At 36.4% G+C, this 61,361-nt stretch overlaps 1 protein-coding gene across 4 annotated transcripts; it reads right to left on the reverse strand.

The window, feature by feature from the left end:
- Positions 1 to 1,745: 1,745 nt before the first annotated feature.
- LOC148946298 (uncharacterized) lies at positions 1,746 to 44,292 on the reverse strand. 4 transcript variants are annotated; one of them, XM_089098366.1, is made up of 4 exons: positions 44,263 to 44,292; positions 16,988 to 17,160; positions 12,394 to 12,552; positions 1,746 to 6,693 (listed from the first exon to the last, which is right to left on the reverse strand). In XM_089098366.1, the coding sequence occupies exons 2-4, from the start codon at positions 17,049 to 17,051 to the stop codon at positions 5,498 to 5,500; spliced, it is 1,419 nt and encodes a 472-aa protein (XP_088954492.1). In that variant the 5' UTR covers positions 17,052 to 17,160; positions 44,263 to 44,292; the 3' UTR covers positions 1,746 to 5,497. The 4 variants fall into 4 exon arrangements, with proteins under 4 accessions (XP_088954492.1, XP_088954493.1, XP_088954495.1 ...); XM_089098367.1 differs by lacking the exon at positions 44,263 to 44,292 and adding an exon at positions 43,979 to 44,160; XM_089098369.1 differs by lacking the exon at positions 44,263 to 44,292 and adding an exon at positions 42,826 to 42,867.
- Positions 44,293 to 61,361: the final 17,069 nt, after the last annotated feature.

The following is a 61,361-nucleotide window of genomic DNA, read 5'->3' on the forward strand; positions in this document are numbered from 1 at the left end:
CTACATCGAGTTCCATGGAAGGTAGGGTCAACCTTCAAGGTCATCTTTGCTTCATACGTCCATTACGTACAAGCAAGGTACCCTTGTGCGATCGTTGTGTTTGACGGATATTAAGGTGGTCCAGCAATCAAAGATGCTACCCATTTACGTCAAGCAAGGATGGTTGGCCGTCAAGTTTTTTTCACGGAAGAGATGACCCTCTGCATGAAGAAGGAAGGGTTTCTTTCATGTAAGACAAACAAAAGTCGTTTCATGAAGCTGCTCGGCAACCATTTGGAAGCCGTAGGTTTCCGAATTTTCCATTCGGAAGGAGAACCCGACGTTCTGATTGTAGAAAAAGCCGTAGAAGCTGCTAGTCTTACAGACACAATCGTGGTTGCTGATGATACTGACATCTTGGTTCTTCTGATCAGTCGATCAGATTCGCGTTCCGGGCGTTTATATTTCTCACCTGAAGCTAAGTTTTGGGGGACTAGTACAGCTTGGGATATTAGTGAGATGAAGCAGAAGCTAGGAACAGATGTCAGCAATCTGATACCATTCTGTCATGCCGTGCTGGTTTGTGACACAACCTATCACCTTTACGGAATAGGAAAGGGCAAAGCCGTTCAGCTGCTACTTTCCAACAAGAGTTTCAGGGACAGCGCTGCTATATTTGGCGACAAGCTCGCATCGCTTGACGATATCGTGGCAGCAGGAGAGCGAGCATTGTTGATACTGTACGGTTGCCTTGATGTTTCGAATTTGAAAATTTCACGAAATCTAATCTTTCTCAAAAAATTGAGTAATACTACTACTGTTGTACTCCCAAAAGAACTGCCACTAAGTCTGGCAACATCAAAGTATCACTTGTTCTGTTTCTCTTTTCAAGTTCAACTCTGGCACGGGAACACAGTAGACCCTTTACGCCTGGAATAGAAATCGCAGGATAAAGAAGTTTTTGCGCCAATAAAAACAGATCTCCCTGCCGCTCCGTCTCAGCTGCTGAAAATTATCAAATGCTCGTGTCGTATTGACGGCTGAGATAGTGAAAAGTGTACCTGTAAGAAAAACGGACTTGAGTGTACTATAGCCTGCCGTACCTGTAAGGGAAGCTCGTGCAACAATTCGAAGTTTCAAGAAGAAGAACTTAGTGAAGAAGAATAACAGTTAACTGTGATGATGAAAAATCTAGTTCCTACATTTTGATGATGTGCAATTTCTATATATTTGAAAAATAAGATAAAAGCTTTTCTCTGAACACAGTTAGAACCTACCTTGTCTCATGGTGTTTGGCGCTGAGGTGTTTCATCATTCCTGTTTATTGTTGTTTAGTCTTTTTTTTTTCTAAGCCTTTCGTTTACACAGCCAAATAGACTACAAGAACGACAAACTTATTCCGTAGTAGACCTTGATAAACGCTGGCAAGAGTTTTTTTCCCCAAAGACACAGTTTTTTCCCCATTTTTTTTTGCTGATAAATATTTTTCTTTTGGTCAGGTAACGAAATGAGTATCAGAAATGAATTCAGAGCCAAAAGCTGATCTAAAAAGATGTGTAAAACATTATATTTTACGTTTTTAATTTTTTTTTTCCCGTTTTCTGAGAAAATAAATAAAAAAAAATTAAAAAAAACAATTTTGCATCGAGCTAGAGATTTAGATTTTTGATATGTTGTTAAGCATTTTTTTCCGGTCCAGATGGTGAAGAAACATTTCTATACCAATTTTTTCCTGGTCAAAACTTATTTTTCTCCTACTAGTAATAGAAAAACGAATTTTGGAACAGAGATTATTGGAGTAGAAATTTATAAGTTCATGTAAGCACCGAGGATAATAAATGGAAACATTTTCCCAAAGAACCGATCTTAAGTTTATTCTTATCTAAAGACCGATTTAAGTAAGATTTTGTTTTGTTTGTCCTACAGTTACGAATTTTTAAGGCATCATCGTTTTTTTTTTTTTAGTGTTGCCGCTTTGAACCGTGGAAATAAATAGGCAAATCTAATTAGCTAAATTTATATAACGCTTCCCTTTCGTAAAGTTAAAATTTTACAATCTCTTGATTTCCAAAGACAACTCTAACTTCATAGGAAAACTACACCTTCTTAAGCTGTTTGGGGCCATATGTGTTTAGCTATTTTTTTTCTGATTTTTTACTTAAGTTTCTTTTCTTTCTTTTTAATTTGGCGTACATTTCTGTCAAAAATTTCATAGCTCACAAGGAGAAATTTTTATTAAACATTGAATTTCCAATTTTTTCTGCTTCTATAAAACACGTATGGTTGTTTACACGTATAGTTGTGTATTTACTCAAGATACATTGAAGATTCACAAGAATAACGCGAAAAGGTTTTTGGAATAGAGATGGTCAGTTCAATTAGATGTTTCTCAAAAAGAAAAGCACTAATCGATTATTAGTGACTGAGTTTTATCTTTAAAATATTTCTTTTTATTTAATATACAAAATTTAACCTTCAAAATAATTTATTTTGAAGGTGATGACATTAATAAAATCAAGAAACAATGCACTTCATCTTCTTCATCTTATAAAAAAGGGGTAGGCTACCGACAGTGTTGTCAGGTAAGGTACATTTGGGTGTTTTTTTTAATGGTCGCATTTTTACTAAATAATAGCCATAAGTTTTTCGTTTCAATTTTAGAGAACTTAAATATCCCAATAAAAATCATTGAAGAAAACATCACTGAAATTAATTGATGAAAACATCAAAGAGAATGTACCAATGAAATTCAATAAAGAACATACCTCAAAATAAAGATGAAAAAATTCCTACAATTAACTAAATTTGAATTCACTTCACTAAGAGAATGACTGAATAGCACTCGGATATAGCATTGACTAAGCTAGTAAGTAATACCTTAGACCATACTGCATTTTCATTTACACATAAACGAAAAATATACATAAATGTATATATCAGGAAAAACTATTAATCAAGACAGTGAAAAATAAAGCGAGAAATATCCAAATATTTTAACATTACGTCCGAAAACTATTATAAATAGAAAAAAAGATAAAAAGACGAAGCAGGTATAAAATACGACAAAAATAATAAGCAAAAATGAAAAACGCTAATGAAAGCCAAGTATAAGGGCCAAGTATAAGCCCAAAGCCGTATTCACACTTTTTCTAAGTTGGAAGTGCTGAAGTTGGTAAAGATCTTCTTGAGTCACAAAGTACTTAGCCGTGCTACAGCATTGGCATACCAGCCTTCCTTCATGACTGAGGCTATAATGAGTAATTGAGTGAACTGACAGCTTATTTTTCTAGGAAATAAGGGAAAGAGGAAACTTGTAGCAAACATTTATGCAATATTTTTAATTGACACTTTGCTAATGTGGGCAACTAGTGATTCATGAATACGTCTTCACAAACGATACTTTGATTAAAGAATATTTGATTACGATCAGACAAAACAAAGAATAACTAAATGGGACTGAAGACATAACAATAAAAAAAATAGGGTGTGTCAATAAATACAGTCAAGCTAATGAAAAAAAGAAGATACTAAATTTACACCACAAGAACATAGATAAATTACTAAGTTAAAAAAAAAAGCTTCAAAAAAATATCAGGCAATTATTTATTTACTTATTACCCATATATGCAAAAAATTACAAACGGGGGGTGGGGGGGGGTAACAACAAGAACAAAAAAAATGTCCATTTATCCTTGAGATATCCAAATGAGACGTTGCGTGTCTCTCCGAACAATAAACGAGTCTAACTCGTTTCAAGTTTATTTGCATACAAGGCAACAGAAACTATCTAGGGAACCTGGTTATCTATAATCAAAGCCAACCTGGAGCTACCTGCGGTTTTAGAGAATTTGGCAGACGTTAGAATCAAGAAGAGATGTTCTTCATTGATACAATAGCTGCAAACTGACCCTCCTGGTGCCGAACACGTCGCCAGACCTTGAATGACCAGCCAAAGGGTTGGAACGTGAAACAAGTAAAGCAAGAAGTAGGGGCAAAGGAGTGTGGGTGACTTAAAAAAGTGGAAACAGGCAACTAATGTAAAAGTAAAAGAATCACAAACGCCATATAGCACATACCGTTTTATGGCGTTCTTTTATGTAACATCAAGTCAAATTAGTGTAATTGGCATCTAGTGTAATAATAAGTGTTTTATCACAGTTTTCGAAAAAACACAATCGCAAAGTTTGCTGAAATGCAAAGAGACGATAAACGTTAGATCACATTCGTGATTTTTTATTAACATTACCGGCAAGTATTCACTGGTTGGAAAGTTTCATTATATCTGCCGCGCCTTGTTTTCGCCATAAGTAAAAACCTGATTAGTTGTTTTATATATGAGGCAATTTACCCATTCTTAACAAAAAAACAAACGATCATAAGGGAATTTATCAGGAAAACTTATTTTCCCTATTTTATAGCAGAAATTAGGGAATGGCATTTGAACAAGGGAACATCACTAAGTGTGCAAGTTCTCAAGTGATTATTTCCTTTGGCATAGTAAAAACATTGGGACATAGCAAGACAAAGTAAATCCCCAATTTAAAGAAAAATCAACTTTTCCCAACAACAATAAAAGCAAATCAAGTCAGATGAAAAAACCTCCGAAGACTAAATTTAGCTAGTGATAAGTTTAGCTTAGTGTACTCAGTGTGATCTGTGTACTCTGAGAGTACACAATGTGATCTGTGTAGTCAATGTGATCTGAATAAGGATCTTAAAATTTCTTAGTTGGACCCAGTAAAACTAAGCATAGAACAACAGAGAAATTACTGTGAACAATTGTATGGGGGAAGTGTGCTAAGCGTGGGAGTAGTGTTCAAGCGTGGTGGCACTGTGTTCGATTCTTGGTGATTCGGATGGCAAAAAAAATCTAGTGAATCCTTTCAAGCTGATTGCAAAACCAAATTTGGGTTCATTATCCAGAGAGGAGTTGTGTCCCCATTCGGAATTTTTTATGGCTTAGGGTCTGCATAGCAAAGAAACTTATTATTATGAGTTTTGAGCTCATAACTCTTTTTCCATCGCATTTGAAGTTAGACAAATACATCTTTTGTGCACTGGGGCCTCACGGTGCAGTGCACCAATCAGACAAATCCAAAGTCTGTTTTCTGGGGAGGGTTGCCTCTAAACTACTATTTTCTGTGCACAAGAGTCCATTTCCCCAGAACTATGATGATGTAAGTTCAGATTGTAAAAAAAAAAGATTGTCGTCGTTGGGATTCTTCAGCCAATACCAATCAAACTAAGTTTTCAGTTCTATTTGGAACACCAGTTTGGTGCCACAAGGGCACGTATTTCTGGGCAAAATGATAGTTTTTTTTTTTTTTGCTTTTCTTGTAAACTTGGTCCCTCTTCTGACATATGTTACACTTAAAGGATGTTTTAACCAGTATAAACTCTTTGATACTCATTCAAACTGCCTGATACACAAAAGGATTTCTCACATGCATAACATCTAAGGTTTCTCTCCTGTATGTGCTCTTTGGTGCATATTCAAATGACTTAATCAAGAAAAGGTTTAATTAAAAGCATTACGTTTAAAGGGTCTCTCATTTGTATGCACTCTTTGATGCTTGTTCAAACTGTCGGATCGCGAAAAGCTCTTCTGACATATGCCACATTTAAATGGTTTTTCACCAGTGTGCACTCTTTGGTGCTTCTTCAAATTGCTTGATACAGAAAAGCATTTCTGACAAACATCACATTTAAACGGTCTCTCACCTGTATGCACTCTTTGATGCAAATTCAAATTGTTTGGCAGAGAAAAGCATTTATTACATACATTACATTTAAATGGTTTCTCTCCTGTATGCACCTTTTGATGCTTGCTCATATCACCCGCTCGAGCAAAGCTCTTCTGACATATGCCACATTTAAATGGTTTGTCACCAGTGTGCACTCTTTGGTGGTTCTTCAAATTACTTGACATGGAAAAGCGTTTCTTACATACATCACATTCAAATGGTCTCTCGCCTGTATGTACTCTTTGATGGATATTCAAATGATCTGATCGAGAAAAGCATTTCTCACATACCTCACATTTAAACGGTTTGTGACCTGTGTGCACCCTTTGGTGCACTTTCAAATTGCCTAATTCAGAAAAGAATTTTTTGCATACATCGCATTTATATTGTTTTCTTCGTGTATGCAATCTTTGATGTCTTTTTGATTCCAATTTTCTGGGCTTTTTCCTATGCAAAAGACTATTCAAATAAATACTCTCATTGTTTAAGGCTTTTGCATTCGATTCCGATTCAAGTGGATTTAATTGTCCAGTTGTTGATGGTTTCTGTGAAACAACTACAAATGTATTACTCTCTAAGTCCAATTCAGAAACGCTCGGTGAAAAATGGCCTTGTGAAATTAGATGTTGTCTCATATCACCAATACTTTCTTTTAAACAAATGGAACATCTTCTTGTCCCTCCCATTTGGTGTTCCATAAAATGAACAACAAAATTTCTGTAATTACGGACTACTGCAGGGCAGACAACACACTCTATTGGTGAAAGTTCTTCACATCCAGTGTCTATGTGAAGATCAAGCATCAAAAACGATTTCTCTTCTTTCCCACAGGAACCACAACGCCAGATGCCATTTAATAATTCTTCAATAACCTTCTCTGTCAGCCTTTTCACCACAATGATTGGTTTTGACCCTAAGAGTGTCGGTTGATTCGCAGCATCAGAACTGCACACAGTAGAATCGAAAATCTCTATAGTAAAAATGATTTTATTAATACTAAATTAAATAAAACAATTCCATAATTTGACACCATAGCAATTACAAAATGAAGGTGATCATTCTATAGCTATTACCTGTTTGGGATCTACTGCCTACCACTTTTAAATTAAAAAATAAAATAAAATAAAAATAAAGAAAGAAACTTAAAATTAGTTTCACTTCACAAAAGAATTAGAATTAATAATTTTCTATAATAGTTTTCTTTTTATATGCTAAAAAGCAGTTTCTAAGTAGAGCTTAATAGTACAGAAAAAAAACGAAAAATGTGCAGATTTCCTTTAGCCATTTAACTCTAGAAAAGAATATTCAGCAATTTTGCTTGCATCCCGTCTTTTATGAAAATTATATGGATACATGAGATGAAAGTGGCAGTAGAACGCATAATAAGTGACCCCATTTTGCGATGCCATATTGAGATTTATTGTAGCTCTATCAAAGACAAGTTGATAGAAAAGTGGAAAAAAAACACTCCCTTTCAAATACTCCATTCCCCTTCAAAAATATAATTTTATGACAAGCTTATATATCTTACTTGAGCTAATTGAACAAGATATATGTATCGTTGGATCTAAGCTTGGTTAAAAATTAGAAATTTTATCAATGTTCATATATTTTCAAGGGGTTGTTCACTTTGAAGATTAAAGTAAATTTCGAAAATATGTTTGGATGAATGGGTAGAACTTACTCTCAGCTATAAAATGATATCAAGATTGTCAAAATTAGCATACAAACTTGCAGGGCAAACAGAAACTTCAGGAATCTCAGTACTGGCTACGCAACCAATGCAAATAAGTGATTCTCCTGTTTCCAAGAATGAGGGGAGGGGGGGGCAAAAATGGCAATTTTAATGTGTTACTTTTCGTTTAAGTCTGACTTCATATTTAGTGGGTTTCAGCGTCTTTTCGTAAAGGTGTTTCACAACAAAACTTCAATGTTTTGTTGAACATAAATAATAATCATCCATTCGGATGGTGATTATTTACCCTGAGAAAATATTCAACAATAATCATCCATTTGGACTATACTTAACAAAACCGTCCATTTTTGGAACTAAATTCACGTAAGAGAATTCGTCCCTTCAGATGTGATGAAAAACATTTGAACATATTCCAAGGAATACAATAACTTTACACAACACAGATCAGAGCATTAGGACCGCAAGCATTATGTACCTTAAGGATATTTCAAATTATTTCCGAGAATCTTATTTATTGCCAGAGTGATGAAATGGATAGTACCCTCTGATTTGAATAATTTAGTTACTGGAGGACGTTCGATATCACGAACAATCATTACAAACTTTTAGTTTGAGTGGTCAAATAAGACCCAGGTCGGTAGAAAAACGAATAGATGGTATCTCATCCAAGGTAAATTTGGTGTAGGAAAAGAAAACAGTAATGGCTACAAACAGTTGCAGTTTTGTAGGCATAACAATCTTTTTACAGCCAATAAAGTATTTGATCACAAACGGCCCATAAGTTAACGTGCACAGGATGAAACCTAATTGATTATGTTATTGTAAACCGGAGACCGGCAAGATCAATACAAGGTATTAGAGTATATAGGAGTGTTGCTACTGATATTAAAAGCAAAGATCGCCATCTAGTAGTGTCAAGGGTTAATTTAAAGCTGAAATTTCAGAAGGGTAGCTACCTCACGGAAAGTTATTACAATGGTAGGCTCCAGAATGAGAATTTGTATTTAAACTTTCCAGGAACAAATGAATACTAAACACGAGAGTTTAAAATTTGACAATGTGGAAGATGACAGGAATAATTTTAGGAGAATGATTTGTGAAGTGGCAGATGGTGTCTTAAGGAAGAAAGTTAGGAACGCAGCTAGGAATATGAGTGAAAGAGCTGTAGGTTTAATAGAGCGGATAAAGGGCTTCTACAAGAATTATCTGAGTGATGGATCATATGGAAACAATAGGAATGTAAAGAAAGTGGAGAAAGCATGAAATATGAACTAAGGAGGTGTGACGTGGAGACCATGGATAAATATTGCCTAGGATATGGAAGATGCAGCTAGACGGCATCATAGTAAAATATTGTACTGGGATTATAGTAAATTGAGAGGGAGTAGTCAATCCGGACTTGTCCCAGTTAAATATAAGAACGGGTCCACAATTAATGATAAGGAAAGGATATAGAGAGATGGGCAGAACATTTTGAGCATGTGCTAAACTGAAATACAGTTGCAGGAAAAGATACAGAGGAAAATTAAAAAGTTTGTGATACCTTGGATGTGAAGGAGGATTTGTTTTGTGAGGAAAAATTGCCGACAGTACTAAAAGGATTCAAAATAATAAGGCCCCAGGTAATGATAGTTTGGTAAATGACTTTCTTAAATAGTGTGGTTCTGAGATTAGAAATAAGTTACTGAATAGTATGATATTTTTGAAAAAGGGGAAGTACCTAGGGGTTTTAGGAAAACCCTAATTAAACCACTGCATAAGAAAGTTGCTAAGAGTGAGTGTATTAATTATAGCAATTAAATATAGTAGTGTAATTATAGAAGCATTAGCCTGGTCCCTGTAGGTAGTAAATTAGTTGGTAATCTGATACATTTTAAACTGAGAGATCCTGTTGACAAAGTTATAACAGCAGAAGAGTGCAGTTTTAGAAAGGGTAGAGAGTGTGTCGATCAAATTTTCACTCTTAGGTTAATAACTGCGAAGTGCCTGATTTATCAAACACATTTATTCCTCAGTTTTATAGATTATGAGCAAGCTTTCGATTCTGTTGATAGAAGAGCTTTGTTGAACATCTTATCCTTGTATAGTATACCAGACAAACACATAAAAGGGATTAGTCCTATGTATGAGAATGACACTGCTGCGGTTAAGGTAAGAAATGGGGCTAACAGCTGGTTTCGTATTAAATCAGGGGTTAAGCAGAGTTGTGTTATATCCCCCTGTATATGGATGATTTTGATGGACTTTATCTTAAGGAGCAAAGGAAAGGCAATGAGAGAACACGGAATAAAATGGGGAGGAAAAAAGTTCCTAGATTTAGATTATGCTGAAGATTTAACCATCCTAGATGAAAGCGAGATAAAAAATGAATGAACTTTTACAGGTTTTGCGAGTTCAGGTTGGTAGAATAGGTTTGAAAATTAATGTCAAGAAAAGTAATTCACTAAGGCTAGGAAGAGGTGAAGATGAAAAGGTGACGTTGGGCAGCGAAAAGATTGATCAGGTGGACAGCTCCACTTACCTTAGTAGTATTAGAGGCAACGCTATAGCGTTGCCTATAGTAAAGACCATAAGGCTCCAATGTTTTGTTATTTATTATTTTTTTCCAGAGGCACTTCATATGGAAGGGGTCGTCACATAAACTTCGGAGGGGGCTAATTCAATTGGAAATTGAGAGTTCTAGTGCCCCTTATAGGAGTGAAAAGTAATCGGAGGGCAAAAAGCCCCCCCCCCTCACCACGCCCTTTTTTCCCCAAATGCGTCCGATAAAAATTTTGAGATAGCTATTTTGTTAAAAATAGTTCAAAGATTGGATAAGAAAAACTCTGGTGTTGATACAACCCCCCCCCCGGGTCTGGGGCAGGCAATCTAATTTATGCCCTGGGTCATGTATGGTTCTTATGAAAAGGGTGCTCGTAGGCGTTGTAAGTTTTGTCCTGGGGGCGTATATGGCTCTTATGAAAGGAATACTCGTATAAACTTGAGAGGGATTTTTTTATTGGAAAATAAAAGTTCTAGTTCACTTTCTCAGAGTCAAAAGAGATCGGAGGGCAATTAGCCCCTCCTCTCTCCAAGCCGTTTTTCCCCAAACCCACTCGATAAAAATTTTGAGGTGACCATTTTGTTACAAATAGTTCAATCATCAGATAATAAAACTCCGGGGTCGAGACAACCCCCCAGGACCCATTTGATTGAACATGGGAAGCTCCAGTTCACTTTTAAAGAGTCAAAACATATAGAAGCCTCTCCCCCTTTTATTCTGCAAACCCATCGAAAAAAAAAGTTTGAGATAGCAACTTTGTTAAAAATAGTTCAAAAATCAGATAATAAAAACTCCAAGATAGACACATACCCATTTTTTTACTTTGATATTGTTGCTCTGATACTAGTTTTGACACTTTGATGAATATTTTATGTTGAAAAAAAGTTGGATTTTGAAATTAAGAATTTTTAGAAGCTTGAAACTTTTTGCAATCATAAACGAACAAAAATTAATTAAAACATTTTTTTCCAAAATAGAAGTTTTTGAAAGAAAAATAAAGGCCATTCTTAACTTAGGATAAAAAGATACAAATACCTGTCAAAATTCAAACTCAAAACAACCAGGAATTACTACTAAAGAATAAATGAAACCGAAAACGAACAGAAATTAAATAAAGGATCATAGCAAAAAGACATACAACAAGTGATAATATAAATGAGTAAATCTTAAATCGAGTAATGCTTAAATTGAATATGCAAATCAAGCTTGAAACGAAACAAAATATTTTGCTATTGAATTATAAATGAAACCCAAATCGGCCAGATATTAAATAAACAATCAATGCAAACAAACCTACAATACATACTAATATAAAGGAATAAATAAATCTTAAAACGAGTGAAACTTAAATTGAATATGCAAATCAAGCTTGACATGACCAAAATCACTACAAAAAGGAGTTTGGGTATCGCTTCCTTCTCTCACAGTAAAAGTTTAAAACCCACTGTGTCATTGGCGCTTTACTGAAAACCATATGTGTCTTGAACAGTCTTGGAAAGTATAAACAAAATCAAATTGGATATTTGATATATAATGATATTAATTGTTTATAGATCAATCAGTTCAAGATTTCACTGTAATTTGTTTTCATTTTCAATGCTGTAAGAACTGGAAAAGTAAATATTTTTGATATAATTCGTTTTCAGTGAAGCGCCAATGACGCAGATTTTTCTGGGTACCCGGCTAACGGACTGTATTCAAACAGTAGGCTGTACAAAAAGCGAGGTTCAATCCCACATTCTAGGGCTATAATGAGAGAAAGTTTGAGATGGTTAGGGCACGTTCTGTGGATGAAGGATGACAGATTGCCGAAGATTGGTCTTTTCGGCCAACCGTCTAGGACTAAGCGGAAAGCATGTCGTCCACGATTGGAGGGGGAGGATGTCATAAAGAACGATTTAAGGAAAATGGGAACTTCCTGTGAGGGTGTAAAGAAGGAGGGTTTGAATATATTAGGATGAACGAGGAGCGTGTGTAGCTGGGTTGGCCTCAGGCGGCTTTGTCCTTCGGTGAGTTGTAAGTGTTTTGTTAGTAGCATAATTCGGACAATATTTGTGCTTTGCAGGAAAAAAACGGCGAAAAATTAAAAAAAATCTTCACTTTGCCAGCGCCATACTGTTTTTTTTTTTAATTTCTTGAAAAGAAAGTTTAGTTATGTTAAATGATAAGGACTCAACGAAGAACTTTTAATCTCACAATTGTTGATGCTTCACATTTGAATTATTTGGATGTATTACCATAAAATTCGAAATACAAACTTAGCATGTCACAGACTTAAGGTAACTCTTTTTATAAACTTTAAAAAAAAAAAGGAAAATACTTTTATGTTATGCAGGAGGATAGTTACTGTAATGAATTACAAGAGAAAACACTTTTGACAAAAAGATTTTCTTTATCAAACCAATTAGGAACACTATTAGTTTAAAATATACCTTCGTCGTTGCCATCCAGATCCTGGGAGTCCGAGTCAGATGACGAATTGGACGTTTTTGATGCAATACCCACAGATAGCTGTTGAATATCATCTGATAGATTAGAATTAGAAGTTTCTTTGATCGTTCGAGTATCACCTGATGCATCATCTTCAGCTTCTACAACAAAAATAAAAAGAGATGGAAAATAATATAGTACAATAAAGTATTCTCAATAATTAATAACTGCCACAACATAGACAACGACTTCGAATGAGGAAAACGATGCAAAATATGAAACCTAGGGAAATTCCAGCGTGATGATTTTATTAATAGAACCAATTTGATGAATTAGCATTTTATTAACAGATTTCACAATGAAAATAATTTATAATAAATGTTTAGAAATGTAAATAATTTGTAGCCGCATACTTATAGTCGGAGATAGTCTTTAGGGACTAGAAAGGCAAAATAGCATATTAGTCTGCGCTTTTACCTGATTTTTAACTGAAAGTATGGTAAGCGAAAGAAAGAAAGTAAGCATTAAAACTTAAAACGAACAGAAATCATTCCGTATATGAAAGGGGCTGTACCCTCCTCAACGCCTTGCTCTTTACACTAAAGTCTTTTATTATTTTAAAAAATAGAATAGTGAGAAAGAGTCAAGCTTTAGCGTAAAGACCGAGGCATTGAGTAGGAAGCCATTGAGTAGTAATTTCTGTTCGTTTGAAGTTCTGTTCGTCGACGAATGAAATTCAGCTTTATCCAAATTACATCTCTGAAATTTGCATTTTTTTTTTGAAAATACAACGAAAATACGTCAGAAACGTGCTTTACTATTTTTTAAGCACTTCAAATCATTCTCTAAGGGAAAGTCCAGGTAATATCAGAAGTGTCTCTCAGTGAATGGATGGATCTGAATTAATGAATCCAATAATACAGCGGTTCTGAAACTGTGGTACGCGTACCCCTTGGGGTTACGCAAAAACTTTTAGGGGGCACGCGGTCGGCCAAAAAAAAAAATAAAGCAGCCTTTTAAGTCTAGGACTGGCAATTTTCTTTATTTTAGCTATAGTTTACTTAGTACCGGTAGCTGAGAAGGGGTACCTAAAACGTTATTGTGGGTAAAAAGGGGAACAGTGTCTAAAGGTGTTTGAGAACCGCTGCAATAATATAAGCATCTTGTCTTTCGGTGCAAGATACAATTACCAATATAGGAATCCAAAACAACTCCAAAAATAAACAAGGTATCCATATCATGTTTTCAGCAAATTTTAGCCATATTTAAGTGGTTTCATGTCCTTCTTGAAATTCATACAAAATCGTTTTTGCTTTTGATTTTTTAATTCGCGCCGTGGTTTGCTCCATACTGAGCTGCAGAAATCACTGCAGCAATGACACTACTCTTCTTGTTATGCAGCTTAAAAAAGAATTTTAAAGGAATGCAATAAATTTCAAATGCAAACAAAAAAAAACTAAAAAACTTTGTGTTATTGATTTTCGCTAATGAAAAATACTTTTTCTTTATTTAGTCATAGTTCTTGCTTTGCACCAGTTATTTGATATTTACAAGTTATTCGATAAAAGTATTATTGCCCTTGAAATAGATTTAATTCATTTAGTATACTTTCCTTGGTCCCTTCTAAACCAAACTAAAAACCTACTTGACCTCCTCCTGTCCAGTAAGATAATTCCACAAAGTTTCAACTGAATCTCTTAAGCCATTCATATTAGTTCACAAGATATTGCTAGGCCATTTCGATAACCGGGATGTTTTTAATGTTTTGCTTTAGCTATATCCTTTCCCTCAAGCCAAAATTCAGCATCCACTTGTCCTCTCTCCCCAGATAAATATTCCTTAAAACCTTTAATTTAATACCAAAATAAATGCCTGAGAAATGTTCACTACCCATACATTGTTTTGAAAACCTGGCAGCACAAATAACCTTTGGATCGACCTCGCAACTTAACCATACATCAATTTAAGTCTTGAGTCTAAAGGACAAAAACGATATTCTTTTATGGATTGGAAAACAAAAATGCTTAGTCCTTTCTACCCCCCCCTCCCCTCAGAAAAAAAATATTTCAATTCACTAGAACAACCATCCCCCATTTTTTTTCTAACAGTGCATGAAAATTTCATATCCATCCAAAAGCTATTTGAAAGGTGTTGCAAGAATTCTATCTTAGGAACCTGTATGCAAATAATGTCTTTCAACTTACTTCCTTTCTCTAAGGTAAAAACTATTATTCTACTTGACCCTTCAATACTTGCGTAAAGTTTAGAATTGATTTCCCAAGTCATTCCCAAGATACTACTACTACTACTACCAACAACTCACCGCAGCACCAAGCCCCCTGAGGCCACAGATACGCACTCCTCCTCCATCCCAATCTATTCAAAGCCTCCATCTTTACACCTTCCCAGGAAGTTCCCATTTCCTTTAAGTCTTTCTTTATGACATCCTCCCACCCGAGACAATGATGACCTGCTTTCCGTTCAGTCCTAGACGGTTGGCCGAAAAGGACAATCTTCGGCAATCTGTCATCCTTTATCTGCAGAACGTGCCCTAGCTAGCTCAAAGTTTCTTTCATTATAGCCCTAGAAAGCGGGACTGAACTACATTTTTCGTACAGCCTAATGTTTGAAGTATGGTCAGTCAGCCGAGTACCCAGAACAATCCGTAGGCAATTTCTCTGGAAAACATCTAGTAAATCTTCATCTGCTTTTCAGAGCGGCCATGCTTCAGAGCCATATTTGATCACTGTCATCACTGTACCTTCCAATATTCTAATCTTCGTTTGTAGACTTATCTTCCAATTCTTCCAAACTTTTTTCAACTGTGAAAAAACACCCTGAGCCTTAGCTATTCTACTTTAAAATCTTCACTGCTTCCACAGTCTTTGCTAATAATATTACCAAGGTAAGTGAAGCCCACCTGATCTATCTATTCGTTACCGAAAGTCACCCTTTCATCTTCACTTATTCCTGGCCTTAGTGACTTCGCATTCTTAACATTAATTTTCAAGCCTATTCTAGCACCCTGAACTCGCAAAACCTCTAAAAGTTCATTCATTTTGTTCGCACTTTCATCTAGGATCGTGAAATCATCAGAATAATCTAAGTCCAGGAGAGTTTTTCCTCCCCATTTGATTCCAGGGTCTCCCAGTGTCTTTCCTCTGCTCCTTAAGACAAAGTCCAACAAAATGATCCATATAAAGGGGGATAGAACAGAACCCTGCTTAACTCCTGATTTAATATAAAATCAGCTGCTAACCTCATTTCCTTAATCGCAGCAGTGTTATTCTCGTACATAGCACTGATCACTTTAATGTATTTGCCTGGTATACCATACAAGGATAGATCTTCAATAAAGCTCTTCTATCAACAAAATGGAATGCTTGCTCATATTCTATAAAACTGAGGACCAATGGTGTTTGACAACTAAGGTCTAAGAGTAAAAACTTGGTCAACACATCCTCTATCTTTTCTAAAACCGCATTGTTATTCTCTTAACACTTTGACTACAGCACCCCTCAGTCTTATTACAAGTAATTTACTAAGTTACTAAATTACTAAGTAATATGCTATCTAAAGAGACCAGACTAATGCCTCAATAATTACTACGCTCATTTTTATCACCTTTCTTATACAGTGGTTTAATTAAGGTTTTCTTAAAATCGTTAGGTACTTCCCCATTTTCAAAAATCATATTCATAATCTTCAGTCACATTTCTAACCTCAGCGCCACCATATTTAAGAAACTCATTTACCTTATTATTTTTTTTTATCCTTTTAGTACTGTTGCTTATTCTTCCACAAAACAAATCTTGCTTCTCATCCAAGGTATCACAAACTTTTTCATTTACCTCAATATGTTTTCCAGCAACTCTACCTCGGTTTAGCACATTCTCAAAATGTTCAGCCCATCTCTCTTTAATTCTTTCCTTATCGCTAATTGTGGCCCTGTTCCTGTCTTAAACTGGGACAAGTCCAGATTGACTACTCCCTCTCATGTTATTAACATGCCAGTGCAATATTTTACTAAAATGCTATCTAGCTGCATCTTGGTTTAACAAACACTCCATAAGAAAACACTCAAAAAACTCATCAGCACAAATTACCATAAAATATCTTTGCTTTTTCTTTATTTATTTACAAATTATAAAAAAAGATAAAAGAAATAAACATTAAATAAGATTATGAAAAAAGATTCTAGGTAATTTGGTTTAAACCTAAAGTTAAAATAAGAGACAGAAACTAGTCCCTCAGATAAAAATTGTGGCTATCCCACAAAAAGAACTCTTGAGTAGAATTTTTTTTTATTATTATTGTTTATGCAGGCAAGCAGGAAAAAGTGGAAGAAATTTTCTCTACCAGAGAACGGGTTGTCTCCAAAACCGGCAAATTATGCCAAATATATTAGACATTTGTGTAGGAAAACAGCCCCTTAACCTCAACACTCCATGCTTTTATGCAGTTGCATGTTCTTTCTTTTTTGTTACTTTAACTGAGGAGAATTTTATAAGCAAGTAGAGAAAAAGAGAAACTCATTTACTAAAGCAAAGCAGCTTTCTTTTGTTTTGTCACAAATAATTTTAATGGATAACTTACTATTTTTATAAATCTCAGAAATGGTCATAGGTCCAGCCATATTTGGAAGTTCCGGTAACTCCATAATATTATCCCTGACACGACTTAATGCCACTCATAAGACATGTAATACTATCAACAATACTCGGAAATAGTACTCCAGATTAACACAGCAGAGTAGAGGCCCAAGTTTCCTAAAAATACATAAGTTGCAATGACTTCTTCCAAGCACTGCAAAATCAACTTTATCAAACGACAATTGAAAGTGCAGGTTCAACTCCTTCAGCAGACAAAGGCAAAAGAAGCACAATTATTTTTTTATATATTTAATCTCTTTTTATTTTAGCTTAAACAAGGAGTTTATGATCCAGTGTTACTGATCATAAACTCCGGCTGATCATGAATTCTATACTAGGAATAAAATCAGAATCAAATTCTAGACTAGGGCCCAGGAACTTGTTTTATAGCTGGTTCAGCTGCTTCACGATTGAAAATACTCAGAAATAGCGTGTTTCTTTTTCTGTTTCTAGGAGAGAAGGCCATGAAGGTTCAAATCAACAGATTATTATTTTAATTTTGAACAAGCTTCTATAGTAAAATTGCAGAATACAGACTTTTATTAACTTGAAAAAGCAACACTTTCTTGAGGAATATGTATAGCAGTTTAGCTGCAAACCTTGTCTTAGATCAAATGCTTTTAAAAGTTCTTCAATGAAAGGCTTGTTGATGGTTTTAATGATTAAAAAAAAAATATAAAACTCAATAAAGCATGGCAAATAATTTAATGCTCACTTCGAATCAAACCATAGAGCTGATAAAAAGACCATTTTGTAGACAATCTAAAGATGTAGCATATGCATATCCCTGAGTGTAGGAAAATTTATTCACCCTTGTGGCTGATATGTTGATCCTTTATTTACTATTACCAACATAGGACTAATTTTAGTAGTTAACACAAATTGATACTTTTCAAAGTCTATAATTAGCCGTTGCTGCTTGTTCCTACCTGATTTTGTGACGATTGATCCAAAAGAAGATCCAAATAAAAATGAATTGTTAACCTAATAAAAAAAGATGTAAAAAGATTAATCTTGAAAACAAAATAGTTAGCCTCTGCTATTCATATAATGTGGGGTAAATTACCACTTTCCAGGTAACAAGCTCATATTTTAAGTAAAATTTAAGTAGTCTAACAAAAAATTCAAAACTGATAAGTTCTTTCTCTGCTATCTGCCAAAAAGGGAACAACATTTTCCTTAAATAAACAAATTAAAAACAACAAATTAGCCCATTGTCTAGTTTAACAGATACTGAAAATCTAGTTTATTACCCACTTATGGCCAGACCTAAATTGCCTTCAGTTATTTCATTATCTCAAATATTAATTCACCAATATTATCACAATGTCAATTTAACCCTTTTAGTGAACCTACTTACTTGCACTTGCAGCTCACAATCTGATGTGAAACACCCCTCACCCCTCCCAAAACAAATTGTCAGGTCAATACTATTGCTATATTTAATGGCAATAAGCCGTCCTGGCTAAGTGGACGTGCGCTAGGTTGAAAATTCTTCGTCCAAGGGGTACGGGCTCGATCCCTGGCGTGGCCAGTCATTTGGTTTGGGACGCGGGTCAGTGGTGTGACTCAATAAGCTTAGCCAGAGTCGACCCAGCTCTAAATAGGTACCTGGAAAAATCTGGGAAAAGTAAGCAGGAAGGGTGTGCGAAAGCACAGGATTGCTGGCCCCCAGCCCCCCCCCCCCCCATTGCACTGCCTGGCTGACGGGCCACGAAACGAAGATCAGCACCGCTGGTTTGGACCTTAAGGGTCTAGTGCAGTCATACTTATATTTAATGGTTACTATTAATGCAATTGCAACAAACAATTGTATGAGGAAACCAGGATACAACAGCAATGGATGCAATCAAGGAAAAAATATAATAGCATGAAACATACCTAACAAGATATAAAAATTAGATATGCGTGCATTGGTGGGGTGAGGATACAGAGTTATTGCCTCCATCCAACCTTAGATTTTGAAAATTTTCTGATGGTTATTTCAATTAAATAACACCTTTACTTTGTACTTTGATTGAAAAGAACAAAATTCCATGAAGAAAACTTTTGTGAATAGATGCCCCTGATTACACATTTGGGTAGCTTCCTCAACAAACTCATCATTAACATGATGAAAAAAAAATTCAAAATTGCAAGTTTTATTATATTCATGAGAAGAATGATTTGAATCTAGCAGCAAAAACCACAAACCAGAATCAATTTCCGCCAGCATTCTGGATTTGATTCCCATGCCAATTATTGTCTTTGCAGAAATATTGATCTAGCAGCTTTTTACTACTTACAAATAATAGAAATTAAGTATAGATAACAAAGCTTTCCTTTCCAGCTAAACAAAAAAGGTCTCTAGTTTTTTCGAGGAATAGGAAATGATTTTAAAGTGAATAACAGTATTTTTTTACACCACCCCCCCCGTCCTCCTAATGTGGAAACATATACCCCAGATTACTGATATTTTTTGTATTTTTTATAGGGTTACTCTTTTCTTATTATTATTTGAAAAAAAAACAAAGAAACAAATATATATATATATATATATATATAAAAAAAATAGAAATTAAGTATAGATAACAAAGCTTTCCTTTCCAGCTCAACAAAAAAGGTCTCTAAATGAAGACGATGAAAGCAAAAGAAAAAATCCAACGAATATTTCGCCCCGTATGCAACAAGGCATTTTTAGCATAGAAAAAAAACTTGAAATTAAAAAAACATTTATATAACCAAAATAAACTAACATAAAGTATAAGATATACAATTACTTACGCATACAATAGGTAGCTTCCTTCATGAAACTACAAAAGTAACTGGATTAAAAAAATTTAAATAACAAATGAACTGGATTATATTATTGCAACATCATTTTATGCAAAGCTTTTGATACAGCCAGTCGTTTAGGTTTTTTACTTGAACTAATCCCTAGCACATTTTGCAAATGTATTTTTGAATATGGGTTCATTTTTTAAAATAATAACATAAATAGGATCAATATTCATATTCCCAATATTTCTATTAATTGCTAAACCTGCGAAAATATGTTTTTTTTTATTTCTAATGCTTCCACAATTCTGGCTAATTTCTTTTCGTATTCTATAGAAATATCCACTATTCAGTGTTTTCGTCTGTCTCTCTGTTTCTGGGGTAGGCTCATGGACGATATTTTTGGGATCTTGGATTGGAGTCCTTAAATTTGTTTCTTGACCCTTTAAACAGGTTCGACAAAAATACTAAATTTACACTAGTGCTGGAAAAAACAAAAAAGGCTACCCTTTTTAGATATTCTGTTGATAAATAGCGATAATGGTTTACTTTTTTCGATTTATTGAAAACCAGTTCCAGTTCCAAAAGTTTATATCAGGGTATATGAACTACCAATTAGTCCTTTCACCCCTTTGACTCTCCAAAAAGTATCATCTGATATTCAGAAATCCATCGTCGTCCTCTGTAATCAAGTCTTCTTATCATTAGAAAAAACCAATCATCCCAATTAAAATTCTTAATTCTATTGATGGGATGTGGGAAGTGCAGGTACTTAATAAGCCGGCCGGTAACAATACGGTTATTAACACTCACTCCCGCTCTCTTCTGCACTTTCCAAAACAATTGACGAGCAACCTCTTTCTTTTTAAAGACATCATTTTGCAATAATAAATACTAATCAATTAGACTATTTAAAATTAATCAAAAAAAAACTTTTTGCACAAAATAAGTTTTTCAAAAAAAACAAAGAACTCCATTAAACCAAAAATGAACAAAAATAGAATCAAATAATCTACAAAGCATATAGCTACCACAAATCAGTATCAATAAATAAATGAAACCCAAAACAAACAGAAATTAAAATAAGTCAAAATCAAACGAGCAGAAATTAATCTGAGCAGGGTTGTAAACCCTATGCTTTCAAAAAGCCAGAATATAATTTGTACTTTACTGAAAAAATTCAAATGAATTTACTCAAAAAAATGTGCGTTGTCAGTTTATTATACATATGCTGATATTTATTCCTTAAAATCTTAATTAAGTTTTGTTTTCTTAAAGTTATAAGTGAAAACATTTAAAAGAATTTTCTACAACAGTTTCTACAACAAGACTTTCTATAAAAAAAACCTTATATGCCCCAGGGTATAACTTACAACCCTTGCCCTAAGGGCTCTGACAGGGTTATTATTCTAAATGACCTAATTTCCAGAACTTTTAACTAAGTTGAACAAATTGAATATCTCGAAATTTTGATTGCATGTATTTTAGGAAATCGTGAGTGTCAAGAGGGGTTAGTGGCCCTACAATGACTTTCAACTAATAAAAAGGGCACTAGCCCTTCCAATTTTCAATCGAATGAACCCTTTTTGAAGTTTTACGACAACGCTTTCTATAAAAATTCTTATATACCCCCAGGGCCTAACTTGTCCTAAGGCCTCTGACGGGGCTGTCTTTGAGGATGGCATATAAGGTTTTTTATTGAAAGCAGTGTTGTAGAAACCTTGAACAAAATGGCTATCTCAAAATTTTCCAAAAAACAGACCCGTTAGAACCAGAAATACCCCACACTATTACAGTCCAAGTGAAAATAACAATAACAGGAACAGAAACCAGACAAAAAATCTCATACACAGCAAAGGGCGTCTGAACAGGCCTCCCCAAAACACTATGCTCCCAAAGACAATCAAAGTTATCACCACAGCCGCAAACCAGCCTCCAACACTTTCCTCTGAAAATTAAGTGCTGTATGACCAGGGCCGTATCCAGGGGGGGGGCTACCCTGTTTTAACCCCCCACCCCTCGAAACTTTTGACCAAGTCGAAAATTAGTCAAAGAAATACCTGTAAAGACAAAACCTTAAAAAATATACTCCCACACTAAATCCTATTGCATTTTGTGGATAAACGGTTGTGCAATTGCTTATGCAATTACTAATTGTGTTCGTAATTTAATATCCCATTAATCCTAATTTACTATGCAAGGTCAGGTGAACATGGGGTTACCTGATTGTCAATTAGGTGACCCCATGTTTACCTGACCTTGCATAGTAAATTAAGATTAATGGGCACTTGAGGTAAATGTTATAAGAGGAGGGTGCAAGATTGTCAGTTCAATTTCGGACTTAGATAAGAGAAGAGCGACTTTCAACATGAAGAGGAAGTGTGATATTACGTCGTTTTTCGCACCCAAGCGGACCAGGGATGTTTCTGACAGTGGCGTTAGCGAGACGTCTGCAGAGCATTCATCTACACCTGTAGACCTGGAGGGCATTGGAGCCATCATTGAGGCTTTTGAAGAACACACACTGGAACCAACCACGACACAACCTGCACCAACCCAGTATTTGTTGTCATTTGCGAATGACATCGGTCGTTTTGTCAACAAATCATCCAGTCTCGATGCAAATTCTGAACTGTGCTTGCTGAAGAGCCCTTGGACTCCAGGTTTCTCTACATTTTTCCAAAATCCGAAAAACGGAAGCTGAAGTTTTAGTTAACTTGGCTTGCTCGTATCAGTTGGTTGTCCTAGTCTCCATCTGAGGACACTACTTTTTGCAGATTTTGCGTTCTGTTCTCGTCAGAGACAGCTGGCAAAGGTTGCCACCAGTGCTTGGGGAATCTAGTCACCAAACCATTCAGGAACTGGAAGGATGCAATAGAGTGCTTCACAGCTCACCAACAAGCACATTTTCATAGAAACTGCACCATATCAGCTGAAAGCTTCATTTCTGTCTCAGAGAAAAGGCAGGACAATATCGTGCACCAACTAGCCGCGGCAAGGAAAGAGAAGGTTCAAGAAAATCGCCAGAAGTTGCGACCAGTAATATTGTTGAGAAGGTAATATTTTGTGGGCAGCAACAGCTTGCCCTTCGTGGTACCAACGATTCCTGTCCCATTTCGGTCTTGGATCCAGAACTTTCTCGCAATGATGGCAACTTCTGAGCACTACTGCGGCTGAGGGCAAGACACGGTGACAATGTTCTGAAGAACCATCTTCTTTCCGCAGCCGGAAATGCTACATATCTTTCTTCCATCATCCAGAATGGTATTATCGCCGCATCCAGGGAGCTTCTTCAGCAGTCTATTGTGGAAAGAGTAAACGCAAGTCCATGCTTTTGATGATGTGCTTTTGATTTTGTGCTTGCTGATGAAACGGTGGATGTTTTGAATACTGAGCAGCTGTCTGTTTGTGTCTGCTACACTTTCAAAGGGAACCTGCATGGGGACTTCCTTGGTTATACCCCCAGTTTCTGATTTGACTGGGCAAGGTCTGGTTTCATCAATCCTGCAATTTCTCGAAAGCCCTGGTCTTAATCTGAACAAGATGGTTGGTCAGGGATATGATGGTGCAGCAGTAATAAGTGGGCATCTTAGGTGTGTCCAGGCCATTATACGCGAAAAGTATCTGAAGGCACTTTATGTCTATTATAGTGTGCACAGTCTCAACTTGGTCATCTCTTCTGTATGCTCTATTCCAGCGTTTAAGCATTTCTGCAGTATCTTGTCACAAGTCTTCAGTTTTTACCATACTTCCCCACTCAGGACAAAGAATTTAAAAGAGAAGATCAATGAAATACTACCAGATTCGAGGAAACATACATTAACCAGACACTGCAAAACAAACCAAGATTCAGTTGTGCATTTCCTTGAGCTGTACTGACCAATCCTGCAATCCCTGGAAGCTCTTGAAGAGAACAAAAATGCAGAAACGTCTGCAAAAGCAGCGCAGTTGCTGGACACAATGAACCAGTGGCAATTTGTTGTGTGTCTCCATGTGGTCAAAGAGCTTTTCTGCCTTACACCTCCACTTTGCAAGACTCTTCAGTCAGTTGACTGTGATTTGGCAGCTGCATGAAGGCACGTGGAAACTGTCCTTTCAAAAACAGAGGAAATGCGAGGAAATATTGCTACTGCTTTAACGTCTATTTTCGACAAAACTCAGCGTTTTGCCAGCAACTCAAGACTGGAGATGATTCGTCCAAGGACAAGAGGTGGCCGGAGTAGGCATGCAGAAAATCCAGACCTTCTCAACCACTATAGAACCTTGCTCTTTATTCCCTTCCTGGACCACTTCACTTCCAAGCTGAAATAACAATTTGAGCTTCACCAGAAACTGCTGTCAAATCTCAGCATCCTTTCTCCTGCCAAAATTGTTTCTGTTGATCTGAAGGCATTAAAGCTGGAGTCAATGAGGTCATACAGTATGACCTCATTGCAAGAGTTGAAAATTCTGTAAGACAAACATCCTGGGAAATTTCACTGTTAAGATCTAAATTAGCCAAAAAACCAAGCTTTGAACAAATGCACCAGTATTTTGAGAGTACATTCCTGGATTTAAACTCAAAAGTAAAGAGCTTGGAAGAAAGGCATGCTCAGACAGCTCAAAATACAAATGAATTCTGAAAAGTAGTCAGAGAAGAAGCCTTTTGTCTGCAAGAAACCTAATGCAGAAAAATGAAAAATGAAATATTGTGGTGAAAAATCTGCCAGAAACTGACCCTTCAGAAGACATTAGCAAAGTTAAAGAAGTAATTCAAGACAATCTACAGCTTCCAGTGCCAACAGTTGTGAAGGCCATATGACTTGGAGAAAAAGGAAGAAATTCTGCAAACACTAATACCAGAAATTATCCACTTCTCATCCAGCTCCCTGAGTCAGATTTAGACTTGAAAAGGCAAATTGTTCAGGCCTCATATGAAAAGAGAAAATGTCTCCAAACATTCTTCCAAACTGACATCCCTAGCTTACAAAAGCCTGCTGCGGGACTTCAGACCCACTCTACCAGCACAGAAGACAGTACCACCCAAACACCTCAAACAAGGACTCTAACCCAAGACAGTAGGTAAAAAAACAAAAAAATGAACAACTGACATAACAAAGACTATGAGCAGCTGCTCTGAATATGACAATGGACTTCAAAGCCCAGCAGACAAATTTGACTCTCAAAATAAGGCTACTGACAACACCAGGAAGCATGCCTGGAAAAATAAGAGTATTAACCCAAAATTGACACTTATGTACACAAATGCTGACCAGCTACTAAAAAAACTCAGTAAAGTACAGGCATTGTCACTACAGCGCCAGCCATCAGTAATATGTATTGCAGAAGTCAAACTCAAAAGAAATATAACAATCCAGGATAGTGAGATCTTTATTCATGGCAACCAACTTGCAACAACCAACATAAAAAAACTGGTCAGGGGTGTGCAATTTATATGAAAGATGGTCTTGAATACCAGCAAACTGCAGACACATTAGACCATAATATTAAAGGACTTGGGACAATCTTTACAGAGCTCAATCTATGCACCTCAATCATAGTCATTGGATGCATATAGCCTATAGATCACCCTCTTGATCAGCAGTAGATAAGTATGAGTCACTACAGCACCTGAACAAGATACTGAATGCTGTGGCACTAACCAGAAAACATTATACCATGCTGGCGATTTTAACTTCCCTGAAATCATTTGGTAACTACAATACTCACTAACACACCTATTTATGTCACTCCTTGAAGAAAACTTTTTCTCACAACTGATCATAGAACCCACTAGATGCAGAGCCAATGAAAAAGAAAATATCCTGGACCTCACTGTCACTTGTAGCCCAGAAACTGTAGATAGTCACCATACTTCCTCCACTAGATAAAAGTGAACATGTAATACTTCCTGTTAATTTGACCCTCAACCATAGCCATCTCCACTATCATCAGAGGGAAAGAACTGAACAAACTTAATAATTCTAAACTTAAAGAAATGACCCTACAAATAGAGGAATGACCCTACTATCCTGCAAATGGGAGAAACTTGCAACACAAAATTTGAACTCTTTTGTGATATTCTAACCTGCTGTGCAGAAAAGAAAAAGCTTCCACATACAAAGACACTGCCACACATGGACTCAAAGCTTAAAACACTGAATAATATCAAAAAATGAAAATTTAACAAACTAAAGGAACTCCAAAAACATGATATGGAAATAGAATCAACTAAAAAAGAATACAACCGAGCAAGGAACAAGGTGAGAGAAGCAACTAGACAAGTCAAAAAAGAGGAAAATTGCTTGTGATGCAAAATCAGCAACTAAGAAATTCTAGAAACACAAAATACAAAGCTGACTACAAGGAGAGAAATCCCTACCCTCATAAACAAAGATGGCTCATCTGCAAGTTCTCAATCTGAAAGGGCCAATGCTTTCAATGATTTTTTAGCTGTTTTTAAGCAAAAGCAAGCAGACCCTGAACCATCCCACGAAACAAACGACTTGAAAGTCTTAATCACAAAAGGAAGAAATCAAACTACAACTTCAGGAACTTCAACCAGACAAATCCAAAGGCCCAGACAGAACGAAGGCGCTATGGCTAAAAGAGAGTGTAGAATATATTATTGAACCTTTGCTAGAAATCTTTCAAAGCTCTATAGACAAAGGTGCAAAACCATGAAGATGGTCCAAAGCAATTGTTGTTCCCATCCACAAGAAAGGTGAACAATCAAAAGCAGAAAACTACCAACCTCTGTGCCTGACATCACTAGTCAGTAAATTTTTTGAAGGGTGCATAAGAATTAGGATATTGAACCATGCATTACAGAGCAATATGATAAGTCCTCACCAATATGGGTTCCTACCAAACAAAAGTTGTACAATGCAATTATTAGAAACTTTCAACAATTGGACACAAGGCCTGGAAGAGGGTCACATCATCCTGACAGTACTATTTGATGTTGAAAAAGCTTTTGAACACATATACCATGCAAAGGGGCAGAGTGACAGAACAAGGGCACCTAACACTCCCCCGCTGCTGTTTGTCCCTGTGTCCTCCTTCCAAATCAAGAACAAATTATAAACGAATTGTTTACTAGAATCCTCAGTTCCGTCATGACTAGACCCCGAAGCCGCGCCGAAAATCGGCGGCGCGCCGCCGAAAAAAAAACGGCGGCGCGCCGCCGCGCGTGCATCCGCGCGCTGACGCCGCCGCTGATTCTCTCGGCGGCGGCCTCCCTAATACGCCGCTATTTTTTTTCTCTTCTTTGGTTATCAATATCGACCTCTGGGCTTCAACAGTCATCCTGGTTAATCTGTTTCTTAAAAATAAATACTGTCATCTTGGGCTCGCCATGTATATTGGTTCATAGGAAGGAGAAAAAGAAATTTTTCTTTAAATAAAAATTCTACCTTCCACTTTAAAATTCTGTTCATTTTTCTTTCTAATTTTTCGATGAAAAGAAGTAGGTAAAAGAGCATTAGGCAATTCAGGATGTTGTCATAGGCAGCGCAATCGAGATGTCTAAGTAAAGAACAATGTTGGCACAATGTATTATTTATTTTTTTTTGTTTTTTTGTTTTCCATACCAGGGCAATTCGTATCGAAGGAGTTGTCGTAGAAACTTAAAAAAGGGCTCATTCGATTGGAAATTAGAATAACTAGTGCTCTTTTTAATAGTCGAAAGTGATTGAAAGGCAGCTAACACCCCTTTCACGCCCACCCTTTCCCCAAACACATCCAATCAAAATTTTAAGATAGCCATTTTGTTCAGAGTAACTGATTTCCAGAGAGAAAATATGTTATTTGAGGAGGTTACTTCCCCACAACCCTTAGGGCAAGGGTTTTGTAGTTATGTCCTGGAGGTATATAAAAACGATGTTGGCAAAATTTATTATTTATAATTTTTCCTTTAGAACGGGGCATTTTATATCGAAGAAGCTTTTTTAGAAACTTTGAAAAGGGCTAATTCAAATAGTCATTGTATTGGAGTATGCCTTTTTTAATATTCGAAAATTATTGGAAGGCAACTAAAAACCCTTCCACGCCTACCATTTCCCGAAACATACACAATCAAAATTTTGAGATAGCCATTTTGTTTGACGTGGCTGAAAGTTCTGGAAATTAGGTCTTAGAGGATGACAATCACCCTCACAGCCCTTTTGGAAAGGGTTGTAATTTATGCCCGGGAGGCATATAAGGTGTTTATAGAAAGTGTTGTCGTAGAAACTCAAAAAGGGATCATTAGTTTGGAAATCGAAAAGCCTAATGCCCTTTTTAATAATCGAAAGTGATTGGAATGCTTGATATTTTTATAGTAGAGATCGATGTGGGTATATTGTATCATTTTTTTGTTGTTGTTTTTGTTTAGACAAGGGCACTTTGTATGAAAGGAGTTGTCGTAGAAACGTTGAAAAGGGCTCATTCGATTAAAAATAAAAAGGAATGATGCTGTTTTTAATAATTGAAAATAATTGAAGGGAAACTAATCGCCCACCCCAGCCCCACCCCCAAATTTGCGTTATGTTTAAAAAGTAAATGTTGCCTTAAGATTAAATAAAAATGCACTGTGTTTATGCTAATTCCCAATAAAGCATCTCAGCAGTATTCAAAGAACGACTGAGGGTATTATGTTCAAACTTTCAGGGCTTTTTCTGCTCTTAAAATTTGACCAAATCAAAATAGCGTAAGTGTATCCAAGCTATCAAAGAAAGTAAACAGATTTTTTTGCGAATGGTATCAAGTTTTCCATTTCAGGTCAACTAGAGGAGGTATGAAACTAAATTAAACACTATTATATGTGTCCAGATTTTTATAAGGGTCTATGTTGTTAAATTTTGCTGAAAATTGTTTTCCAGCATACAAATAGCAGGCCAAACTATAAATTCTTACAAAAACAAAAAGATTTAAAGTATGATTTTCTTTTTCCCTGAAAAGACTATGTCAATATAAAACGAACAGAAAATAATTAAAAAAAACTGTTTCCAAAAAATAAATTTTTTCAAAGAAAAGTAAAGAACTCCATTAAACCAAAAATGAGCAAAAAAAAAATCAAATAATCTACCAAGCGTGAAACGACCGTAAATCATCATCAATAGATATTTGAAACCCAAAACGAACAGAAATTACAATAAATAAACAAGTCAAACTCAAAACACGGAGGAATTAACACAAGTTGGGCTCAAAGCCCCTATGAGCACTCAAAGCCAAAAAAAAGCTTTTACTTCACTGACAAAAATACAAATGAATATGCATTGTCAGTTCAATATACATATACTGATATTTAGTAATCAAAATGTTAATATTATTTAATTTATTAAAGTTATAAAAGTAAAAACATTTATTTTTTTTTAGTAAAGTGAAAATTTTGTTGTGAACTTGGGAAAACATAGGGGGTTTTGAGCCCAACTTATGATAATTTCTGCACGTTTTGAGTTTGACTCAGTTATATATTGTTATTTTGTTCGTTTTAGGTTTCATTTATTTATCGATGCTGATTTGCGGTAGTTTCCCGCTTGGTAGATTATCTAGAGCTAGAATAGAAATATATCTATAGAAATGAATTACATTTTTTTGCACAGTTAGCAGAGCACACTGAAGTTGAAGTAGCCTTAAACTTTGACTTGAAACGTTATATATTGACCACTTCTTTCAGAAAAGGATTTCGGAGGGTTATTCCGTGTTGATAAGAAAAGAGGATAAAGGTGCAGTTTAGTTCCTCCTGTAGTGTAGTGCGCAGGAGCCCTATGGTGAAGGTGCAGGTTTGTTCTCCCTTATAAAACAACTTATTTCAGCAGATACAAAGAAGAAGCCCATTTGCGGCATTCTGTGGGACCCCAAGGTCCAGTAGGCTACTAGTATCAGATCCCGCGAGTGGCAGTTTACGCTCGTCAAGTTCTGGCTGTACCGGCCACAAGTGCCCCAGCTAAACGGCTTTTTAGCACGACAGGACTGATAGTGACTGCAAAAAGATCAATGGCTCCAGGCAGAGTGAACAAACTTACTTTTGTTACATCAATTGTAACTGAAGTGATGTAACCGCTGATTTAAAATTGTTGGTGTTGTTAAGCCATGGTATCTGATTTGTATACAGTGTTTTTTTGATGTTGTTATTTGTTTTTGTTTTTTTTTCACTTCCTTTAACAACATAGGTTTCCCTGGGTCTAGTGGCTAAAAATGAGAATTCTACTTTGTCTGATTGACGGTGATCATAAACACTTTCCGCGTGGCACAAAAAGTTCCTTTGATGTAATATTGTTCCTGTGTGTCTCTAGTCAACCATTTAATAATCCTTACTACAATTGCGGTTAAACGTGCGTGATGATGTGTAATTTTATTATTATTTTTAATCAGGGAATGCGTTGCACCGTTGTGCGCCGCTGGTCCCATAACAGTAGCGTACTGCCCCAAAAAAATCGGCGCGGCGCCGCCGATACTGAATTACACATTCGCCGCCGTCAGTTTGGCGTGGCGCGGCTTCGGGGACTAGTCATGACCACTCAAAGCAGGACCATGAAAAGTGCAAGCAGCTCATTGAACATCTGAAAGAACATAAAACTGCAGGCAAACAAAACCTTGGCATATACAACTTCAAAATTGGACAAAAAATGTATCTACTGAAAGACAATCAACTATTTCTAGTGCCAATTTATCCAAATTTAAAACAAACTCTGAAAGCTTTGGACTGCAAACCCATCAACAGCTGCAAAACCTTTGCCTCACTAGATGACCACATGGACAAGCCCAACTGCCAGACCAACCACCAAAGTAAGAAACACTTACAAAGAGTAAGTCCAACCTTTTCTGCTCTCATTACTAATGTTGACCAGGTTAGTAACAAACTGAATGAGCTGAACACTATTATTTACTCAAAAAATTATGATCTGGTTCTTCTGACCAAAGTTTGTCCAAAGTAGGCTATAGTAGTAATAAGTTGGCTGAATCCAATATTAAGTTCCCTGGATATTTTTTTATCTCGAATTTACAGTCACCAAAATGTAGAGGTGGTACATTGGTGCTTGTCAAAGCCTCCTACAGTGCCCAACAAGTTAGCAAATCCTGCAACTCATATTATGTGGAAGCTACATGGTTTGATCTCACTGATCACAACAACACTGTGGTAACTCATGTAGGCTGCATATATAGGAGTCCCTCTGCCCCAGATCAGCTTGAAATGGAAAGAGTGATTACATGTATGTTTTTTAAAACAACTGCAAGCTTCATAGCAAATTTACTGATAGCTGCCAACTTCAACTTCCCCACCCTTCACTGGAAAGAAGGCTTCCCATTTGACCCTTTCCAGCTGGATAGAAGCTCCTCTAACCCTTTCTCTGAGTGCCTTTATGATCTGGTCCTGCCTCAGATATTTGAAAAGCCAACCAGGCATTGACTTTTCCAGAGACTAACCCTCCTTGATTTGGTATTCTTTAGAAATAAAGAATAGCTACAAGGCATAAGTTACCCCCCCTTTAGATAAAATTGACCACCTTGTCATGGAAGTCAATTTAGTCTTCCACAAGCTCACAAACAAACATCAAGAAGACTTACACCAACTACGCAGCAATCAAAGGAGAGTTGAGTGGCATGGACTGGGGGGTCTTTGATTCAACGGGAAGTAGATAAAAAATGGATCAGTTTCTAAGAGGAGATTACAACACTCCAGAAAAAGCACACATCTACCAAACTTGTGCTGAAGCCCAAGACACTCCCACACATGACCCCTCAGATACATAAAGAACAAAACCGAAAAAGCCAATAATAGAACAAGTACCACAAAAAGGGGAAAGATGGTCACTATGAGAAGTTTGCAAAGGCTTGAAATAAACTGCAAAATCTCACTAAACAACTCTATTTTAACTTTGAGTCCAAGCATGTGGATGATAGCAAGAGAAACCCCAAAAGGTTCTAGAACTACATATCTAGCAAAGATCATAGTAGACATTCAATAAAGAAGCTAAAGAAATCTAATGGCATGGAAGTTACTGACCTGCAAGAAATTGCTGTGTGACTTAACAAGCAATTTGCATCATCATTTACACATGAACATGACAGTCCTCTCCCCAACAGTCCAGCATTTGGTGTACCAAACCCTATGCCACCTATCATGATTCCTCCAGAGTTGGTCACAAAGCGCCTTGAAGTACTAGAGGTTACCAAGCCGGCAGGGCCAGATAACATCCACCCAAGGCTCCTAAAAGAACTGGTGAATAAAATCTCAACTCAAAAATGTCAAATATTTCAGAAGTCCCATGACTCAAAGAATGTGCCTTTAGATTGGAAGAGCTTTCACATTTCACCAATATTCAAGAAAGGTGACAAGACAAATGCAGAGAATTATTGGCCAATCAGCTTAACTTTGGTTGTAGCAAAAACCTTGGAACATGTTGTGAACACCAAAATTCGGACATATCTTGTCCAACAGTATACTGTCACTGGACCAGTATAGTTACCTTCGAGGAAAGCCAGTAGAGACCAGCCTGCTTGAAACTTACAATATCATCACTGACCTTCTGGAGAAGGGAGTACCTGTAGACCTTATTTTGCTTGACCTAGCGAAAGCATTTGACAAGATGCCCCACAGATGCCTTAAAGCCAAATTATCAGCAGTTAGGATCCACAGTGATGTGGTAGAATGAGTGATGAATTGCTTGACAGACCAAAAGCAGCTGTTCCAACTTTTTGTTAATAATGGTGAAAAAGTATTCTCCAAACCATGTGATGTTGTCAGTGAAGTTCCTCAGGGTACCATCCTAGGCCCCATCCTCTTCCTCATTTACATAAATGATACAACAAAGGAAGCCACAAATTACATAATGCTTTGCACCAATGACTCCAAGCTTTCTGGACCAGCCATTTGACAAAGCCTACAATTAGACCTCCAGAGAACCCAAAAGTAGACCAGTGAATGGCTCCGTGAGTTCAACATCAATCAATGCAGTTTCCTCCATTTCAGCAATAACAATCCTCATCACCAGTATACCATGCATGACTACAAGTTGCAGTCTGATATTCAGCTACAAACCAGTCATGAAGAACAAGACTTTACTTGTTGATGAGCAACTGAAGTTCCACAGGCATTGGCAACAAGCAGTGTTTAAAGATAACTCAAGTCTAGGTCTGCTGAAACACACTATCACCAGCTGATGCTGTACAGTCTTCCTGAGACTTTACAAGGCTATTGTTAGGCTGTTCTTGGATTTTATAACATGTCTGACCTCCCTCTCCTAAAACCATGACACCAGAATAACTGAAGGAGTTCAAAGACGTGCCAACAAATGCATCACGGGTCTACAAAACATGCCATATGATAAGAGACTAGAGCACCTAAAACTACCAACACTAGTCTTCAGACATTGCAGATGTTATATGATGTTGACCTACAAATATAATACTCAACCAAACAACGCCCTCCTCACAACACATACAGGTCAACACAAAACTACAGGACACTTGCAGAAGCTAGCAAAGAAAAGAGTGAAGACCAGAATGCACCAAAATATTTTTACCATGCATATTTCCAACAAATGGAACAACTTTCAAGAAAAAACCGCGACTGCACCCACTACTGTTTCCTTCAAGTCAAGACTTGACAAAGAATAGAACAAGCCATGGAAATATAAGTGGGACAGTCTGTCCCTCTCAGGTGCCAACTAATGCAATGTCACTGGGCCCAAAACACAGTGGTATTCCAAATTACTGTCATTGATGCAGAGCAGAACAGATTCAGCATGGGCCTTTCCTCAGAGATCAAATTCAAAAAGTTAGAGTGAGTGACAGCATCTCAAATCCAGCAAAAGTGACCAATGGGGTGATACAAGGTAGTGTGAATAATCCTCTCCTCTTCATACTCTTTATCTACAAAATGAACAGAAATATCATCAACACTACCAAAATCTATGCAGACACAAAACTATAAAAAGTTCATATCATCAAGATGTAACAACACTACAAAAAGACATTGACACCTTAACTGAAAACCTCCAAAGCCTAGGTCTCAACTTCAATACATCAAAAACCAAAGTCCTGTGGATAGGGAAGAAAAATACTGCTTCTGTGCCCCACCTAGTAAAGAACAAAGCAGACTGTAGAATTCCAAAGACACTTGTTGACTCTGAAAGAGATCTCAGCATTATAGTTGATTCATAGCTTAAATTTCATGGGCACACCCAGAAAACGATTTCCAAAGCATCACAGCTCATTGGGCTGATCAGACAAAGTTTCAGGCAATTGGACAACAATATTTTTGTAAAACTCTACAAGGGGATTGTCAGACCTACAATAGAGAATGGTAATGTGATTTGGGAACCCCACTATAGAACAGACTTGGCCACCCTGGAAAAGGTCCAATGATGTGCCACCAATTTTCTTTCTGGTTTAAAAGACTTAAGCTATGAAGAACAACTATTCAAACTGAACTTACCTACCCTGAAATATAGACAAATGAGAGGAAACCAGATACAGCTGTACAAAGTAAAACACAACCTGGAGAAACTGTCTTTCCAGAAGTATTTCCACCCTTCAAAAATAAATACCACAAGAGGACATCAGATAGAAATATTCAAACCTGTAGCAGTAAATAGATCAAGGGTCAATTTTTGGAGTGTCTGAGCAGTGGCTGACTGGAACTCACTCCCAGAAATAGTTGCAAAATCTGAAACCTCAAATAGTTTCAAAAATGGCCTGGATTTGATTTTGGAGAGAAAATTTTTACGCACATGACTCATAGACTAGGGTAAGGGAGACCCTTATCCTTGGTTTTAATTGCAGAATCCAGATAGCCATTGACTCAGAGGAACACAACTTTGATGAACCAAGTGACAGCCATCTAGAGAATGCTGAAATAGGGACATGTCCTTAGTGCCCTAATGGCACTAAGGATCCTGTAAGTTATAGGCCAACCAATTAGAATTGTGGCAAAACAACATTTTACCCTAATTATCAGTTTCTTCTTCTCTGGTTTTAGTCTTGAAAATGCAATTCCTGTTTCTCGAGCAGAATTTATAGCCATGAACATGGTTTTTCCCCCAAAATTTACTAAATTCTTTGATACCTTGTGAATGGGGATTCAGCAAATTAGTGGAGCTGAAAACAGTTTTTTTTTGCACTTTATTTGGGTAAGGTTTACCTTATATTGCACTTGCCAGCAAGTTAAGTTGGCTATAACCTCCTGTAGTGACTCACTGGGTTGGAAATGATGTTATCTGAATATCACACAAGCAAGCATCCCAGTGATATTTCCACTTGATATTTGCCTACTCACAATCAACAGCTGTTTCAAGAATTTATAGAGGAAGTTAAAACAGCAGAATCAGAAAGACTGTTCTAGGCTAGCACTGCACAAATAGAAAAAAAATTCTGTCTCTCTAATCTTTTTAGAGAGATGGTTTGAGGCATGAGAGATAGGTTGAGGCTATGTCACTGGCAATATCCAACTACTACTGGGGTGGCAGGGTGACTTTTTCCAGGGCTAACATGTTGAGCATAAAGAGGTACATCAGATAGGAGGTTTTCACTATTAGGGGATTGGGTTGATGCTCCTTGCCTATATTCTTTCCTCAATGGGGGTGTTAATTCTTGTTGATGCAAAGGGGAGATATAGCCTTTGTTTGGGTTTGGATTTTTCCTATTTTGTTTTCCTCAATGCTTGGTGAATAGGGCATTAGGGAGTGCTGGCTGCTTGAGGGGTACTCAATTGATTGACACCAATGGATATAGGTACCAAACGTTGTGAACTATTAGGCATGTTTGAGACTTGACTCTGTATTGCTCTAGCCTCCATAGTGGCAAAAGTGTAAGGTGGCAAAAGATTTTGATTTTGATAAACCTGTCTTTGGTGATTTTTAGAGTGGCAGCTCTTTGTTTGTACAATGGACAGTTAGACTCCTTATCCAATCTATGAGGGCCTTTGCAATTAATACATTTGGGTTCTTCTTTTGGGCAGGTAATATCCTCATTATACTGGTTATCACACTTTGCACAGGATATTGTATTTGAACAGCAAAATGCATCTATATGTCCTAGCTTTGAACATTTATATGGCACTGAATTGGTTTCAATTGGTAGGCTTTGAAGCCTTTTCTTTGGCCAAACAACAACAAAGGTTGATTCAGATTTACCTCCTTCAAACAAAATAGGAATGATTTGCTGATTATTTGGCTGTTAGTATCTGGTTTACCTAATCTAGACACTTAACACTGATATAGGCTACCCTTAGCTATTTGTTAGGCCAGTGGCCAGCTCCTGTAGCACTATGTCTGTTGGGACATTGTAAATGACAATTTCGGTCTCCTTTTTGGGAGGAGACCAATAACCATACTTGATAGACATACTTAAAGGATTAGTAGTTATCAGAAGTTTTTCAGTACTGCTTTATTTTTCAGAGAGATTAAAATTGCACCATTCTTATTAACATTTAATGAGAATTCTGATTTAATTATTTTGAAAATTGCTAATCTGATTTGGGCAATATCTTTGACAATAAAAGGTTGCTTGGCAGAAATCTCTAAGTATAGTTGGGGGGGGGAGATATTGTGTTGTGGTATTTCTTGGGCTGGGATGCATTAACAGATTTATATTAACAGACTATTCAGGTAGCTAAGAACAAAACTTACCTCTAGTGTCAGAATTACATCCTGAATCCAAACTTGACATGGATTTGCATCAGAAAAAGCTTTACCCAACCCCTACATATACCAATTCAGGGTATATATTTGCACATTAGGGAGGTTGTTATTAAAGTTCAAACTTACCTCTATAGTTAGAATTGCATCCTGAATCCGAATTTAACATTCATTTGCATCAGAAATTAACTTTACCCCCACCTCCCTAATGTGTCAATATATACCCTGAATTGGTATATATAGGGGTGGAGGTAAAGTTTAATGATAAATATGGATCTAGGATGCAATTCTAACTATAGAGGTAAGTTTATTTCTTAGCTACCTGAATAGTCAATTAATTTTAACCTTACCCCTTCATTTAAGTAGAAGATCTATTTTGAAAAGATTTGATGGTAAATTTCTACTTTAGCTACTTTTGGCTATCTTGGAAAGGAGCTAGGTCAGGAAAATGAAATTTTCAGGGATGGGTCTACAGACTAAAGTTTGTCTGGGGAAGGTATTTTGAAGTACCTACCTCCACTCCTTCTCTCTCTAGAGGGTTCTGACCTTTAAAAATCTGTGTGTTATAAAAGTGAAACCTTGCAAAATAGATCTTCTGCTTAAATGAACTACAAAAAAATTGTTTTCAGGTTGATAACTTTGCTCAATCCCAATTTATAAGGTTTTAAAGATATGCAACTGTTGTTTTTTGGGGTTTAGGGGAGGGAAGGTACCTAGGTTAGGTTACGTCTTTAATATATGGTATGCTTTACTCCCAGCTCCCCCCCCCCTAATGCGCAAACATATAGCCCAAATTTGTTTCTAAACTATTATATATTCATCCAATATACTACTACAATATACAATATACATCCAATATACAATATACTACATACAAATATACTACTTCATTAGCATTAACCAAACTTGACCTCTTTAGCAGTATATAAAAGAGTATGTTTAATAATCAAGTACCAAAATTTCAATAGGTATAGTAGGCAAATGTCAGGACCCTCTAGAGGAAGAAGGAGTGAAGGTAGGTACTTCAAAGTACCTTTCCAGGATATACTTTGTCCTTTAGATTCATCCCTGCAAGTTTCATTTTCCAAACCTTACCCCTTTCCAAGATAGCCAAAAGTAGCTAAAGTAGAATTAACCCAATTTTATGACACAAAATATCTGAAGGTCATCAGAGGTCAGTACCCTCTAGAGGGAATAGGAGTGGAGGTAGGTACTCCAAAATATCTTCCAAGGACATGTTTTAGTCTATAGATCCATCCCTGAAAGTTTCATTTTCCTAATCTAATCCCTTTTTCAAGATAGCAAAAAGTAGCTACATAGAATTTGGTAAATTTTTGGCAGTTCATATTATTGACTTATGAATAAAGTAAGCATACCATTCAATGCCTTTTTTTATGCTCTTTCAAAATATACTAATTATTTTTTTTTAATGAATTTAACCCCACCCCTATATATACCAATTCAGGGTATATCTTTGCACATTGGGGGGGGGGGGGTAAAGTTTATTTCCAATGCAAATGAGAGGTAAGTTTAAGCTTTACCACAGTAAAATTCTACGTTAACTACTTTTGGCTATCTTAGAAATGGATTAGGTTAGGAAAATGAAACTTTCAGGGATGGGTCTACAGGCTGAAGTATGTCCTGGGAAGGTATTTTGAAATTTTGACAAAACAACATTTTACCTCAATTTTCAGTTATCAGATTCATTTTCTCTGGCTTTAGATCTTAAGATGCATTTCCTGTTATTTGAATAGAATTTTAAGCCATAATAATGATTTTTCTAGGACTCCACCCTTTGACTATTGGAAAAAATTAGTTTATAAGCTTATATAGAATGGTACTATCCAATCTCCTTATAATTAAAAACATTTTAGTCATCTAGTTGGAAAATTTGCCACATCTGTACAGGAAAAATCTAAATTTGCCAGCTAGTTGAATAATAATTTCTCCCCAGCAACACTTAAATTTGCCAACTAGTTGACAATAAATGTTGCCCCAGCAAAACTTTCCTTTTCCAACTAGTCGACTAATAACTTCTCCCCAGCAAAGCTTAATTTTGCCAACTAGCTGGAAAGAAACATTGCCCCAGAAAACAATAAATTTTCCAACTAGTTGACCAGTAACTTCTCCCCAGCAAAACTTTATTTTTCCAACTAGTTGACTAATAAATTCTCCCCAGCAACACTCAATTTTGCCAGCTAGCTGGTTCAAGGTTTAATTTTAAAATATCTGTACAAAATAGACATAAATACAGGGTAAATGCTGGAGACACAAGGTCGAATGACAAAAACCCAGTACATTAATCAGAATAAACCTGTTTGACAACAAAAAAATAAATAAGATTTATTCCATGACTCACCAATAGATGGGCACCCACCCCAAAAACCCACAGACACCGGGAAAAGATCAACCAAAAATACCATTAAAAAAAAACGAAAAAAAAAAACAATGGGTGAATAAGGGTAACCAATGACTGGCATCTCACAGGGCAAAACACCCAACAAAACAATATTATCAAATTTACCCAGATTTTCAATATATTATTAATTCTTAAAATTATTTATAAGGATAGAATGAAGTAGCTTTTTTATATTTGGAAGAAATTTGCTGCAATCAATATATGGTAGATGAATACACCATAAACACGTAATTGAAAATAATGGCGAGAACCGTGATCTCTCTGTGCTTAATTTTAGGTGCTGAATGTTCCATTTATGTCAGATTTCATAAGAATGGGCATGTTGCACAGGGAAAAAATTATTCGAATGAAAGTATGTAGGTAGTTCCAACTGGTCATATTTTACCTTAAATAAAAAAGAATTGAGGGTGAATATCTGTGAAACAGGCAAAATATTAGTTAGAAGATATAGAGTTTCAGTTTTACTCTTATTAGGATATGAAGACAGTGATGGTAAATATTTCTTTAAAATTAGAAGAGCCCGGTTTTGAAGAATTTGTATTGGTTTCACATGACATCTGAATGTTGCCAAATATATCGGAGGACAATATGTAAGATGGGAATGAACCAAAACAAAATAAATTAGACGTAGGATTTCATATGGAAAAAAATGCTGAAACCTTTGCATTATACCAACCCCCTGAGCAACTTTAACCTGTAATCTATTACAATGTTCTTTATATGACAGATTTTCATCAATAATAATACCCAGATACTGGAACAAAGTTACCCTTTGAATTTGAATATTTGTAGCATGATCAAATATTGTTGAAATTCCTTGTGCATTCTGCCCAATTCTACTATAAATGATAAATTTGGTTTTTGATGCATTTAGTGACAAACAATTAGCTTTTAGCCATACAAGAAGTTGTGAAAATACGATTTGCAGCTTCTCATTGAGATCTTCTTCTGAATATCCAGTAAGTGATGATCCGGTATCATCAGCCAAAAGAACATTCAGACCAAGGTTTTCTGTTGCTGATGGAAGGTCATTTATATATATTATAAAAAGCAGTGGTCCCAGGATTGAACCTTGCAGGACACCAATATTTGACAACAGACATGGATCCAAAACTGTATTATTGATCATAGTCACTTGGGAGCAACAACTTAGGTAAGATGCAATAAAATCATGCGCTGGTCCTCGTATCCCACTGTGGTTTAATTTATACAACAATATTTCATGGCTTAACGAATCAAAGGCCTTCTCAAGGTCCAAAAATATACTCGCCAGGATCCATTTTTTGTCCAGACACTCGTGAATAAATTGTACCATAGTTAATATAGCATCCTGCGTACTATGCTCTTTTCTAAATCCATATTGAGTTTTTGAAAAATAATCTTTTGAACAGAGAAAATTATACATTCGATTATAAAAACATTGCTCCATTACTTTAGAAAAACCCAAAAGAATAGAAATGGGTCTATAATTTGAGCAATTAGCCCCAGAAAACAATTTATTTTCAAACTAGTTGACTAGCAACTTTTCCCCAGCAATACTTTCTTTATCCAACTATCTAGAAACAAACTTACCCTATAAAACACTTTTGTTAGCCATCTATTTGGCAAATAACTTTTCCTCAGAATAATTTCTTAGCTAATGATGTGATGTAAAGAGAAAACAAAAAACATACTATACCTGGTCCAACAAAAATTGGCAGTATGTGCTTTTAACAAATGCACTACAGCTAAGGTAAATCAAACAAAATGAATTCAGGAGTAAATAGTCTTTAAGCTGCAGAACTAAAAGTCTTCTACTTCTATAAGTGATATATATATATATATATATATATATATATATATATATATATATATATATATATATATATATATATATATATATATATATATATATATATATATATATATATATATATATATATATATATATATATATATATACAAGAACAACTGCAGAAATGGGTATCAGACAATGACTAGAGCTTGGCAGGTTGCACAAAAATCTGCATTTTTATGTGAAATTGCATCTCTGTGAACCTGGGGTAAGACTATCTTGCAGAGTGTTGCCTAAGATTGGAAAGCACACTTATAGAAGGAGAAGACTTCTAGTTCTGTGGCTTCAAGACTATTTACTCCTGAATTCAGTTTGTTTGATTTACCTTAGCTGTAGCGCGTTTGTTAAAATCACATACTGCCAAGTTTCATTGGACCAGGAATAGCATGTTTTTTTTGTTTTCTCTTTATGTCATGTCATTAGCTAAGAAATTATTCAGAGGAAAAGTTACTTGCCAAATAGATGGCTAACAAAAGTGTTTATAGGGTAAGTTTGTTTCTAGCTAGTTGAATAAAGAAAGTTTTGCTGGGGAGAAGTTACTAGTCAACTAGGCCTAGTTGGAAAATGAATTGTTTTCAGCGGCAATGTTTCTTTCCAGCTAGTTGGCAAAATTAAGTTTTTCTGGGGAGAAGTTATTAGTCAACTAGTTGGAAAAATTAAGTTTTGCTGGAAGAAATTATTAGTCAACTAGTTGGAAAAGGAAAATTTTGCTAGGGCAACATTTATTGTCAACTAGCTGGCAAATTTAAGTGTTGCTGCGGAGAAGTTATTAGTCAAGTAGTTGGGAAAATTAATTAAAAATTTGAAAAATGAGACAAAAATATTCCTCCATAAAAGAAAAAAAGACAGATAAATGAAGGAACCTAAACAATTTATGTCCAATAAATGCAAGATAGAAATGAAAAAAACTTCAAATATGCATCTGTTTTCTTTAAACAGACAGGAGGAATAATCCTCCAAGCTTTGAAAAATTCAATCTCACTTTTGGGACTAGGTATAAGACTAATTATCCTGGGAATCAAAACAAAAAATCCCTGGCTTCAAAGCCTAATATATAACTCAAAATATATCTCCCATTAAGAGGGAGACAGGGAGAGAGATGGATGTTGTAACACAATAGTAACAATAGTGAAAATTAAATTTGAAAAAAACCTATATTATTAACATATTTTATGCTATTCAGAATAAATTCTATCTATTATAAATCAACTAGTTGGAAAATGAATTGTTTTCTGGGGCAATGTTTCTTTCCAGCTAGTTGGCAAAATTAAGTTGTGCTGGGAAGAAGTTATTAGTCTACTAGTTGGAAAAATTAAGTTTTGCTGGGGAGAAGTTATTGGTCAAGTAGTTGGAAACAGAAAGTTTTGCTGGGGCAACATTTATTGTCAACCAGTTGGCAAATTTAAGTGTTGCTGGGGAGAAGTTATTAGTCAACTAGTTGGAAAAATTAAGTTTTGCTGGGGAGAAGTTATTAGTCAACTAATTGGAAAATGAAAGTTTTGCTGGGGCAACATTTATTGTCAACTAGTTGGCAAATTTACATTTTTCCTATACAGACGGGCCAAATTTTCCAACTAGATGACTAAAATGTTTTTAATTATAAGGAGATTGGATAGTACCTTTCTATATAAGCTTACAAACTAATTTTTTCCAATATTCAAAGAGTGGATATCCTTTTTTCCAAATTTAGGAAAATGTATTTGCATATCTTTAAAACCTTATAAATTAGAATTGGTCAAAGTTGTGAAGCTGATAACAATTTTGTTGTACTTCATTTAATCTATTTTACAAGGTTGCACTTTTATAACACACATATTTTTAAAGGTTAGTACCCTCTAGAGGGAGAAGAACTGGAGGTAGGTACTTCAAAATACCTTCCCAGGACTTTAGCCTGTAGACCCGTCCCTGAAAATTTCATTTTCCTAACATAACCCCTTTGCAAGATAGCCAAAAGTAGCTAAAGTAGAATTTTATCTTTACCACCAACCCCCCCCCCCCAATGTACAAATACATACATACCCTGAATTGGTATATATAGGGGTGGTGGTATGTTTACTTTATTCATAAGTCAGAACTACCAAATTTTCCCCTAGGCCTAGACTATCTTTTTGGGGTATTTGTTTAGCCTTGGGACACCTCATAAGGAGACATGTTAAGAAAACAATTCTTACTTTAAAATATGTATAATGATCCTAGTTCTTATATTATCCAACAGGAGAACCTTTATCATCAAGTCTTTCCTCTAAAAATCCTCAAAAGAGAAAAAGTTTCCAAATATCACCACATTTTTAATTCAATGCTTAAGTCTTTTGAAATTGCTGCTGTAAACTGCTGCAAAATAAGTTGTTTTATAGATAGCATTTAGCAGGTGTGTCAAAAACGTGTTTAAAGAAAAAGTAGTGGTATATTGAAATTATAGAAATTGTGAATCAAAATGAAATTTTTGCCACTGCTCATTAAAAAAACATTATTTTCACCAGTGCTCATTAAAAAAAAAATTCTATGCATCTTTTGTAACCTAACCTAACCTGATAACTTCAATTCAAAATCAACGGATTTGTTATATAATTTTTTTTATATTATTTCATTTCTTTTCAATGCTGTGCATATTTTTTGTATTTTTGGCTTTTTGTTGAAAATACAACATTTTGATTTTTGCCACTGCTATTAATATTTTGTATTTACACCACTGCTATTTGCCCTTTGCCACTGCTCTTTAAAAAAAAAATATTAAAAAGACTGGCATGAACGCTATCTATAAAAGAACTTATTAGGCGGCAATTTAAAAAGACTTAAGCATTGAATTGAAAACGTGGTGATATTTGGAAACTTTTTCTCTTTTGAGGATTTTTAGAGGAAAGACTTGATGATAAAGGTTCTCCCGTTGGATAATATAAGAACTAGGATCATTATACATATTTTAAAGTAAGAATTGTCTCCTTATCAGGTGTCCCAAGGCTAAATAAATACCCTTTTTGGTCATGGATTCATTGGTAGAGTTCTACCAAATCATATTATTGAGTTAGGAATAAAGTGAATACACCATTTGATGCCTTTTTTTATGCTTACTATGAATTAAATAACCATTTCTATCGGAAATGAATTCCCGCCCCCCCCCCCCCTATATATAGGCCTACCTAACCCTGAATTGGCATATAGGCCTATAGGGGGGGCTGAAATTCATTTACGATAGAAATGATTATTAAATTCGTAATCAGCATAAAAAGAGGCACCGAATGATGTACTCACTTTAGTCCTAACTCAATAATATGATTTGGTAGAACTTTACTGATTCATTACTGAGTTTGATTTTCCTGAGCTAACCTCTTTCCAATATGGTGAAAAGTGGCTTGCCTAGAATTTTACCAAAACTTTTCTAGCTTTCATGGGCACTGCAAAACGTTTGGTGGCACTCTGCTTTCCTCTTAGCCTAGGCTATCCAATCATTTTCCTTGAGCTTTCAATAGCCTAGGTAAGTCAAAACTTTGGACTGGAGGCACAATATAACAAAAAAATACTTGGATGTTAAAATCTAAATATAAGAGTACAATAAATTCATTTTCGGTTATTCAAATCCAAACATTTGAAATGTAAAAAATTACTCTCACATTAAACCTGTCCAATATTTTTTATAAAACATTTCTTCTCTGATGCTAGCCGGTGTTGTTTGATCGTAAGGAGAAGATTGTGCTTGCCGAAAATTATGCTTCTTTGGACAGAATTATGCTCCGCTTTTTGTTCTTTTTCCCGAATTCGTGAACAAGTTAATCTATTGTATGTTGGCAATTTTTCTGATTAAAGATAAGTCCGCCTCTGTCTTATCTTCATAAGAGCTCTGAATAGAATATAATCAGATAATAATATTAATCTACTTCTAACTCACTAAGGAAGCAAAAGCACGGTTTAAACGAAGGAAAGTAAAACTACAAACCGAATGACTAAATACAGGATAAAAAGTTTTTGTCGCAAGTTGTTTTTCTTCCGGAAGTGGTCGAGATTGAAAACATGAAATTAATCAATTTTATTTTATCATTTTATTTTATAGAATTTGATGAATGAAATTTTATTTCATGACGAGTTTGCTCATGAAATTGTGTTTTCTATTTATACATTCTTTGTTCATTAGTGGTCTCTCCGCTTTAACAAGGGGAAAGAGTGGATGCACCATACATTTTTTTTTCTCATGGCTGATGGTAGAGGAGGTGACTTTCAGATTGAGAGCCCCTTAAAAGTACTAAGGTCACAGAAACAAAATTCAATATTGTTTGTTTGGTCTTTACGCAGGACGCCTACTCTTGTTAACAGAAGAGCAATAATAATGGCTGAACACCATGATGTGGGAGGTCTCTAGGACTTCTTGAAGTCTAAGTGAAGGTAGGTGCAAATAACATCCTAACTGGTTCCACCTTTCACAAAGTCAAGAATGTAGCCTGTTATAAAATTATGACGAGAAGAAGTATTCTGTCCGGGTGAATAATAAAAAGAGCAAATTATTAAGTTAGTGTAAGGCTGCGGGAGGTATTTGGGCTTCGTAGATATCCAAACGATTTCATCGCAATCACCTAGATCTGGTACATGGATAAGGGTAGGAGATAGGTAATCCTTTGCGAAGATCATTACTCCTCCTGCTTTTTTCCCAAGTTGGTGGTCAACCGGACGTAACTTTATAAACTCCTCAAAACCGGTCATTTTAAGCAGATCTGGGCTTTTTGCATGGACTTCAGTAACTGCAATTACATCAGTATGGTTCAATTCAGCTGTTGCTTCTAACTCAACTAACTTTTCCAAATTTAAGCTTTTGGCGTTCGTAACAAGGAAAAATGGGGAAATGATAACGTTTTTATCAAACTCTTTACCAACAGATTTTTTCAAAAAAGCTTTGTTCTGAGGGAACTTAGGCAGAGTGTAAGCATTAAAATCAATGCCAGGAGTAGGGAGAACATCCCCTAAAAGTGAAATATTATCATTCGAATTATTGTAGAGAGGTTTGCCATAAGGCTCAAACTCACCACCCTGAACCAAGAGACTACTAAACCGGTTTTGAAGTTGAAGGGATAGAGGCTCACTTTTAAAAGTTGGGGGTAAACTGAGAGAGCCGCAGGTAAAATTTTGCTCTTTTGTAAAATTTTCTTCTGTTAAAGAAGGAAAACTATAGCTTTCATCTTAATAATCACGGGTAATCAGTGAAGCATTCACTGGTTTATGGTTAGACTTTAAGAACGAAGGTTTAAAAGGGTGATTGGATGGAGCGGATAATTTTTGAGGCCGACTCTTTATTATAGGAAAATTTTTGCATTTGGGAACTCTCAAACCAGAGTCATACTGGTAGGGTAGCCAGGGGAGACAAAGTGCAAGGGAAGGGAGATAGGTTTCCTGGTGATTCGGGAATAAGTCAAATTGGGAGTGTTCTTTATATGGGGGGATGAAGAGGCAAGATGATGCTGAGGGAGGGAAGTACAGTGGAGGGTGTCTGAGAGGGGAGGGGTCGGGTTTGTTATGGCAAATAACGGGTGGAGTCCAGAACCGGTCGGTAACTTCTTGAACGCACGGAGAAGAACGAAGTCGAAAGGAAATGGATTCTTGGGAGGAATATGAGTGAGGGAGGTTTGGAGATGGTCCGAATTGAGTGAAGTGATAGTGGGGATTGGGTTGACTGGGCACGCGTAAGTACTTGGGACAGAGTATTGTTTTGAGGGATGGATTCCTGCTCTGTATTGAGTATGCAGGGGGATAAGACTGAAAGTCGAATGGAACATGAACTAGGTGTGTGGGGGGGTTGTGAATACTTTCGGCTTCGCCCTAAAAAACGTTGGGTTTTAAACCTACGCTCAAACCCCGAAGATGCATGAGCAAAAGTACACGACTTATCAATACAAGATAAAACAGAACACAGATCAACATGATCAAAAATACACTTATCAGAGACACAGACTCCCGAAATAAAATGACGACAAATATGTAGAAACTTGCATTGTTTGCGAAACTTGAAGAAACAACTATCAAAATACTTGCAGATCACATTTTCCTTTCTACTTATTTTTGCATTTACTTCTCTTTTATCCATCACTTTCGTAATTTTTTCAAAAAGAATAGCAATGTCATCGTCTGGTAATGATTTCCCCATAGCGTTGTTAATCCTTTCGTTTAGTTCATTATCACCTGATAACCAATCATAGGCAGCGCAATAGCTCTGCCTAATTAAAGAACGATGTGGGCACAACGTATTATTTATTTTTCTTTTTTCTTCTTCTTCTCCATACCCATGCACTTCGTATCTTAGGAGTTGTCGTAGAAACTTCGAAAAGGGCTCATTCGATTGGAAACTGGACTAGCTAGTGCCCATTTTCATAGTCAATAGTGATTGGAGGGCAACCAGCCTCCCCCCCCCCCACGCCCATCATTCCCCCAAACACATCCAATCAAAATTTTGAGATAGCCATTTCGTTCAGCGTAGTTGATTTCCAGATAGAAAATATCTTTTGAGGAGGACACTCCCCCACAACCCTCGGGGCAAGGGTTTTAAGTTATGCCCTGGGGGCATATAAAGTTTTTATAGAAGGCGTTGTCGTAGAAACTTCAAAAAAGGCTCATTCGATTTGAATTTCAAAGGGCTAGTGCCCCTTTTAATAGTCGAAGGTGATTGGAGGGCAACAAGCCCCCACGCCCATCATTCTCCCTAACACATCCAACCTAAACTTTTAGATAGCCATTTTCTTCAGCGTAGTTGATTTCCAGATAGAAAATATCTTTTTGAGGAGGACACTCCCCTACAGCCCTCGGGGCAAGGGTTGTAAGTTATCCCCTGGGATCATATAAGGTTTTGATTGAAGGTTTTGTCGTAGAAACTTCAGAAGGGGCTAACTTGATTGGAAGTTCAAAGGGCTAGCGTCATTTTCAATAGTCGAAAGTGATTGGAGGGCAACTAGCACCCCGCCCCCTTTTCCCCAAACACATCCAATCAAAATTTTGAGATAGCCATTTTCTTCAGCGTAGTTGATTTCCTGATAGAAAATATGTTTTTGAGGAGGAAAATCCCCTACAATCCCCGGGGCAAGGGTTTTAAGTTATGCCCTGGGGGCATATAAGGTTTTTATAGAAGGCGTTGCCGTAGAAACTTCGAAAAGGGCTTATTCGATTGGAAATTGGAGTAGCTAGTGCCCTTTTTAATAGTCAAAAGTGATTGGAGGGCAACTAGCCCCCCCCAAGCCCATCATTCCCCCAAGCACATCCAATCAAAATTTTGAGATAGCCATTTTGTTCAGCGTAGTTGATTTCCAAATAGAAAATATGTTTTTGAGGAGGACACTCCCCCACAACCCTCGAGGCAAGGGTTTTAAGTTATGCCCTCGGGGCATATAAGGTTTTTATAGAAGACGTTGTCGTAGAAACTTCAAAAAAGGCTCATTCGATTTGAAATTCAAAGGGCTAGTACCCTTTTTAATAGTCGAAAGTGATTGGAGGGCAACTAGACCCCCCGCCCAGCATTCCCCCTCATACATCCAATCAAAGTTTTGAGATAGCCATTTTGTTCAGCGTAGTTGATTTCCAGATAGAAAATTTGTGAAAAAAGGGCTAGTGCCCTTTTTAATAGCCGAAAGTGATTGGAGGGCAACTAACCCCCCTCCTCTCACGCCCAGCTTTTCCCCAAACACATCCAATAAAAATGGTGAGATAGCAACATTATTCAACGTAGTTTCAAGTTCTGTAAATTAGGTCTTTGAGGATGACAACCCCCTCACAGCCCTCAGAACAAGGGCTGTAAGTTATGCCCTGGGGGCATATAAAGTTTTTATTGAACGTGTTGTCGTAGAACCTTCAAAAAGGGCTCATTTGATTAGAAATTGAAATGGCTAGTGCCCTTTTTTAATAGTCGAAAGTAATTGGACGGCAACTAACACCTTTTTTACGCCTACTATTTTCCCAAACATATCCACTAAAAATTTTGAGATATCCATTTTGTTCCACGCAGTTAAAGTTCAGGAAATTATACCTTTGAGCAGGACACTCCCCACACAGTGTTCAGGGCAAGGATTATAGGTTATGCCCTGGGGGCATATAAGTTTTTATTGAAATCTTTGTCTTAGAAACTTGAAAAAGGGTGCATTCGATTTGAAATTCAAAGGTCTAGTGCCCTTTTTAATAGTCGAAAGTGAATTGAGGGCAACTAGCCCCCCTCTCCCGCCTTCTTTTTCCCAAAACACATCCAATCAAAATTTTTAGATAGCCATTTTGTTCAGTGTTGTTGATTTCCAGATAGAAATTATGTTTTTTAGGAGGACACTCCCCCACAGCCCTCAGGGCAAGGGTTGTAAGTTATGCCTTGGGGGAATGTAAGGTTTTTATAGAACGCATAGTCGTAGAAACTTCAAAAAGGGCTTATTCGATTGGAAATTTAAATAGCTAGTGCTCTTTTTAATAGTTGAAAGTAATTGGAACGCAATTAGCAACCTTTCCACGCTCACCACTTCCCTAAAAATATCCAACCAAAATTTTTAGATATTCATTTTGTTCCGCGCAGTTAAAAGTTCAGGAAATTCTATCCTTGAGCAGGACACTCCCCCCACAGTCTTCAGGGCAAGAGTTATAAGTTATGACCTGGGGCCATATAAGGTTTTTATTCAAATCTTTGTCTTAGAAACTTGAAAAAGGGCTCATTCGATTGGTAATTGTAAGGGCTAGGTCCTTTTTTAATAGTCGAAAGTGATTTAAGGGCGACTAACCCCCCTATCACGCCCTCCTTTTCCCCAAACACATCCAATCAAAATTTTTAGATAGCCATTTTATTCAACGCAGTTGCAAGTTTTGGAAATTAGGTCTTTAAGGATGACAACCCATCCCCCCACTATCCTCTGGGCAAGGGTTGTAAGTTATGCCCCGGGAGTATGTAAGGTTTTTGTAGAAAGCGATGTTGTAAAAACATCAAAAAGGGCTCATTCAATTGAAAATTGAAAGTGCTAGTGCCCTTTTAATAGTCGAAAGTGATTGAAGGGCAACTAACCCCCCTCTAACGCCCACCATTTCCCCAGACACAATCAGTCACAATTTTGAGATATCCATTTTTTTCAACGTAGTCGAAAGTTCTGGAAATAAGGTCTTTTAGGATGATAACCCCATCAGAGCCCTCAGTGCAAGGGTTGTAAGTTATGCCCTGGGGACATATAAGGTTTATATAGAAAGTTGTTGTAGAAATTTCAAAAGGGTCTTATTTGACTGGAAATTGAAATTGCACTTTTTAATAGTCGAAAGTGAGAGGAGAATAATTAACCCCCTTTTTACGCCCATCATTTTCCCAAACATGTTCAATCAAAGCTTAGAGATAGCCGTTTTGTTCAACGTAGTTGAAAGTCCTGGTTATTATGTATTTAAGGATGACAAACTCCCCAGAGTCCCCAGGGTAAAAGTTGTAAGGTATGCCCTGGGAGCATTTAAGGTTTTTAATGATAGAGTTCTCGTAAAAACTTCAAAGGGGGCTCATTTAATTGGAGATTGAAAGGGCTAGTGCCCTTTTTAGTATTTGAAAGTGGTTGGACGGTAGCTAACCCTCCTCGCCCACCCACCATTCCCCCAAACACATCCAATCAAAATTTTGAGATATCCATTTTGTTCAACGGAGTAGAAAGTTCTGGATATTAGGTTTTTGAGGATGACAACCCCCTCACAGCCCTCAGGACAAGGGTTGTAAGTTATGCATTGGGGGTATATAAAGTTTTTATAGAACTTGTTGTCGTAGAAACTTCAAAAAGGGTTAATTCGATTAGAAATTGAAATGGGTTAGAAATTCGATTAGAAGTTCGACTATTTTGAATAGTCGAAAGTGATTGGAAGACTTGACATTTTTATAGTTAAGATCGATGTGGGTATAATGTATTATTTATATTTTGTTGTTGTTGTTTAGACCAGGACACTTTGAATCGAAGAAGTTGTCGTAGGAACTTCGAAAAGGGCTCATTCGATTGAACATAGAAAGGGCTGATGTCCTTTTTAATAGTCGAAAGTGATTGGAAGGAAACTAATCCCCCTCCGACGCCCACCCTCACATTTGCCTTTATGTTTATAAACTAAATGTTGCCATGAGATTAAATCAAAATGCACTGTGTTAATGCTAATTCCCAATAAGGCATCTCAGCAGTATCACAAGAACGACTGAGGGTATTATGTTCAAACTTTCGGGGCTACTTCTGCTCTTAAAATTTACTCAAATCAAAATAGCATAAGCGTATCCAAGCTATCAAAGAAAGTAAACAGATTGTTTTGCGAATTGTATCAAGTTTTTCATTTCAGGTCAACTAGAGGAGGTGTGAAACTAAATTAAACACTACTGTTTGTGTCCAGATTTTTAAAAAGGTGTATGTTGCTAAAAATTGGTGAAAATTTTTCTCCAGCATACAAGTTGCAGGCTAAACTATAGATTTTTAAAAAAATGAAAAGATTTAAAGTATAATTTCTGTTCGTTTTGGATTTGATTTATTTATCGATGCTGATTTGTCAATGCTGATATCGTCGAGTCTTTAATTTGTTTTGGGAAGAAGAACCTGGTCTACGCTTCAATTTTTGGAATAATAAAAGACTCTGGTTTTTACGAAGTCGCTGTGAAGATACTGGTTACTTTGATTACAAGTCTACAGAACTTTATATGGTTGTTGCAGAAAGTGATTCTTCATATGAGAATTTTGTATGTGACATTGTTTCACATAAGCAAATTGAAACACGTGGATTTTATAATATAAATCAGAGTAGTACTATTGAGTTTACAAAGAGATTTAATACAAATAAAGTTGAACTATATTGTAGAAAATGCGACCCTGACTTTGCAAGTCAAGATGAATACAAATTGAACCCCGATGAGCTGTTACCACTTTTTGTTTCTGATGATTACCTATACGTAGAAGAAGAAATCTAAAGGACACAGTGTTTTGTATTTTTATAAATTTAATTAATAAACAAATTTACATATATTTTTAAAGTATTTCCTTTTTAGGGAACCGACATTTATATTATAGAGGTAGGAAAGAGTATTTTCAACTAGAAAGTCGTTCAATCAAGTATTGTCTCCATAAATCTTGAGGAATGCCATGTAAGTATGCCCGCGACTTCCAAGAAAAACATAAAAGGGCATGAAAACCACAGCTTTTCGTTGATAGATATTGTATCGCTTCCGATTTTGAATAATAGATTTTCCACTCTGCTCAAGAAAATTTTTAATGTGAGGTGTATAGAATGTATAGGGTGCGCCAAGCGGTTCAAATAACACTATATTACTTCTTGTTTGAAAGATACATAACCAATCTCCCGTCTATACCGATGATGGACTGCTGTTAACATTTATAATGGTATTGTCAACATGTTGAATATGCTCTAGGAAATATGAAGGTATTCAATAGGAATTATATTTGGACATGTAGGGGTCCATATTGAATACAACGATTACTAGATTCGTGTCTTCATGACTTAGTTTCCACACTAAATGTAAATTTTTAGTTGTCGCATTTCTAAGAATTTTAGTGTCATCAGTATTTGTTTTATATTCATAACGCAATGCTTGTCACCTCAACAGTTTATAAGACATTGGAGTGATCAACAAGCATTGTATATAACTTGTATAATTTTAAAGATTATTGCTCGTGCTCACCAATGTCCCATTTATGTAGACACTGATTTTTCTAAATAAATTGTGTAGTAAGCAATTTTCGTAGGATTACCCCTCGGCTGCACCTGGTTTTTCATTGTTAGATTTTTTAACAAAGACATTTAAATCTGTAAATGTCGAATTCATATCTATGAAGTAATCTTCATTTAAATAAATTTGAAAATAAGCATTTTCAGAGAGTGGTTGTTGTGGGTAAAATTATTCATAGTACCTATGATTTAAACTGACATCTAAAATTTCCGCATTGAAAAGATTTAGAGATGAGATGACTGAAGGGTGAGAATCCTTATGTTGTAAATGTGCCATTTTCTAGGCAAAGAAATCCTTTTTGGATCTTTTTATTTTCTTCTTCTTTGATGATTTACGTATCCCGGCTGACTTGAGACTGATGAGTGATGGGATCTTTCACACCCTTTTTAAACCTTTTACGCGTTGTTTCATTCGTTCTCAAAGGGATCACGTGCTCGACCTAAAGTTTTGAAACAATTTCTTGAATATCCTTCCCGGAGCCCCGATCATGTAATGTAGAGGACGCAAAACCTGCTGCAACCGGTGCAATATATTTTTTAGCCAAGGGTAGTGCAAAACGAAACAGCCTAGCAAACCAACTACCAAGACCATAGGCAGACATTAAAGAACGACCCTTATAATAGTCCATTCTATGGCCCAGCTGCCGTGGTCCAAGAGTAGCAACATAGCAATCAATATCAGGACATACAAACTAAGTTCTACTAGCCATTTCACGGAATGGGTCGAGAATTACATGTAATTACAGCTAAACTTTTTTTTATTGCTAGAGTATCACCTAATTTACTTCTTAATATTAACTGACAGAGCTCCAGAATGTTGACTGGAGTGTATTGAAGGTGCTTTATATTGTAGTGATGAATGTGGTCATTATATTTTTTTCGTTCAAGAACACGCAGGAGGGGGAAATTGTGGTTTTACCAACTCTTGACCTTTCGACAAAAAAATCGTAAAGAAATATACAAATGTCAGAGGAGAAGGCGGGTAGATACTCTGCTAAAATGACACGATTCATGACACCAGCGCTTCCCGCACTTTTAAGACTACAATCTACAAGAGCAATTTCATAACTTCCTTCAAATTTAATAGTAGGGGAGACTTTTGTCCAAAAATCGCTCGTTTTATTCAAATCGTTATAAACAGGATCGGAAACATTGGACATGAATGTCACATAAAAACCTTCTGATATTGTGAAAGTCTTCAACGGGTATCCAAGAATCAAGATCAGAGATTATCCTAGCCAGCGAACAAGCAATTGCCGCTTATCCTTGCGAGTACGAGTCTTTAATACCTTTTCAATTTGATAGATTTCACTATTTCCAACTTTTTTTAATTAATAGTCATAAAAACTGCCAAGAATCTCTTCATCATTTGTATCACGAAAACGATACGTTGTAGGTTTAGTGTCCAAGACTTTTGATACTTTAAAAAGTTTAGTGGACCACAAGTAATTTCCCTTTTCAAAGAAATTCTTATTCTATTGATTCGAACAGTATCACCAACATTAAATTTTTTCTTCCCTGCCTTTCCATTAGAATATTGTTTAAGGAAAAGTGTATGGTCAATATGATAAACTTACAAAAGGGCTAGCATTGAACAAGGAATGATGAGGATGTTGATTATAAATCAGCATAATTCTATATAAATCATGAATAAATGCAGCTGTATTTTTCAATGTACAATACCTTGAAATTAAAAGTTGAATTGTTCGTATTAAATGTTCAACCAATGCCGCCTTTATCCGGCTATGACTATGATATAGTATTGTATTATATTTCAATAAAACTGTTTTTAAATATAGATTAACAAATTCACTTCCACGGTGGGTTTGAATTTTTTTATATGAATCTTGTTCAAAGATGGATTCAAGGGCTTTAGCAGCTTCATTGCCTCTCTTTGACTAAAATGGAACTGCATATGCATTACGACTAAAAACACTTATTGCAAGTAAAATATGCTTGTAGAGTTTATTATGACGTCTTTTAATCACGTCTAGAGTCAAAAGATGACTTGTAATATGCTTGTAATATATGCAGAGGGTAAAAGGCTTTAGTTTTTTGATAGTTATAACCTCTAGTCCTATGATTTCGATGAAGAGTATAACTGGATTCCTTTGTAAGAACAGAAACAGAACAGGTCACCAAAAAAACAGAAGACCTGTTTCTGTTTCTGCTCTGTTTTTTTTTGTAAAATAGAAAACAACTGTTTTTTGAACACCTAAACATTAAAGAAAGAACAATTCTAAAGGATACGCTGTAGCGTTGCCTCTAGAAGAGGCCATACGGCTCCAATGTTTTATTATTTATTTATTTATTTATTTTTTCCCAGAGGTACTTCATACGGAAGGGGTCATCGTAGAAACTTCAAAGGGGGCTCATAGATTGGAAATCGAGAGTTCTAGTGACCTTTTTAATAGTCAAAAATGATTGGAGGGCAACTAGCCCCCCCCCCACGACCATCACTCCCCCAAACACATCCAATCAAAGTTTTGAGATAGCCATTTTTTTTAGCGTAGTTGATTTACAGATAGAAAATATATTGTTGAGGAGGACACTCCCCCACAACCCTCAGGGCAAGGGTTTTAAGTTATGCATTGGGGGCATATAAGGTTTTTATAGAAGGCGTTGTCGTAGAAACTTAAAAACAGGTTCATTCGATTGGAAATTCAAAGGGCTAGTCCCCTTTTTAATAGTCGAAAGTGATTGGAGGGCAGCTAGCCCCCCTCCCGAGCCCAGCATTTCCCCAAAAACATCCAATCAAAACTTTGAGATAGCTATTTTGTTAAGCGTAGTTGATTTCCAGGTAGAAAATATGTTTTTGAGGCGGACACTCCCCCACAACCCTCAGGGCAAGGGTTTTAAGTTATGCCCTGGGGCCATATAAGGTTTTTATAGAAGGCGTTGTCATAGAAACTTAAAAAAAGGTTCATTCGATTGGAAATTCAAAGGAATAGCACCCTTTTTAATAGTCGAAAGTGATTGGAGGGCAACTACCCCCCCCCCCGGGCCCATCATTCCCCCCAACCCATCCAATAAAAACATTGACATAGCCATTTTGTTCAGCGTAGTTGATTTTCAGATATAAAATATGTTTTGAGGAGGATAATCCCCCACAACCCTCAGGGCAAGGGTTTTAAGTTATGCCCTGAGAGCATATAAGGTTTTTATAGAAGCCGTTGTCGTAAAAACTTCAAAAAAGGCTCATTCGATTAGAATTTCAAAGGGCTAGTGCCCTTTTTAATAGTTGAAAGTGATTCGTTGGCAACTAGCCCTCCCCCTTCCATGCCCATCATTCCCTCAAACAAATCCAATCAAAATTTTGAGATAGCCATTTTGTTCCGCGTAGTTGATTTTCAGATAGAAAATATGTTTTTGAGGAGGACACTCCTCCACAACCCTCATGGCAAGGGTTTTAATTTATGCCCTGGGGGCATATAAGGTTTTTATAGAAGACGTTGTCGTTAAAACTTCAAAAAAGGCTCATTCGATTGGAAATTCAAAGGGGCTAGTGCCCTTTTTAATAGTCGAAAGAGATTGGAGGGCAAGTAGCCCCCCTCCCACACCGATCAGTCCCCCCAACACACCCAATCAAAATTTTGAGATAGCTATTTTGTTCAGCGCAGTTGATTTTCAGATAGAAAATATGTTTTTGAGGAGGACACTCCTCCACAACCCTCATGGCGAGGGTTTTAAGTTATACCCTGGGGGCATATAAGGTTTTTATAGAAGACGGTGTCGTAGAAACTTCAAAAAAGGCTCATTCGATTGGAAATTCAAAGGGGATAGTCCCCTTTTTAATAGTCGAAAGTGATTGCAGGGCAAATAACCCCCTTCTCACGCCCACCTTTTCCCCAATCGTATCCAATCAAAATTTTGAGACAGCCATTTTATTAAACATAGTTTTAAGTTCTGGAAATTAGGTTTTTGAGGATGACAACTCCCCCACAGCCATCAGGGCAAGGGTTGCAATTTAAGGATTCTCCGAATCCTTCATATTATTTCTAATGGAAGGGATGCTCGTATAAACTTTAGAGAGGGCTCACTTGATTGGAAATTGAAAGTTCTTATTCACTTTTTAAGAGTCAAAAGAGATTGGATGGCAACTAGCCCCTCCCTCCTCCACGCCCTAAGCGCATCAGATAAAAATTTTGAGATATATATTTTGTTAAAATAGTTCAAAGTTCTGATAACAAAAAACTCGGGTGTCGGCACAGCCCACCAGGGCCAGGGGGTAGGCATTGTAAGTTATGCCCTGGGGTGATACAAACAATTAATCAATTATTAAATAAACAATCAATGCAAACAAACATACAATAGATATTAATGTAAATTAATAAATAATTATTTTTGGACATTTTTTAAATTAATTTTCTTACGTTACTAAGTTTCAGACAATAGAAAACTAAAGATCATAAAGGCAATAAGTTTTCGATGTTTTATTGTTTTTTAGTTGTGCACTAAGATTAGTGAAAACAGGGCCACCAACGGGAAGGTTTTGCACAGCCAGCCCCGTCCACCCAGCCTTTAGGATTAAACCCGACCCCCTAATATCCTTCCATTTATAGCGCAAATGTGAGGATAACCTTATATAGTACTTGTTAATTGTTATCTCTCTTCTAAAAGTATTTTAGTTTTTTTAATTAATTTTTTTCTTTTGTTACTATATTTTAGACAACAGAAAACAAAAGGTCAAAAAGACCATAAGGCTTTAATGTTTTATTGGGTCTTTTTCTAAAAACTCCTCATTTTATTGTGAACAGCCAGCCCTGCCCGCCCACCCCTTAGCATTAAACCCCACGCCCTGATATCCTCCCATTTGCAGTGCAAATGGGAGGATTGGTCTTTCCAACCCCGTAATATCCTCGCATTTGCAGCGCAAATGAGAAGATAGCTCTATATACTGCTTGTGAATGGATATCTCTTGCGTAAAGTTATTTTAGTTTTTAGATTAATTTTTATGTTACTAAGTTTTAGACAATAGAAAAAAGAGGGTCATAAGGGCAATAAGGTTTCGATGTTTTATTGTTTTTAGTTGTGCACTAAGATTAGTGAAAACAGGGCCACCTACGAGAAGGTTGTACACAGCCAGCCCCGTCCACTCACCCCTTAGCATTAAATCTGACCCCCTCCTCCCATTTGTAGCGCAAATGGGAGGATAGCTCTATATAATGCAACAATTATATAATTCTCTCTAGATACTAAAAGAATTTTTTCTATTTGTAGATTTTTCTTCCATATAAAAGGATTTCCTCATTGCCATAAAGGCAATAAGGTTAAGATGTTTTATTGTTTTTTTTAGTTGTGCAATAAGAGCAGTGAAAACAGGACCACCAACTGGAAGGCTTTGCACAGCCAGTCCCGTCCGCCCACCCCTTTGCACTAAACCCAACCCTCTCCTCCTATTTTTTGCGCAAATGGGAGGATAGCTCTATATACCGCTTATTAATGGTTATCTCTTTTGTAAAGTAATTTTAGTCTATTTTAATTAGTTTTTTTTGTTACTACGTTTTTGACAATAGAAAACCAAAGGTTATAAAGACCATAAGGCTTTAATGTTTTATTGGGTCTTTTTCTAAAAACTCCTCATTTTGTTGTGCAGAGCCAGCCCTGCTCCCCCACCCCTTAGCACTAAACCTGACCCCCTAATATCTTCCCATTTGCAGCGCAAATTGGAGGATAGGTTTATATACTGCAACGATTATATAATTCTTTCTAGATACTAAAAGAATTTTTTATGTTTGTAGATTTTGCCTCCATATAAAAGGATTTCCCTATTGCCATATAGGCAATATAGTTTCGATGTTGTATTGTTTTTTGTTTTGCATTAAGATCAGTAGAAACAGGGCCAAATACTGGAAGGTTTTGCAGAGCCAGCCTTGTCCACCCACCCCTTAACACTAATCCCAGCCCCCTAATATACTCACATTTGTTGTGCAAATGGGAGGATAGCTCTACATACTGCTTGTTAATGGTTTTCTCTTATGTAAAGTCATTTTAGTTTTTTTAATTAATTTTATTCTGTTACTAAGTTTTAGACAATAGAAAACCAAAGGTCATAAAGACCATTAGGCTTTAATGTTTTATTGGGCCTTCTTCTAAGAACTCCTCATTTTCTAAAAACAGCTCATTCGACAAGTTATCATGTACCCTTTAAAGAGTCAAAAGTTTTGAGAGGGCCCCCCCTTACACCTTTTTTCCTCAAATGGACCAGGTTAAATTTGGAATAGCTATTTTAGTTAAAAATATTCCTAAGGCAAAAAAATTACAGCGACATATAAGGTTTTCTTACGAAGAAAATAGGGCATGTTTGATCTTGAATCTTCTAGATGCGCTGCTAGTTGTGTATAAATGCACTGAAATTCGTGAAAACAGTGCTCCAATGTAAAGGTTTTACACAGCCAACTCTGTCCGCCCCCTAGCATCAAACCCGACCCCTTAATGTCTAACCATTAGCAGCGCATTTAAATATTTGTCTGAGTCCCACAGCTCTATATACTTCTTGTCCATGGCTATCACCTATATAAGTTTGTTTAATTAATTGTTACTTATCCTTTCAGGTCATATAATGGAGGCAGCTATGTTATAATATTCCTATAGAAATAAATTATGATTAAATTATGATATCCTAAAAAGTGCCCCTGGAAAAATAAATATTTATTAATTCATTGAACCCTTATGGCTCTTTATTTAGGTAACGCTATAGCATTGCTTCTCACCTAAAAAGTTGAGTAGAAATTTCAGCTTCCATTTTATGAATATCCGAAATTATCTGAGGGGAATATGTCTGGGGGAGCATATTCCACGGCTGGGAAATTTCTTCTGGGTGGAATTTAGCGCGAAGGAATTGTCAGCGGGAAAAGAATATGTTCTTTGAGGGGGGAGGAATTTCCCAGGGGTGGGTTGTCCAAATGTGAATTATTCAGGGAGGGGACGACTAAACTCATTCGATAATATTCAAAATTTTCCATCTGAAAGTAACGGGAATAAAGAATCAACAGAAATGTCAGAGATAGCACTTCAGGTTCCTTTAGACGATTTTGTTCGTTTCTTTTGAAAAAATACATTTTCAAAAGACAGATTATTTTCATTTGTATTACTTTATCGGTGGCTGCTCAATTATTCATATGAGGGGGGAGACTTCCCCCCGACATTGTATATGCTAAGGTTTCTGTTTTTATCTCAAGGCTTAAAAATGAACGCAATACAATAAAAGTATAACTCAAAATAACATATATAGAATAATATATGCACTTAACACGGAACAATTAATCAAAATGCATATTATGATTTGAGGCTCACCCAAATGATGGGCCAGGGGGCTCACCCACCCAATCCAAATACACACCCTCGAAATTTTGAAAGTCTGGGTAAAGAGTCTGCATTCTTGTTTGTATATGATGCTCGCGCAAAACACATGAACTTGCATTTAAAAAAATGATTTTAAACATGATGGACACTTTTATAGAGTCCCGTCCTCCCGCCTCACGCATATGGTTTTCAAGGAGTGCCCGAATCATGCTGAAATAGGAGTGTGTGGTGTCTATTGGATCCGTGTAAATACTACCACTTGTTTGGGAATTGAACGGATCGTAAAACTCGAGCCAGCTCCCCTTTGTTCTCCTAAATTACTGTCCATCGTGGGCGTTGTCTCGAGCTCGCTTGATGGTAATTGTTCTAGAAAACCATATAAAAAGTCACTGCTGAGGCCAAGATCCCGCACTAAAAAGTCTAAATGAATGTCGAAGAACTCACTAGCCGGACTCGCTCCCGTACTTAAACCCCCCCCCCCTGTTCACTCTCACGTACACTGTCGCGAAATTGAGGTAGCGTTAGCAATATATTTTTCTGCGATATCGCTTTGTGAACCTAGAAGAATAATAAGAACATATTAGCTCATTAGAAAACGTTGGCCCTATGAATAAAGAGAGAATTAGCATAGAAGCCACTAGAATGCATCACTGTATTATAAAGTGGTACCCTGACCCCTTCAAATCATTGAAACCTCACTACTCATTGGAACGCATCATTGTATCATGAAAGGGTACCATGCCCCTCGAACTCATAAACCCTTACTACTTATTGAAATGCATCATTATATTATGAAGCATTGAAAGGTACCCTCGGTACTGTAAGCCCCTATGCCCAAACTACTTATAAAGCCTTATAATTTATTTAAAAAATAGTCTTGCGAAACTTACCAAGGGGGATTTGGTTCTGGCCATCTGGCAATAAAGGCATCAGCCTATGCTGGTATTTCATAAGTGGTGACGTCGTCCTCTGGTACTGCTTCTCCCTTAATAAACTTGGCCACAAATTGGTCAATCTCGATCTCAGCCTGAAAAAGGGAACATTTTTAGGTATGAATGGAACTAATTGGGGGGGGGGAGATCAGATCCTCCGAAAACTACTTAGTATAAACTTTAAAATTTGAAAAACAACCTTATTTCAGTTATTTCTTTTGAAGTGTAATAGCATATAACTAATATCCCCCCTTATGTAATACCATAAGGAGGGGGGGGCACGGAAGAATTTCTCCAAAAGCTAGCGAGTATACACTTTAAAGTTTGAAAATTCAAAAAGTCGAAAAACATGTAAACTGGAAAGGCAAGAGTAGCAAATAAAAGAATGTATAAAAGAGTAAAAAGCTGGCAAGGGTAGAAAAGGTGAAGAAATGTCATTATCTCTGTGGGATGAGTCTATTAAATTAAGGGAAGAGGGGGACATGTAACCTGAAAAGACAAAGAGTAGAGAATATAAGAACTTAGGAAAGCGGAAAAACCTTTTAATGTCTCTGAGAGGTAAAAAATATATTTATTAACCTTAAAAAGTTGAAAAAACAGCCTTATTTCAGTTATTTCTGAGGGGGTCGGAGTCTATTAAAATTAAGGGGGGAGGGGGAAATATAAATTGGACCTTCAATATTCTAACCAAAAGATAAAATTAAAGATAAAAAAAAGTCTCTCAATAGCCTGAAAAGGCGGGAAAACACCATTAGTAGGTTAAGAACTTAGCTTGAAAAGAGGGGAACAGTATG

This window comes from Artemia sp. Qi Xiang Cuo, chromosome 12 (genome assembly GCF_049724085.1).
Source record: "Artemia sp. Qi Xiang Cuo chromosome 12, ASM4972408v1, whole genome shotgun sequence".
Classification (NCBI taxonomy): domain Eukaryota; kingdom Metazoa; phylum Arthropoda; class Branchiopoda; order Anostraca; family Artemiidae; genus Artemia; species Artemia sp. Qi Xiang Cuo.

Bases quoted from the DNA above. Each gene is read 5' to 3' on its own strand.
- LOC148946298 (XM_089098366.1), bottom strand. From the start codon at position 17,051: ATGGAGTTACCGGAACTTCCAAATATGGCTGGACCTATGACCATTTCT. The intron at 12,553-16,987 runs GTAAGTTATCCA...TTTTTGTTGTAG, and splicing joins TTCTGAGATTTATAAAAATA to AAGCTGAAGATGATGCATCA. The intron at 6,694-12,393 runs GTATATTTTAAA...TTTTTACTATAG, and splicing joins TCTGGATGGCAACGACGAAG to AGATTTTCGATTCTACTGTG.